Here is a 72,089-nt window from a genome sequence, read left to right on the forward strand (position 1 = left end):
GTCAATTATTGGGAAGATCACTTGTTTCATGGTCATCAAAGAAGCAAAATATTGTTGCATTATCAACCGCTAAAGCCGAATACATATCTATCGATAGTTGTTGTGCATAAATACTTTGGATGAAGGCCACCTTGAATGACTTTGGAATCAAATTCAAGAAAGTGTCATTGCTATGTTACAATGAGAGTGCAATCAAGTTAACCAACAATCCGGTTCAACATATAAGAACAAAGCACATTGATGTCCGCCACCATTTCATAAGAGATCACCAACAAAAAAGGAGACAATTGCTACCATTTAGAGTTCATGAAGCTTGTCCATATTCTTTTACACATGGTAAATATGCTTGGGCAAGTAACATGGATTCAATTAAACTTCAATTCATATCTTTGTGAAAGTGTTGTCATCAATTACCAAAAAGGGAGAGATTGAAAGCTCTAGTTTGGTTTTGGTAAATTAATGAAACTCTAAGTGCTAACCTACTTTATCAAAGTGATTATGAGAGAGGTGGCACATTCCAAGTGGTGAAGTAAATGAAGATCATGACATGATGATGATGGTGATGGCATGGTGATGATCATATGCTTGGACTTGGAAAAGAGGAAAGAAAAACAAAAAGGTCAAGGCAAAGGTGAAATTAATAGGAGCTTTTCGGTTTAGTGATCGAGACACTTAGAGAGTGTGATCACATTTAGGATCGATAGCCGTACTATTAAGAGGGGTGAAACTCATATCAAAATGCGGTTATCAAAGTGCCACTAGATGCTCTAACTCATTGTATATGCATTTAGAATCTAGTGGAGTGCTAACACCCTTGAAAATGTTTGTGAAAATATGCTAACACACATGCACAAAGGTGATACACATTGTGTTTAGCACTTGGGAGCAAGGGTAAGAAACTTCACCGGCACCCTATATAGAAAAGACAGGTTTTCACAGAGTGCACCGGACGCTGGCCTCAACTGGACCGGAGTGTCTGGTCAGTGGAAGTAGTGAAGACGCTGGCGTTGGTCTTCGACCGAATGCTGGATCACTTCATGATCGGATGCTGACGGGGTGTGTCTGGTCCTGCTGATATGGCAGCGCACAAAGAAGAGGGTGACTGATCGGACGCTGGGTGAGTCTGGTCTAGGGTAACCGGACATGTCTGATCACAAAAAATTGTCTCTGGATGCTTACTGGAAGTGACCAGACATTGGGGTGTTGTGTCCGGTCATTATCAACCGGACGCGTCCAGTCACGAATGAAACCTTACAAGAAATGACCGGACGTTGAGGTCTTGTGTTCGGTCACTTTGAAGCAGCGCATCCGATCAGAACTTAAATGTACTGATGACCGTTGAGATCGGACAATCAGCGTTTGAAGCAGGTGCCACATGGCATATATCGCGCGACCGGACACTAGGGTCTAGCATCCGGTCGATCTGACCGGCATGTCTGGTCACCCCAATTTTCAGTAGACTAAGGATCCAACGGCTCTATTTTGTGGGGCCTTCTATTTAAGCCCCATGGCCGGCTCAAGCTCACTCTCTTGGCCATTTGCATTGACATAGCATCCTTGTGAGCTTAGCCAAAGTCCTCCCACTCATCTCCATCATTGATTCATCATCTTTGTGATATTGGGAGAGAATCCAAGTGCATTGCTTGAGTGATTACATCTAGAGGCACTTGGTGTTCATGTTTTGCTACGGGATTCGCTTATTGCTCTTGGTGGTTGCCACCACCTAGATGGCTTGGAGCAGCGGAGGAGGATTGGCACGAGTTGGTGATTGTTCGTGGCCATCTCCGGTGATTGTGAGGGGACTTGTACCTTCCCTGGTGGAGCGCCAAAAGGTAACCCTAGTGGATTGCTCATGTCATTGAGTTACCTCACTTGTGGGTAGGTTCTTGTGGTGTCCAATTGTGTGGACGAGGTTCATGAAACACCTCTTAGCCATTGAACCACCAAGTGTTGGTCGACACAATGGGGACGTAGCGTGTTGGCAAGCACATGAACCTCGGGAAAAAATTGGTTGTCTCTTGCCCTTTGGTATTCTCCCAGTGATTGATTTAGTATTCATCTTGTGATTGGTTCACACCTCTACACAGCGGTATAATCACCCTACTCACTCATTTATATTCTCGCAAACTAGTTATAGCAAGCTCTTTAGTGTAGCTAGAATTGAGAGCTTGCTTTGTAGTTTAAGTTCATCTAGTGGAGCTCTTTAGTGTAGCAAGTGTGAGAGCTCTTAGTGAGTAGTGACTTAGCAAATTGTGTGTCTAGTAATCATAGTAGCTAGAATTGTTGGATAGGTGGCTTGCAACCCTTGTAGAGCTAGAGCAAGTTTGCATTTTGCCATTTGTTATACTAATCAAATTGCTCTAGTTGATTTGTAGATTTTTAAATAGGCTATTCAACCCCCCCCCCTCTAGCCATATTAGGACCTTTCAAGAGGCTCATTCATAAAAATCAAATGAATTTGATGATTGTATGGTACCACTATTGCTTCTATACTTATTTTTGATCTAGTGGTAGCATATGACATGTTTGTGGGCTTGTAAACCTAGTGTTTGATCTAGAAAATGAGCTCTAAGTGTTTAACTCAACATGGTACAAGATAACTCTTATTTGGAGGTGTGAAGAAGCTTGACCTTGGATCAAACCGAGTTAAATGTCTTTGGCAAGTATTCTAAATTGAACCAAATTTGGGAAAATGATCCTCACCCCATTGATTGACATTGATAATCTCAACCTATCTACATTTTGAACCTTTGTGGTCATTGATGACAAAGGGGGAGAAAAACAAAGATATTAGTGCTATGGGGAGAAATAGAAATAGTGTACTAAGACAACAAAGGGGAAAGAAATAAAGATATAAGTAATAGGGGGAGAATTTGACATAGGGGGAAAGATATGACAAAGAAAGGGATCAATTAAAATTTTGAGCGCACAAGTAGGGGAAGCAAGCTCATGAACTTGTATGGTGCATTTAAATGTGCATTTCATATGTTTGCTTCCATGGCACAAGTTTTTAAATTTCAATATCCATGCTTGTGTGGTGTATGCTAGTTGTAGGTTTAAATGATGAAATGGAAAAATAGCATGCATAGGTTTAAGTAACTAGACTCATGCTCACATTATGAAAACTAGACCCTTACTTCTAATGTTGATCTCACGGGGTATTCTAGTTTTTTGTGTATTTCTAGTTACTAATGGTACTAAGGATGGTATATTGGTGCACTCCGATTGGTATCATGCTTCAAAGGTCCATCTTTTTTACCTTAGCATCATTTGGTAGACATTGTCTCCTATATTTCCTATCTAAGCACATGTGCAAGCTATAATCCAAACCCTTAGCACATATGTAGGAGGAGCAATTGCTGCCATTTGGGGTTCATAAAACGTGTCCATATCCTTTTACACATAGTAAATATGCTTGGGCAAGCAACATGGATTCAATTGAATTTCAATTCATATCTTTGTGAAAGGGTTGTCATCAATTACCAAAAAGGGGAGATTGAAAGCTCTAGTTTGGTTTTGGTGAATTGATGAAACCCTAAGTGCTAACCTAGTTTATCAAGTGATCATGAGATAGGTAGCACATTCCAAGTGGTGAAGCAAATGAAGATCATGACATGATGATGGTGTTGCCATGGTGATGATAAATTGTTTGGACTTGGAAAAGGATAAAGTAAAACAAAAGGCTCGAGGCAAAGGTATAAATGGTTGGAGCATTTTGTTTCGGTGATCAAGACACTTAGCGAGTGTGATCACATTTAGGTTCGATAGTCGTACTATTAAGAGAGGTGAAACTCGTATCAAAATGCGGTTATCAAAGTGCCACTAGATGCTCTAACTCATTGCATATGCATTTAGGATCTAGTGGAGTGCTAACGCCCTTGAAAATGTTTGTGAAAATATGCTAACACATGTGCACAAGGTGATACACTTGGTGGTTGACACATTTGAGCAAGGGTGAAGAAGATAGAGTTGAAAAGAAGTTAGTCGCGCTGGTCACAGAGTGACCGAACGCGTTTGGTCGCCGCACCGGATGCGTCCGGTGTGAATCAGCAAAGTCAATGTTCAGTATAACAGTTGATCGGACACTAGGAGCGTTCGGTCCAAAGTGACCGGATGTGTCCGGTCGGCCCAGAGCGGCTCTGGGAGATCTCTGGACTCGACCGGACGTTGTGTCTCATGCGTCTGGTCTAGAGTGACCGGACACGTCTGGTCTGCCTGGGAACTCTCTGGACTCGACTAGACGCTATGGCTCAATGTTCGATCATTTCTAACTCAATGTCCGGTTGATTATAACAGAGCATCCGGTCACAGATTGAATATGGCAGCAACAGCTACTTCATTTTGAAATTGGACACATTATGGTTAGGTAGCGACCAGACACGTCCGGTATACACGACTGGTGCGTCCGGTGCATACGACCTGTGCATCCGGTTGACGCGCAGTCAGCCCAATAATTGAGCCAATGGCTCTATTGTTTGGGGGTGTCTATAAATACCGTTTGGCCGGCTCTAGCTCACTCTCTTGGCCATTTGCATTGACATAGCAACCTTGTGAGCTTAGCCAAAGCCCTCCCACTCATCTCCATCATAGATTCAACATCTTTGTGAGATTGGGAGTGAATCCAAGTGCATTGCTTGAGTGTTTGCATCTAGAGGCACTTGGTGTTTATGTTTCGCTGCGGGATTTGCTTGTTATTCTTGGTGGTTGCCACCACCTAGATGGCTTGAAGCAGCGAGGATCGTCGAGCGAAGGTTCGTGATTGTCTCTGGCTCCGATCGTGGTGATTGTGAGGGGTTCTTGACCTTTCCCCAATAGAGAGCCAAAAGGTACTCTAGTAAATTGCTCGTGGCTTGTGTGATCCTCATCTTGTGTTGGTTGTGCGGCACCCTATTGAGGGTTTGGCGGGTGATGCCAATCATCTCGCGAACCTCCAACAGAGTGAATCGCCACAACAAGGACTAACTTGCCAGCAAGCAAGTGAACCTCGGTAAAAAATCATTGTGTTATCATTTGATTCTGAGGTGATTGGTCTTCATTGGTATTCATTCTTGTAATTGATTGGTTCATTCCTCGACTCGGCGGTATAACCATCTTGCTCACTTTCTCTTTATATTACCGCAAACTAGTTGTCAAGCTCTTTAGTATAGCTAGTCATGAGAGCTTGTAGTTTGGTTAGTGTGGCTCTTTAGTTAGCCTTTGAGAGCACACTAACTTAGTGTAGGGACATAGCTATTGTGTGGATAGAGACTATATAAACTAGAATTCTGGTAGGTGGCTTGTATTTTTAGTAGGCTAGCGCAACACTCGCTTTGCCTCATATTTGTCTAACCGGTTTGCTAAGTGTTGTTGTAGAAATTTTTAATAGACTATTCACCCCGCCCCTCTAGCCATTAGGACCTTTCAATGGTTGCCTCCAACAAAGATCCTTATCTTCCACCCCAAAAGCCAAATACCATAATCATTCCTTTTTTTGAAAAAATGCCTACTCATGGACCCAAATATGTCATCCTCTGTCCATAAGGTAAAACACCATCTTGATACCAATTGCACCTACCAAATTCATCGAGGCAACACTAACACTTGGATGGATCCTTGGTGTCTTCGGTAGGAAAACAATCACGACAACCTTGTTCTGCATCATGAGCATCGCCCGCTCCCCAACTTGGTAACTGATCTCTGAAATGCCAACCATACTCTTGGAATATTTTTCTTCTTCCAAGCACTTCTCATCACCAGTTTGCTCAGAACACTATGCAAGTACAAACAAGTGAGGAGCCAATAACAAAACCAGCTTCGATGGATACCCACAAAGTTGGGTACGTGCACAACCAAAAAAACATGCAAGTACCTATGCCTACAAGAACATAGAGCCATCCCTTATCATGGAACTCATCGCCTTTCACATCAAATCCTAACTTCTACATAGAATCATGAAGCACAAACTCCTCCCAACTAGGATTCAAACCTTCTCCTAGAGATTGTTCAGACAAGCGCAGGCAACTAGAGAGCGAGTTTCTCATTTCACCAACCACATTGATAATAAATGCAAGGCTTGCGATATGGTTGAAACAAATAAACACTTTTTTATTATGACTTTACTAGGGCTACCTGGTTTGTCTTTGACCCGCTGCTCAGGATATGTAGACATTCTCCCAGATGACGTTGACGGTGTCTAGGAAACAATACTTCTAATCCTTCATCTAGCACCATAGAAATGATACAAAAAATCTTCACCACCTTATTGTATATCTGGGAAGCAAGGAATGTCTATAGATTCAATGGAAAGAAATGGACAATTCAAAAGTTTCTTCATGAAACTAATGTTGATCTATCTTTAGTCGTCTTGTTCTCTCTAGCAAGTGAAGAATAAGATCCTCACACTACTCTGAATGAGACCTCAACACTCACAACACTTGATGTCCTCCTCCCTATGATAAGATGCTACATTGACACAACCCTACCCCCAGATGACCACTCAAGTACCACTCCACAAGCAAGGCTGGGGGTCTTCATCCTCCACTGTCACGTCCATCCAACCCAAGCAATTTATATATCTACCAGAGTGCAAACCAGCTCACCTTGAGGAAGAAGTTTTAAGCCCTCTCTTTTTAGCAAAGTTGATGCACACTCTATAGTTACCATAGGTTAGTTTCCTTTCCAACAACCAGACGATGGTTTCCCTCCTTAATCAAAGACACAACCCAATAGTGCCTCACTAGAGACTCATCCCAACTATTCAAGAATTCAATCACCACACTTCATACACAACATACAGTGTCTTTCAAGATTCATAGAAGTTAGAATAGCGTTGCTCGCATTCTAGCTCATCAAGCTAGGAATGCTCCACATCTCCACTTTTTTTCTCATGTGGCAATTCCCCGCACGCCATCAAATGTCCAGTTTAGTAGGCCCACTCTAGCCCCCTTAGACCTAATCCATGTAAGATTATCCTAATTCCATGAAGCCCTTATAAAAAAAGATTGGGTGTACTATCGACTATCATGTAGATGTCTGGTAGTGTAAAGGTAACCAACGTGCTCTAATTTTGTTGGCAGCTGAGCATGGCTATGAAAGTAGACAAGCAGAGCTTAGCATCCAAGATGCACATGACCACAACAATCTGGGAATTCATAGTTGACACAAAACCTACCCTAGTTTATGTGTCTAAATTACATCACCCAGCACGGACAAAGCTTCTAGCTTGTGACACGTGCAATCTTGAAGCTATACTCAGAATGACTACTAGTTGATATAATAGTATAAATAGAAAGGAGTAATGTTGGTGTTTTGAGTTACCAACTAGTAAATTTCTAGTATTACGTGCCTGGCTCGGATGTGTGCTTAGAGGATATGAGGTTTATACTGGTTCGGGTAGAAAGTCCCTACATCCAGTTTGTCAATGTTGCTCATGTTACTAGCACTAAAAGTTTATAGTAGGGGTTACAAACGAGTGAGAGAGGGACAGGTCCCAAGTCTCTAATGTGCATGTGCTCCTAAGGCGTGTTTGGGCATGTGTTCTAATGTCTACAGCCATGTAGAGGTGAACCACCCTCCTCTCTCCTAGGGCGTCCTGCTTCCCCTCTTATAGACGAAGGGGAAGAGCAGGTTACACAGAGAGAAAGAGGGAGAAGAGCCAAGGACAGGAAGCCTTCCAGGATCACCGGGACTTTCTTCTCCTTTATGCAGATCCCGCCGACACTACAGATGGTGACAAGGATGGCTCCACATCGGGTGCCTGTTCGCCGCTGATGCCACGCCCCAGCGTTGTCAGCGGGTCATGACATCCCATTCCGTCCCAATGGGCAACGCGGTGAACCAGCGTGCTGACCAGCGGCCGTACAAGGAGTAGGCAGTATAGTGACCACACGTCCTTCACTGTTGGTGATGTGAGTTCCCTGGAGTGACATGTCGTGGGCATGGGTCATGTTGAGATGTGCCCGCTTCCTGCATGATGCTAGAAGTTTGACCTTGGGTTGTACTTTCTGGCCCGTAGTGGTTGGCGGCGGTACGGGCTTCCGTCAGGAGCCGTGCCTGAGGGGTCAGGCGAGGCGGAGCCCCTGGCCCAGAGGCCGGGCGAGGTAGAGCCCCCGACCCAGAGGTCGGGCATGGCGGGGCCCCTGACCTAGAGGTCGGGCGAGGCGGAGCCCGTGCGACTGCTCGGATGAATCAATGTTGATGACCATTAGCTCCTCCTCTTCAGGTACCCTAGTATTGGTCCCCGACAAGTAACATCTAGTTAAAGGACAAGAAAATTCCTTTTCCTTTTTAAGGAAACAAGAAAATTCTATTGAGAAAAGGAAGAGAAAATTTCTTTGAAAAGAATACATGAAAACTGGATGTGCTACATTATAGAAAAAGAATTACTAGATCAAACAATCATATTCATATCTAGCCAACACATAAATACTAATTGTTGATATCAAAGCAGTCCCATATATGATTGTGCATCCAAATTTTCTAAAAAAAGCTATAATGTTTTAGGAGATCTTTGAAAGGAAGAGTAATGTCTAAGGACAAGTTTTTGCCATGTAACTACTCCCTCCATATAAATAACTTCTTCGCTGAAAACTTCTACTATAAAGCTAAAATAGAAAAGAAAATTACCAAAGAGAACACATAAAACTTGGCATATGTCACTAGGAAGACAAAATTTCCTTCATATTGACCAGTTTAGGCTCTGGTCGCCGTTGATCCTCCTCCTTCCATGGCACCTTCCATTACTACAGAATCCAAGTGTTTTGTAAGCCACAACCCTAATAGATCTTTTTTTATACTTACAACCTTGATAGATCTAACTAAGACATTATTAAACACCTAATTATTGTGTGTCTTCCATAATACCAAACTACTCCAGCTAATAAAAAAATTCCCACTAGTTTCCTTTATTCCCTACTTTAGGAAGAAAGATCTCAGTGTGGACCTATAGACTAATAGGAGTGGCCTCCAATGCAAACATGTCTCTAATCGAGCACCAGCATTGAGCATACCATTGCTAAAGGACATTTGAAAAACAGGTGATCCACATCCTACTCTTTGTCATAAAGTTTGCAATTCTTTGAACCCTCTTGTTTCTTTTAAAGTAGTTGATCTACAATTTGGATTCTATTATACCAAGTCATCCACATGAAAATATGGATTTTCAGAGGGAGCTTGGTGCTCTAGGTATCAACATTCTATTATTAATCATAGTTCCACAAGTAATCAACCTATAAAGTGATCTAGTAGAGAAATTCCTAAGACCTCACCAATTTCAAGACCACCACATCTTTGGTATCTTGCAGCTTGATTTCATTCAATGAGTTTTGTAGTTCTAGCCACTCCTCTAGTTCTTCCTACCCAAACCTTCTTCTGAATCTTGGATTCATTTGCCTCTAGTAAGCTTTTGCCACAAAGATGTGTTGTGCTTGTGGCAACACATAGGTATCCACACATAATCTTATAATCTGGTGTGTTTACCATTACCTACAACCACTGCTCTCCCTCTTTCATACTAATATCTGGCTTCTTGGAAGCTACCCTAAAACTAGGAAACATCTCTATTCTTAATCTAGAAGAAAAAAACTTAATGTTAAGGTATTTGGCTCTTAACACTCTGAAATGAATATTATCCTCTCCACTTCCAATCATGAGATCCACTTAGCTAATATAGCAGTATTCAAGGCTCTGGACTCAATATAAGCCTAAGCCACAAAATTCATTAGGTTAGCTAGGCCCTCCTTAATCATTTGATACTTCTTGTTTCTTGCTACTCTAGCCCAGAAGAACTTGTCTCTCATGATGTTGAGCACTTGATCATTTCCCTCATGCAACCAATAAAAGCCCATTATATACATGGAATAATGGTTAGATAAGTGTTCAACACAATTGATTTGCCTCCATAAGAGAAACTTCCACACTTCCAAGTTTCTAGCCTATTTCTCACCTTATTTTTCTCACTCAACTCTGCTTTAGTTAAGTTCACATCACTAACAGGTATACCCAAATACTTCAATGGCAAAGATCCACTCTTACAATTAAAAGTGTAGGTAACCCCCTCTCCACTTTCTCTGCTCATCTGCACCATAATAATTTCACTCTTATTGTAGTTAATTATCATACTAGACATTTCCTTTAGCAGAAAATAAGAAATCCCAAGTTCATGGTGTTTGCCATATGTGGGTTCAAAGAACAGAATAGTGTCATCTGCATATTGTGGATGTGTGATACCACCCTCCCCTATATTTGGCATAAGCCCTTGGATAATCTTCTTTTACTTAAGCAATTTTAACACCTCAGGAAGATCATCACTCACAAGATAATAAAAACAGTGGTGGCAAAACCATAACTTCTAAAGCAATCTCCTTTCTTACCATTCAAGATAATTTCCACTCTACCACAATGGAATAGCTACATAATCCATTCAATCCATTATCTATCAAAGTTCTTCCTCTGCATCAACTCTTCAAGAAATTCCCAATATATCATAAGCCTTCTCAAAATCCAGTTAACCAAATTCTTAGTTGACCTCATCACAAAAAACTTAAGCACGGATTTATAAGACATCAAAAGCATATGAGGTTGGGCATGACCTTAAGGATGAGATTTTATATGTACAAGGCCTCAAGTAGACTTTAAGGCAAGGTCCATGCTTGAATCAAAGAACTATGTATTGTTCATCTCTCCTCATCCTATTCTCTTTCCTAAATGGCTAAACCCAATCATCTTTTGCTCTTCGATGGAATCTGGGGGGGGGGGTCAGCCTTCCACTCTCCCTCTCCTTCCGTCCCTATCCATTGTTCCCCTCCAAAATCTGTAGATATAGAGAGACCAAACTCAAATTTGGTGGCCAGTGCATCATCGTCGGTTCCGACTACCTGGATTTAGCGCTGCCTAATCCTCTCCCTCTCATGTGTGTAGCCGCCACCACCGCCTCCTTAGCACTCGATTCCACCATGTCAACATGCTTCTTCTCATTAGCAAAAAATAGGACTCGAACACGTCATTGACCTCCACAAGGATGCACTACGACCTCTTCTACAAGGAACCATCCACAACACCAAAGGTAGGAAGCCAAATTTGTTTCTTCCTTGAGACCAAACCTCTAATCTCGTAGTTTGGTCCTAAGGAGTGTTGGTGTATATAAGATTGCCCCTTAAAGCTAGCTCAACCTTAAGGTCGACGTCACGCTAGGTGCAACAGGAATTTAGTTGATCCATATTCCATAGATTAACATCACTCAAGTGTAGACCTGACGCGCATATTCGTTGCCCCGAGACCAAAATGCATGGTTTGGATAAAAAAATCCTAGGTATTCAAAATCCACTCGACCCCTCCTGTCCTCTTCCCTCCCCTCCTGGTGCCTCTCACACGGTGCCTTCACAAACACGCAACAGCAATGACGTCTCTAGATTGCTCGGCCCTCGCCGCCAATTAGTTAGTGATGGTCAAGTCTTTTCAGCTCCAAGCCAACAATTAGTCAGTGACGTCAAACCTTTTCAGCACCAAGCTAACAATTAGTTAGTGACGTCAAGCCTTTTCGGCTTCAAGCTAATTTATCTAAGATATGCTACAAATTAATTGATTTTGGGACGGGGAGTACAAGATTTAGGAACAGTAGGTAGGGAGGTTGCCATACTGATTGATATGGGTCTATCTAAGAATATTCTCTATGGTACAAAGAGATACAACGAATAGTCATGCCACAAATACACGTGCGCCTAAGGCCATGTTTAACAGGGCTCTAGCTCCAGCTCCTTGCAAGAGTCACGCCAAACGAGCGTCTAAAAACCGACTCCTTATGAGGAACTCAAAGTAGCTAAAGCTATTTTTGTAGAGGAGCCAAAGCCAAAAAAATTGGTTTCTCCTAACTCCTCACAAACTTAATCATTTTTTTATGGAGCGACCAAAGCAAAAAAAAAAATGGCTTGTCCTAACTACTCACAAACTTAATGTAAATTATTACAAAACTACCACTGAAACTATTTTTGCTACACGTTTTCTCTAAAAAGACTCTAGGTCCACTCGAGAAGCTGCCACATGTTTTCTAAAAAGGCTCTAGGTCCACTGGAGAAGTTGCTCCATGTGAGGAGACGGATATAGAGATTCTATAGCCTAATGAGAATGAGATGCCGTAATATCATTAAAGTTATACAAGCCTAACAGTACTATTTTTGCTTAGTGAAAAGTGAGAATCAGCAAATAGATTAGAAGTAAAATTCCAATCTCATACCAAATTTTGGTACTTTTCAATTAAACTTGTGAATGTCAATAGAACTAACATACCTGGGCAATGAAGCATATCTAAACTAGCTGGCAGATAATAAAAAGGACGAAACACTAATGCACTTTTTATTTGGGACCCTCATTTTTCCTAACAATCCCATCCCAGAAAAATGTTTCATGAGAAAGGGTGGCCGAGCCATGGGACGACCTTAGCAAAAGCTGCAGCGAGACATTCATGCCAATAAGGTGCACAAGTGCGCCCAAGCAGAAAACAAAAACGCAGCTGGACGGCACGGACTACTTGAGGCGTGCCATTGCAGCAGGTCCTGCATTCCACAGGTACGTCCAAGTTCCCCATAAGCATACCTATCTCACTGCGAACATTAAACTATAAAAGAACACCCAGATGTAAACAAAATATGGCAGCTCAAAAAGCTAGGCTGAGGGCACAAGACCCTCAGACAAAAAGTAATTAAAATGGAATAAAAGGAGTTCAATGTGTACTTTCTGGGGAATTAGGTATCCGACTTAAATTTACCCTACTTTCCACCAACAAAGCTTCAGAATCCCCATCAGTTGCAGCAACATCAAGTTTGGTGCCAAGGATAGAGCTCACCCTACCGACCAAAGGACTATCACCGTTAACCTTATCAACCTCAACCTCCATACCTGTCTCAGTATCTTGCATGATGGAGGGCTTCTCTTGACTATCAGCAGGGCTAGCAACAGGAGCAGCTTCCTTGCCTACTCGAGGTTCTGCCATAGCAGGGGGTATAATTTCCATGTCATCACCTGATTCTCCAACAGCAGAAGGTGCAACATCCTCCAAGCCATCAGCAGGTGTAACTTCCAGTATGCCAACAGCATGTTCAAGGGTTGCTTGTAGTGCACCATCCTCAATTGCTGGAGGCAACACATCCTCCATGTCCTTGTTAGGCTGTGTGATTGCTGTTGTTGCCACCACCACCTCAGGTTGGGGAAGGGGAATTTCTGGAGGCGCATCCAGACCCCCAGATCCTAGAGTTGCTGGAATGGTTCCCCCAATGCCATCACCAAGTTCCTGTTTTGACAGTGATCCTTCCCCCATGACATCAGTGTAACGTTGCAGAGCAGGATTGCTCACCACTGGTTCAAGCATTTCCATGTCATGGTCATCTTCTCGTACATCCATGTTCTCTTCCATTTTTACAAATGCAGATGCAGTAATTAAACCCTTTTGAGTCTGGTTCTTATGAAGGGCCAAAGCTCTCTGTCATTGTCGAAAAGGAGAAAGTTAACATTTCCGTATCAATCAATAAACTGATAGCTAATTTGTGTAATAGAGCTATACAGATATCCAATAGTGAACAATAAACAGATGTTTTTACTTTCAAATAGAAGTTCTAGAGAAGATTGGTAGAGAAAAAAGAGCTTGCCTGAAAGATTGTACTGTCACCCTTGAGGTAACGTGAAGTGAGAGGGTTGAAGCTTCCATATTTTGTAGACATTTTTTCAATATTTCCATTATCCTGCTTTAGAAACATAGTAGCAACCATAATAAGAATATAAAAGTGAGGAAACAGAAACCTAAATAAATTTTAACGAATGCAAATACCTGAAGTTCATTCCTAACCAAACGAGAGGCTTTTGTTACGCCCAAGTCTCCCAGCAAGGATATGCACCTTTTGTATAACTCTGACTCAACAAGATCATGTGAGACACTGATCCTGGATAGATAGTTTTTAGAAAAGACTGCACCATTCTTTAACTGCATAGAAGTCACAAGTTGTGCTCCTTGAGGAGCTTCCAAACTTTTTGACCTTTTAGAATCATCATCCTTTGCTTCAATTGTTTCAGCAGTCAAGTGTGGAATTTCCTTCTGCTCGGCCTGAGGTTGAAGATTGTGTTGTCCACCAGAATCAGAAACAGCAGTAATTGCAGAGTCAGGCTCAGCTACCGGAAGTTCAGCATCCGGCACATCACTTGGTCCCTTGGATACATCACCAGTCAGCTCCCAACCCCTGCTGCCAGCATGAGGTCTATTCTGATCCCACCCTTGCCTACCATACATATAGGGTTCACCAGGAAACACACCACTGCCTCCATTCCAAACTTGCATATGAGGTGGGCATGATTCATCCAGATGATTAGGCCACCCAAATGGGCGCATGTGGGTCGAAAACCTATCAACAGCATCATGCATGGGATATGAAACTCCAGGTTGGTTTAACTTCATTTGAGGTCTAAGGTTAAACATAGGTGGGCCTGGAAACTGATGGACAGGCGGATGAAAACCAGGAGCACCACCATGTTGGATGGGGACAAAACCATTAGAAACTGGAGAAGGCCAGTTTGGTGGATTGTTCCAGGCATGCCCATGTCCACGGACAGAATTCATGTCATTCCTCTTTTGATGACCATGGAACCTCCTATCTCCATTTTGAGGCCTACGGTCATCATCATGCGGACCAAGGAAGGAAGAGTCACTGTTCCTTGCAGAAGGTGGCAGAGGATGATTTGGTGAACTGCCCGAAAAATGACCACCTCTACTTATGGATGAATTTGACGGTGTTGGCTCTCTGAACAGAACTTTAGCTGGTGTTCGATCTTGATGATGTGATCGTTCTTGGGCTAGGTCACTATCTCTATCTCTGTATTTCGTAAGGCTGTTTCTTTCTCCTTTACTATCTAGACTACGCCCACCACTAAGCCTACCTGAAAACCTCTGGTCACCTGAGGATGGAGATTTTTCAGACAGCTGTTTTGGTGAAGTATGCTTATCTTTCCTAGGTGTGCGTTCATAGTGTGATGATGTAGAAATTTCCAATGCTACCTCACGAGGCTGGTGATCATCCTTCTGTTTAAGCCTTTCAGAAGACCAATTTTCTGCATCCCTGTCACGAAGTCTAGAAGCAGGTGTCCTTTCTCTACCAGAAGATGTTCTTGGCCGACTATTTCTCTCATCATATGGCATTTCTCTCTTTCCATGGTCTATTGCTTTAGATCCATGCCTGGACATCAATAATTAACCATTTCAGATGTTAGAAGAAACAAAGCATACAAGAGGAATGCAGATAACTTAACCCCAAAATCTGTTAATTGATTACAAGATTGCAATATTTGACAATCTAAAACCAACATCTAAAGTTGTCAAAAAAAAACAATATCTAAAACAGATACCATGAAGTTCAAGGAATGATCAAGCCTCACTTGGCCAACAACCTCTGTAAACTAAATAAGAGAGGTGCTGGCTAGGAAGATCAACATCCATGGTGACACCCACTGAAACAATATATAGTTTTTCTTTTATGTGGATTATTAAAAAAATCAATTCGCAAGAAGCCAAATAAACTATTTTAGATAGAAAAATATTAACCCTGCACCTCATAAAGGAACTCCCCAGCCATGAACCAACTGATCCATTCTGGAACTTACTAACATGAGACAGTTTTTTAAGGCTAGAAATAAAACCAACCACAAGGAGCCAACCAAACTGTATCTGATAAATAAACTGTGACCTCAAAAGGAACTTCCCGACCTACAGATCTATTACAACTAACAATAGATAGTCTCTTCAAATAATTTATCACCCAAAACAACTGTAGTTAGCAAATATAACTGACAAACAATAATTCATGAAAGCTAATTTCAGGGACACCCTCTGAAACTTAATTCATTAGCCCACAATGCTAGCAATTATTTCACCTCAAAAATTATCAGCCAATAGAAAAACAATTGAATCGAAAATGGCAATAGTTCTATCAAGCTTTTTTCTGCCACAAAGATGACCAGCTACCTTATGCATAGAAATACTGCAATGATTTAGCACACAAACTATGCACATAATACATGTCATTAGTAAGGAACAAATACTCATAGTTAACATTAAATAGAAATATATAATAAACAGATTACTGTGATACTAGGACAAGGTACAGCTACAATGCTGCACCCTTGTAAGAGATGAGTGCAGTATATGTATAACCATATAGAATAAAAGTTACCGGCTTTGATCCTTGTCGTGATAAGAACTTGGGCTAGGTGAACTTCTTGAGTGGATTTTACTTGGACTAGAACTACGATCTGGTCTTGCTCTCTCAATCAGAGAATCCAGACGCCCACTGCCTGAAGATTTTTCCAAATGCACACGTTGATCACGTGTGCTTGGAGGCTTTAAATCGTATTGGTCATCATTTTCCTCTGGAGGTCGTTTTTTCCCTCTAGTTTCCTTGTACCTATTGCCATAATCCTCATAATGATCAACATCTTGAACTGCATCCTTTCTGTAATGGCTCTCTGAGCTTCTGTGCCCATCTTTAGCACTCTTATAATCAGCTCTATCACTTTCATGACCACGGGCCACTCGCTCATCAGAAAACTTGTTGTCATGTTGCCTTTTATCCCTTCCGTAATCATCCTTGTACTTTTCCTTATACTTGTCATCATCAAACCTTTGTTCCTTAGAACTCCTAGATTTAGCATGTTCATATCTGGAGAGGGTCTTTCTGTCATCGCTGTCTCTATTGTCAGCGGGCCACTTATCTGTATCTTCAGAATCATCTTTTCTTCGGTTGTGTTTGTCAGCTTGCATATCAGGATTATTGTACTTCTCTTTTGCTGAAATTTCTGTCTCCAAAAGAAGTAGTTTAGAAGGCAATGCTTAGCAAAAGAAAAGAAAACAAACCAAAAAAACATATATAAGGAAACTCAAACAAGTAGAATTCAGGTAAAACAAGTACATAGGTAAACACCATTCAACATAGAGCAAAAAAGCTCTTCAAAGTATACTATCCAGCTACTTCACTGAGACAGGGCCCATCACTATCAAAGGCAATAGATCAGAAGTACAATAAATACGGTTTCATATAACTTTACAACAAGATATCAAGCTGTAAGCTATATATAATAAGCAGAACAGGGTTTAATGTAGCAAAGGGAAACATGGATATTAAATCGTTCAGTGTGGTAGAAAAGAATACAAATGTAGGAACACTATGAACTCCACAGGTTACAACCATTTTCGCCAAGTTTATTAATATATGCTACCACTATTTAAAATAACGATAGCATCATGCAAAACTCTAAATGAAATCAAACAACAACAAAGCCTGTCAGTCCCAAACAAGTTGGGGTAGGCTCTAAATGAAATCAGGATAAGAAAAATGTAACACGTTGCGTAGGAACATGGCATATAATCGTACATAGAGCAGGAATGCTATTGGTATTGGGGAGAACAAGTAGAAAATGGGCTACTTACCATTGGCATCTGCATCTCTCCTATACGAGTAGGCCTCCTCTTCCGTCCTACTCGTCTTCGAGACACTCTTTCTGCCACCACCATCCTCATACCTCTCATGCTTGGAATCATAATCTTTCTTGTCCCTCTCGCGCTCCTTCTGCCTCTCGCGCTCCCTCTCCCGTTCCCTGTCCCGCTCTCGATCCCTGTCTTTCTCCCGCTCCCGTTCCCGTTCTCTCTCCCTCTCCTTCTCCCGTTCTCTTTCCTTGTCACGCTCTCTATCTCTCTCCTTCTGCCGCTCCCATTCTTTCTCTCTTTCCCTTTCTTTCTCCCTCTCCCTATCTCTGTCATCCTTATAATGCCCAGTACTCTCCTTCCTCCCCAATTCCTTCTCTTTCTCTGACCTCCGCTTCCCAGAGTCACTCTTGGACGCAACCTCGTCAGCCCTGTCATCCACAACCACCGCCCGCCTGCTTGACCTCTTGGACTCATCCCCTGATCCCCTAGACTTGTCGGCCAGTTTCTCCACTTCAGCATGCCCAAAGGTCTCACTCTTGGACCTCTTGTCGACCAGGTGATCGTCGCAGACGCCACTGTTCCACCGGTCGCTGACCACATCCACCACGGCCTCCTCAACCCTCTCCTTCCTCTTCTTCCCGTGCTCCGCGTACCCGTTCCCCGATCTCACGGCCTCCTTCCCCGAGGACGAGCGGCGCCTCTCGGGCTCGGGATCTCTGGAAACCCTAGCCGCCGCCGAGGCCTCCTCCCGCGCGCCGGCGACCGGAGCCGACTCCTCGCCCTCTGACTCCGACCGGTCCGCGGACCCTCCCCGCATGTGGGACCGGTGCGACCTGTGACGCGAGCTCCGAGGCATGGCGGGCCAACCCTAGCGGGAACACCACCAACCCAGATGCGGAAGCTGGCGACGCGGGGCCCTGAAGCCCTAGGGGGCGCGCGGGATCTAGACAGCCGTGGCGGCGGGGAGAGGGGAGCGCGAGCTCGCTTAGGTGCGGCGGCTAGGGTTTTGGTGGGGTGAGGGAACGGAGGGGAGGGGGGAGGGATGAGGCGGCGGCGGCCGGGGATGGGAGACGACGAGTTCGTGGGTGGAGAAAATGGGGAAGGAAAAATGTTGGTTGTTTTTTTTTTCGGCTTCGGATTTGGGGGGAGGCCGGGAGGGGTTTGGTTGGGACTTGGCCCTCTGGCCTGGTGGTGGTTTGCTTCGGTGCGGTGCGGCCGAAGGGGCGCGCGGCGGGATTGGACACGATAGAAGGGGGTCGAGGCGCGTCGCGCGGGGGTCTCTTGGGCTGTGTTTGGTCTTCTCGTTTCTTCGCAACTGCTGCTGGGCTCCACGGTTCCGATTTTACTGTCACAATCTCCTTTGGAATAGGAACGGAGTTCATCTCTCCTCCAAATTCACAAACATTACTCCACGTGTCAAAATCAAATATGTAACGGAGGATGAGAATGAGGGGCATGATCCTATTAAACACTGAGTCCTTGTGCCAATCTTCAAAATCCATTTTTTGCTCGATGCCGGCATATGTTTTACAAATTTTCATCTTGTTTGGTTCTTTCATTCAAGAGGTTGAAGCATGTTGAGAACATGTTTGTATTGAAGCAATGCTAAGATCCATCTTAAATGACGAAGATTGTTACACTTCTAATGGTAGATGTATTAGTTGCAATGAAGATTACACTTAAATAATCTAATAATGAATAATAATCTTCATGTCTAATGATGAAGATAGGCTTCAGCTACTAAGGGTAATGGTATGTGTTACTATTTATTACTTTACATTTACATGAAGTACTTGTCATAGCCTAGCATTGTCATTTATATGTGCACGAGCAGTACTTAAAATTGCATTGTTTTTCAATTACCAAAAGTGGTTTATGACATCTGAACTAAATTTTGTCATGAGAAATTAGTATCAACATATAATCCCACCATTCACAGGTAAATTAATATCAACATATACTCCCTCCATTCACAAAATATCTTTTGCGGTTCTGTTTTGTCCACAAATCCATGCATTTAATTAAGACCCGATTTGGTAAACTTCATCGGCTCCTAGTTCATTTTTAGAACAAATAGAGAGAGAGAGAAATAGCTTCTTGCTCCAGTGCATAATAAGTCAGATGTTTACAACTGCCTTTATGCAAATAAACACAAACCTCCCTTGGCTCCTCTTGAAGGTTTGCATCATTGGTGCGGCTTGCTGAGTAATACTCAACCTTGCTATTGTTCCCCTTTTTTAGAAGTTTTGTGCTTCTGAGCTGAAGACGGAGTTAGAAGATCAAGGATTACCTCCGTGGTTCGGTTGCTTGCGGCAACCTACGTCCTCATTGTAGCGAGTCCCTAAATCATGATTCACACGCTAACTAGCATGACAAGTTGGATCCACAACTTGGGTGCCGCAAGAATCAATCTAGTGATGCACTCCAACTAGCCTCGAGCATTCCACTAGAGTTACTCTTCGTGATCTCCTGCGGAGATGAGCACAAGAGCCCCTTACAATAGCTTGATTGGAGCCGGCAACAATCACCCATAGAAGCTCAATGATCCCTCCAACTCCAAACCAGCTAGGTGACGATAATCACCAAGAGTAACAAGAGGTCCACCAGACGACACGCCCAACTAGTGCCACAAGATGCAAAAACAACAATGCAAATGCACTAGAGGCTCTCCAATCTCACTAACATGTGAAATCAATAGATGCAAGTGAGTGGAGTGTATATATTGTAGGATCACTGGAACACCTAGAGGGGGTGAATAGGCCTGTAAAAATTCAACTCAAAGCAAAGTCAAATTCACCCGTAGCACTGCCGCTCTGTGAGCGCGACACTGCCACACCTGCAGGAGAGATTAGTTCACAGTTCAAAATCTACCCGACAAAATTTAGATTGGGTAAATTTCTTAACTTCCTACAGAGTAGTAGATCACAGATCGACAGTTGAAAGTGGTGGGAACACCTCACATAAGTAGATCAGCCTCAAACTCTAGAGATCACCTCAACAACAACAAGAACACAAGTGTAGCAACACAAGCACAAGATGACACAAGGATTTATCCCGTAGTTCAGCTCGTCACTAAGGTTTGCCTATGTCCACGTTGTTGAGGTATACCACTAAGGCTTAGAGATTTGCAACCCTACCTCGTTCTCAAGTCAAGAGAGTGAACTCTTGAGATGAGGGATTATTTTAATCGCTGCAAGAGGTGATTACAAATCTCCCGGTGCTGCCACAAACTTGGCAAGCTCACCGGACGACGCTCTAGCCGGCTAGGAGCCAAGCTCCAAAAGTAATAAACACAACCGCCGGCTAAGACGTGAACCAAGTGCTTTTTAGAGTTTAGGAATCAATGGAGCTGCTCTCTATTCGAGTTTTGGACCCTTTTCCCTCAAGGATTGATAGAGAAATCAATGGATTTGCTTGGGGGCTTGAGGTCAACAATGGAGTGAGAGAGAGAGAGCTCCTGCTCTGTTTTGGCGTGCTGAAGTGAGGAAAAAGAGAGCCGGTTGGTTACCGTTAGAAAGGAAGGGGAAAAGTATATATACCCCACAACCCCCAACGATCACTTTAAATCGCAGATAGCCGTTGGTGAGAAAAGGAAAAGGTATATATACCCTCAGCCCTCAACGGACACTGCACCTAAGAGGTCGGGTGAGATGATGACGCGACCAAAGGGTCGGGCGAGCCGGAGCCTGTAGCCTTGGGGTCAGATGAGACGGAGCCCGCGACCAAAGGGTCGGGCGATCCAGAGCCCACGACCTTAGGGTCGGGTGAGACGGAGCCCGCGACCAAAGGGTCGGGCGAGCCAGAGCCCGCGACCTTAGGGTTGGATGAGATGGAGCCCGCGCCCAAGGGGTCAGGTGAGTCGAAGCTCGCACCCAAGGGGTCAGGCGAGTCGAAGCTCGCACCATGCAAGACAGCAAGGTTAATAGTGAAGTGCAGACTGTCTTGGCTATGAATATGAGGATGCTTATGGTTGTTTGAGCACTTGGTAGCACATATTAGCTTAAGCATTGTGCCCCTTTTATAGTATGGCTTTTTCTATACTCAAATTCAATATATAAAAGAATTTAAACCTCCTTTGAGTTTGAAGCCATCTATATTTGTAATTAGGGACTCCTCCGTTCCGTGTAGCATCCTCAAATATAAATTTCCTTCTTGTCATCTTGATAAATCTCATTAGTTCTCTAATTGTGTTGTCATTATCACCAAAACCCACAATTAAGGCTTGATTGCACTTTCAATCTCTTCCTTTTTGGTGATTAATGACAACTCAATTAGAGCTTACAAAAGATATGAAATAAATACTGAGACTTTCAAGTCATGGGTATAGAGCCTCCCCCTAAGTATGTGAATAGAGAATTGAATTCTCAAATTGGCATAAGCCAAGATTCATATTTTAGTGAGCGACGGGACTCCCCCTACATCCATGCTCTTGTGGGGTGCTGCAGACTGTGTCAAGAAAATATATACGTGATGCGTATGATAGTTTATGCACACATGTGTTTGCTGCTGTAGCTGAGTGCGACACTACCGCACCTGATTGTATGAGCAAGACAGAGTCAAGCACCACACAACTAGCTCAGATAAAAAAATGCAACCTAGCACAATAAGATTACTTCTAATCCACACAAACAATACATGTCCATATCCGATACACAAAGAGTCAAATAGTAGCATTATTTCACAATTTAGAGTTTTGAGCGACTCTCAAACTTTCCACCTAGCGAAGACTAACACTCATCGAATAGGACATGAAGCGTAGTTGCTGACCATGGCGTCAAAAAGTTAAAAGTCGTTGACCCCTCTAATTTTCTCCCCCTTTGGCATAAAGCACCAAAAAGCGAAGAATAAAAGAAAGATCAATACCTACTCGTCATCTCCCTAGATATCCGTCCAATCAATATCATCACCTCCTGCAGTAGTCCTAGCACCACCATCATCATCATTGTCGTTGGAGTCAATACATGCACGACCCTAATGGTGAGTAGTGGCGGTGTAGTGAGTGGAACGAGTGGAACGCCTCAGCTCCTGTCTCTAACGGTATCCCTCCAGGGTCTCATCCTAATCTGCTGCTCGTCCCTGCTGCTCCTCCTCTTCCTCATCATCTAAATCTATGTCGGAGAGACTTGGAAGGTCATACTATGGAGGAGGTAGAATAGGAGGAAGTGGTGGAAGGTCCTATCCACGCAGTTGACGCTGCTCAAGCTGTGTCTCATACGCTCTGTTAGCTGCATAGGTGCACTTGCCGAAGATTACCTTCAACCACTTGCCAAACTTCTTCATCTTTCCTCCTCTGCGAGACCTAGAGCTAGAAGTCTCAGGGATATCTACATGAGCATGAGAGCTCCCCGCTCCCTAAGTAGCTGCAGCTGGCTGAGTCTTCTCAATTTTGTAGACGGTGTGCATCCCATCCTTTGGAAAATAAAATCCAATGACCCTCTCAATCATGAACATGAGATATGGGGCATAGGGCAGATCCCTCCTCCCATCGTCCACTATAAATCTCAACTCAGTCCACATTAATCTAGGGACATTGAACCTATCCCCACCTAGAGCAAATCTAGCCAACACATTTCTCATATAGCCATTAATATCTAAGGCTGCTCCATCCTCTAGGTTGGTGGTGTTCCTGATGAGGTTGTTGAGGATGTAATAGAAGCTATGTAGACCACTCCTCTTGCCATCTGCAATCCTTCTATCTCTCCACATGTAACTGATGTCACGGATCTCAGCTCGAGGCTCATCATGAATGTAAGTGTAACCTCTGTGCTCCTCCTCAAAGCTAAGAATCTGGTTGAAAAGTGACAAAGTTGACTCGGTAGTGCCGACCATCAGTCATCCAGTGAATCTCATAAGAGGTCGGGTCATAGAAGTATGTGGCATAAAACTGTGCAAGGACCTCCTCATTCTAGTTATACTGGAAACCCATGATGTCTAAAAGCTAGAACCTGTCACAAATCTTGATTACCTTGTCAAACTCAAGCTCCTCCTTCTCCTGCATCTCATCCCAATCAATGTACTGCATCTTAATGATCTTGATTTTCTTGGATGCAAGAATGGCAGTGGCATAAAAGTTGGAATAAAACTCATTTCAGAATCTATAATCAATGCCCAAATCCTTGCGCACTGCATAGGGATTGATCCCTCTTGCCTCTTCCACTAGCTTCCAACTCTTGAAATAGTTGATAACTGCATGCTGGCGAGAGTCATCTGGAGGTCTCATGATGATCTCACTCTCAAAATCTCTCATGTATCTGCCATCAAACTCTAAGAGATGTTGTTGGGTGTTAGGAATGACATCAGTGGTATGACCTGTCATCTCTAGCCTCTCCTCATCTTCAATGTATTGCTCACGCCTCCCCCTATCACCAAGTCCCCTTGGAGCTACACTACTTCTTGCTGTTGTTGACCTCCCTCGACCACGGCGAGGTGGATCCTTGTCTCTTTGCTTATTCATCTTCCTTTTTCCCCTTCGGTCATAATCTCCGTGCCCCATCTTCTCAAACGAGGAATGGAGAGGAGAGGAAAGAAATTGCTCGAGCCAAGGGCAGTAGCGGCCATTAGCAACGTTGAGAGAGAGTTGTCAGCTGTCGTGGCACTGCCAGAGATCGACAACGCATGGCAAAGCGATGGTGACGGCGCAGGCACGAGAGGAGAGAGAGGCGCGAGCATCGACATTAGGGGGAAGAGAGAGGGAAAAGTTACTGCGGACTTAAGGATAAGATGAAGAATAAATGGGCCCCGCAGTAAAACCGTTTGGGCTGAATCTCAACTGAGATTCAAAGTGTGGCACTGTTGTATGCCTAGCCCGACACTACAGCACTCCCCAAAACAATGGGAGTTAGCTATGATCTATATGACTCTCTCTATATAAGATATGGATACATATCACCTATATACCATAACCAAAAATAAATAATCAATACAGATCATGATCATGATACATAAGTTACCTTTTATAAATCATTTTCATGCACAATATGAAATTTTTTTAACTCTTTTGCCTAGATACTAGTTTATCAAATAGAAGCATGCTAAAATTCAAACCATGTTAAGAGAATAAAGTATATTTAGCTCACTATGCAAAACACAAAACCTTAACTCGTCGAGGGGCTTTGTGAAGATATTGGCTAGTTGATTTTCGGTGCTCACATGGCAAATTTTGATATCTCCTTTGGTTTCATAGTCTCTCAAGAAATGATGATGGATGTATATGTGCTTGGTTCTAGAGTGGCTTATGAGATTATTTGCAAGCTTAATGGCACTCTCATTATCACATAATAATGAGATTTTGGTAAAATAACATCTGAAATCACGAAGAGTTTGCCTCATCCAAAGTAGTTGGGCACAACATGCACCGACCGTAATGTACTTGGCCTTGGCAGTGGAAAGGGCTACACAATTTTGCTTTTTAAAACTCCAAGACACTAGGGATCGTCCAAGAAATTGACATGTCTCCGAAGTGCTTTTTCGATCTACTTTGCAACCGGCGTAATCAGAATCTGAATACCCAAATAGATCAAACTTAGATCCCCCTTAGGATACCACAAACCAAGGTTAGGAGTGTGTACTAAACATCTCAAGATTCTCTTAATGGCCACCAAGTGACACTCTTTTGGGTTAGCTTGAAATCTAGCACACATGCACACACTAAGCAAAATATCAGGCCTAGATGCGCACAAATAAAGTAGAGAGCCGATTATGGAATGATATACCTTAGTATCCATGGCTTTCCCTTCAATATTGAGATCAAGATGTCCATTGGTTGGCATGGGAGTTTTGTTAGGCTTGGCATTCACCATGTCAAACTTCTTGAGCATATCATGGGTGTACTTCGTTTGACTAATAAAAGTTCCATCCTTCACTTGCTTGATTTGAAATCCGAGGAAGAACTTCAACTCACCCATCATGGACATCTCAAACCTCTTCGTCATGATCCTTGTGAGTGAAAAGGGTAGGGTCAGCTTTGCCTATTTCAAAGCCTTGTTTAAGTAAGAATTCCTTATGGCATTCATACCATGCTCTTGGTGCTTGCTTAAGCCCATAGAGCGCCTTTTGGAGTTTGTAGACGTGGTTGGGGAACTTGGGATCCTCAAAACCCAATGGTTGCTCAACATAGATAAGTTCTTGAATGGGGCCATTGAGGAATGCCCTCTTCACATTCATTTGATATAGCTTGAAATTGTGATGAGCGGCATAGGCTAGAAGCATTCGGATTGCTTCAAGTCTTGCCACCGATGCATATGTTTCCTCAAAGTCCAAGCCCTCTACTTGAGTGAAACCTTGAGCAACCAATCTTGTCTTATTTCTTGTCACCACACCATTCTTATCTTGCTTGTTGTGGAAGACCCATTTGGTGCCAATAATGTTGGTGTTGGGTCTCTCCACCAAGATCCACACTTGATTTCTTTCTAAATTATTGAGCTCATCTTGCATGGCCATTACCCAATCCGGATTACCAAGTGCTTGCTCAACCTTAAGAGATTTCAAAGAGGAAACAAACGAGTAATATTGGCAAAAGTTTGCTAAATGTGAATGAGTTGTTACCCCCTTTTGAAGACTCTTAAGGATGTTGTTAACGGGATGATCCCGTTGTATTGTTTGTCTTAGCCTTGGATGATTAATGGCCTCTTGTCCATCTACTGGATCTTCATTATCTTGCTCGAATATAGGTTGTAGGTTATGTCCTTGAATCGGAGTTGGACTTGCTGCTACTGCCAGAGGGAGTGCGGCACTACCGCTCTTATGTGCTGCACTGCCGCTCTACTGATTTGCAGCAGGGGTCGGCTCTCCCTCAGCATTAGGTACATCAGTAGAACTTTGTTTATCAGCAGCTTAAGGAACCTCCACTTTAGTGACTTCGTCTTCTTGTGGTCGTATATCACCAATAGCCAATTGCTTGATTGCTTCACATGGTGGATCCTCCTTTCCTACAATACTTGAATTAACTTGCTCCACTTGAGAGCTATTAGATTCATCAAATGTCACATCTATTGCTATTTCAACTCTCCCAGAGGTTTTGTTGAAAACACGATAGGCATGCTCATTTGATCCATAACCAAGAAGAAAACCTTCATCAACTTTAGGTGCAAACTTAGAGGTTTTGGGTTTCTTATTAAGTATGAAACACTTGCACCTAAACACTCTAAAGTAGGACACCTTTAATTTGGTACCGGTTAGAAGCTTATATGAAGTTTTCTTCAACTTCTTGTGTAGGTAGAGGCGGTTGATGGCATGGCAAGCGGTGTTGATGGCTTCGCACCAAAAGAGGTCCGGCGTCTTGTACTCATCTAGTATTGTCCTTGCCATGTCAATTAGTGTATGATTCTTCCTCTCTACTACACTATTTTATTGAGGGGTGTATGGAGTTGAGAACTAATGCTTGATGCCTTCTTCATCAAGAAATTCCTCAACTTGGATGTTCTTGAATTCGGTCCCATTGTTGCTTCTCATTTTCTTGATGGGGAGACCAAACTCCTTTTGAACTCTTCTAACAAAAGTCTTCACTTTGTCTATAACTTCACACTTATCAAACAAGAAAAATACTCAAGTAAAACAGGAATAATCATCAACAATAATAAGACCATATTTGTTGCCCCCGATACTTAGGTAGACGACCGGTCCAAAGAAATCCATGTGTATGAGCTCCAATGGTTGCGGTGTGGTCATGATGCTCTTTGGCGGGTGAGGTACGCCAACTTGCTTTTCGGCTTGACAAGCGCTACATATCCTATCTTTCTCAAAGTGAACATTTGTTAGCCCAAAGATGTGTTCGTCCTTTTGAAGTTTGGCCAAGTTCCTCATCCCAACATGGGCTAGTCGGCGATGACAAAGCCACTCCATGCCAGATTTTGCCACTAAACAAGCCTCAAGATTAGCTTTATTTTTGTTGAAATTAACTAGGTAAAGCTTATTCTTTAAATGACACATAAAGACAATAGAGGAATCCTCCCTTCTAAAGACTTCTACACCCTTATCCGTAAAGAGACAATTGAAGCCCATCTCGCATAATTGAGAGACAGACAACAAATTGTAACCTAACGAATCAACATGTAAGACATTTGTAATTGAATGCTCAAGGGTTATAGCAACTTTACCGAGACCAATCACATCCCCCTTAGAGTTGTCTCCAAAGAGAATATTTTCATTTGAGTCCATCTTCGGGATATATGATGAGAACATACTCCTTTCTCCAGTCATATGATTTGTATATCTACTATCAAGCACCCAACTTGATCCACCGGAGGAGTATACCTGCAAACTAGATTTAATTGCTTGATTTAGGTCCCCAATTTGACTTGGAGCCTTGCATGTTAGTCACAAGAAATTTAGAAACCTAAATAGAAGTATTACTATATGTGTTGGCTTTCTTTCCAACATATTTGGCAACCACTTTCCCACTGATGTTGTTCCTTAAAACAAAACACGAAGTCAAGCTTTGTCGAGGTGGTTGAAACTTTGGTTGGTATGCATACTTGTTCACAGTGCCCCACACTGATTCCTTTGGCTTCTGCTGAACATGTTTCTACTAGAACACCTTCTTCTTGGGATTAGTTTGATCAGGAGCAGAATTGGTAGCCTTCTCCTTTTTGCAGACAGCAGCACAACCGTCCTTCACTGCGGCACTACCGCGGTGTGGCACTGCCGCTGTTTATGTAGGCTGATCTATACCAACTCTTTCCTTCCTCTCAAACTTGACACACTCATAGCCATTTATGATCTTTCTTCTATTTATCTTGGCTCCTGTAGTGTGCCCAAGCCCATGCTTGATTAAGGGGTGTCTCCCTTGCTTGAATTGAGACACTTTTGAATAATTTGCCTTCTTGTCACTTACTTGAGCCTTACCACTCAAGCAACCCTTGCCAATGATCTCATTGAGTCTAGCAATTTCTTTTCTCATTATTTCCATGTTTGCAAGGTTAGTGGAATAAGCATTCAAATCAATATTATAATATTTTCCACAACCTTGACTAGTGGAGGTAGTAGAGGCATCTTTTTGTCTTAGAGGGATGTGAGTTGCTATCCCAAAGAATATTATATTGCAGCTCAAGTTCTTTGTGTTTTTCATCTAAGTCACAATACTTTTTCTTGAGAGCAATATTTTCTTTCTTGGTGATAGCATGGTCCCCTTGTTCTTTGGCCAAGGCCTTGCACAAGGATTCCACCTCAATTCTCTCTAATGCAAGAGCTTCCTTGCTAGCAATGTAGAGATCCTCTTATTGGATAAGAGTTTCCTCTCTAGATTCTAGCTCGGCTTGGACACTCTCTAGATCCTCCATTATCTTAGTAATGAATAATTTGGTCTTTTCATCTAAATTTTTAGTTATCATGTTTATTTCTTCATCACTAGATTCATCGTCACTAGAGCTATCACTAATATCAGTACTAGAGATATCACTAGGAGGTGGAGGTGGAGGAGCTTTGGCCTTGGATTTAGATTTTACCTTCTCACCCTTTGCCATAAGACAAATGTGAGGAGAGTAGTAGTCATCATCGGACATGTTGGTGAAGAGTCTTAGTGAAGAAGATGGCTCATGGATAGCAATGGTTGTAACTTTCTCATCTTCTTCACTTGAGCTTTCAATAGATGAATCCCATTCATGCCCAATGTGAGCTTCTTCCATGTTTTTCCTGCTCTTTCTACGGTCGGTCTTCTCCTCTTTCTTGTTCTTCTTGTATTTATTGTCCTTGATCTCATATGGACACTTTGCAATGAAGTGATCGGTGCTTCTATAATTGTAGCATGTCCTCTTTTTTTGTTTGGGAAGCTTCTCTTCACTACCTTGTAGCCTTGCTTCTTTAGCTCCTTGTGATACCTCCTCATAAAGAGAGCAACATCATCCACTTTCTCATATTGGTCATCATCATGTTCACTCTCACTAGAGGATGAGGTGGTCTCTACTCTTTCTTGAACTTGCTTGATTGCTTTGGGCTTGCTAATTGAAGCTTGCTTGTTGGTCTTGGACTTGCTTGTAGAGCCTTGCTTGCTTGATTTGTTGGCCTTGAGAGCTACATCCTTGTTGATCTTGATGCCTTCTAGCTTTGCTTGTAATTCTCTAAGCTTCTTCCTCTCATTTGCTTCTTCTCTTTGTATGTCAAAGGTCAAGATCCTCTCAAGTACATCATTTGGTGTGAAGTACTCAAACTTCTTCTTGTCTCTAATTAGAGTTACTACGGTCTCAACCGGTGGCTCAAATCCATTGCAAATAACCTCACAAATGCCGGGATGAAGACCTATAAGATAGGCTCTTATCAAGTGCTTCCACTTGGCAAAGTTAGTCCCATCGAAATGAGGTAACTTGCCCATGGGCACATTGATGAAAGACTTGCGATCATGGTTAGTCATAGACATAGAAGAATAGTTAAAGGATACGGCGACATATTTGTTATCGTCATTCTTCTTGCCCTTTCCTTTCTTGTCCTTCTTACTATGCACTTGGTAGGACTCATCATCGTCACCATCTTTGGAGCTGCTAGATAGCTCACTTGAAGATGAATTGGAGGCTTTTGCTTCTTGTTCCTTCTTCTTTCTTCTTCTCTTCTAACCGCTGCTGCTCCTTCTTCTCTCTTGCTTCCCTTTTTCTTTTCTAGCTGCCTTTCTTCTTCTTCTTTCTTCTTCATTTTGAGCTTTTTTGCCATCGGTTGCCTCTAACTGTGGGAGCATGGAGTTGCTCGCTGTAGAGATGCTAAGCTCACTGCTATCGGTGTCATGCAGCCCAACGTCCTCTGGATTGACGTTGATGGGCTTCACAACACCAGATCCTCCCCGGGCTCCACACCTCACGTGGTGAAGCGCACATGAGGTAACCTGGCTCTAATACCACTTGTAGGATCACTGGAACACCTAGAGAGGGGTGAATAGGCCTGTAAAAATTCAACTCAAACCGAAGTTAAATTCACCCATGGCACTATCGCTCTATGAGCGCGACACTATCGCACCTATAGGAGAGATTAGTTCATAGTTTAAAATCTACCCAACGAAATTTAAATTGGGTAAATTTCTTAACTTCCTGCAGAGTAGTAGATCACAGATCGATAGTTGAAAGTGGTGGGAACACCTCACACAAGTAGATCGGCCTCAAACTCTAGAGATCACCTCAACAACAACAAGAACACAAGTGTAGCAACACAAGCACAAGATTACACAAGGATTTATTTCGTGGTTCAGCTCGCCACCAAGGCTTTCCTATATCCACGTTGTTGAGGTACACCACTAAGGCTTAGGGATTTGCAACCCTACCTCATTCTCAAGTCAAGAGAGTGAACTCTTGAGATGAGGGGTGATTTTAATCGCTGCAAGAGGTGGTTACAAAGCTTTTGGTGCTGCCACAAACTTGGTAAGCTCACCGGACGACGTTCTAGCCGGCTAGGAGCCAAGCTCCAAGAGTAACAAACACAACCGCCGGATAAGACGTGAACCAAGTGCTCTTTAGAGTTTAGAAATCAATGGAGCTGCTCTCTATTCGAGGTTTGGACCCTTTTTCCTCAAGGATCGATGGAGAAATCAACGGATTTGCTTGGGGTGCTTGAGGTCAATAATGGAGTGAGAGAGAGAGAGAAACTGCTCTGTTTTGGCGTGCTGAAGTGAGGAAGAAGAGAGCCAGTTGGTTACCGTTGGAAAGGAAGGGGAAATGTATATATACCCCTAGCCCCCAACGGTCACTTTAAATCGCAGATAGCCGTTGGCGAGGAAAGGGAAAGGTATATACACCCCCAGCCCTCAACAGACACTGCACCCAAGAGGTTGGACGAGCTAGAGCCCACGACCAAAGGGTCGGGTGAGCCGAAGCCCGTGACCTTGGGGTTGGGCGAGACAGAGCCCGTGACCTTAGGGTCGGGCGAGCCAGAGCCCGCGCCCAAGGGGTGAGGCAAGTCGGAGCTCGCACCATGCAAGACAGCAAGGGTAATAGTAAAGTGCAGACTATCTTGGCTGTGAATCTGAGGATGCTTGTGGTTGTTTGAGCACTTGGTAGCATATATTAGCTTAAGCATTGTGCCCCCCTTTATAGTATGGCTTTTCCTATACTCAAATTCAATATATAAAAAAATTTAAACCTCCTTTGAGTTTAAAGCCATCTACATTTGTAATTGGGGACTCCTCTGTTCTGTGTAGCATCCTCGAATATAAATTCTTTGCTTGTCATCTTGATAAATCTCATTAGTTCTCTAATTGCGTCGTCATTATCACCAAAACTCACAATTAAGGCTTGATTGCACTTTCATATATAAGCTCACAGAGGGTTAGCACATGTGTGGGAGGGTCCAAGAGAGTGGCCAAAGTGCCACAAGGTCTATTTATAGACCACCAAAGAAACCCAACCGTTACCCACTTGTGTCAGCCGCTACGGGGGCACCGGACATGTCCTATGGCACACCGGACAAGTGTATCGGATGCCCCAATGGTTGACTTCCAACAACTAACAAACTAGCCATTGGTTGCTGTTCACGAGTTCGGTGCTCTGTCCGATGCACATTAGACAAGTCCAATGAGTGTAAGTGCTTAAACGTCCTCCAAAACAACCTCTTTGGAACCCCTATTTTTTAAACTTCGCGCGCTCTGCGAGTCTATCACTATTCATGTCCGGTGGCTGAGGTCTGGTGCACACTGGATTCCTATGTGCTCGGGTAAATACTATGCAAGTCAAACTACAGGCTGACGTGTCCGGTGCCAAGTCTGGTGGCACACCGGACACGTCCAATGCATGCAGAAATGTTGCACCGAGAGCACAACTTCCTCTTATTTGCTGGCGTGCTAACTCTCAAATATTTTGAAAAACATCTAATCCCTGAGTTAGCATTTTAAAAGTGTTTTCAAAACATTTTCACTTGCTCACCGCTTAGTCACTAGGCATAAATGCAAATGCATGTAGACCAAAGCACCTAGTGGCACTAGATAACCATATTTGCTAATTAGAGCTCCCCTCTCAATAGTGCGACTATCTATCCTAAACCCGATCATATACTCTATCGTGTCTTGACTAGCAAAACAAAATCCCTATTTATATCTTTGCCTTCACAACTTAGATTTTGTTTCTCTCTTTCTTCTTTTCAAACTAAGAGCTTGCTCCAATATGATTTATCACTCTTCATCCATCTTCAAGCCTTGCTCTCCATCTTGGTGTGGACCTAACCTAGCCTAATCAATCACTTAGCAAAAGGTTAGTCCACTAGTTATCTCAATAACCAAAACCAAACGTACAACCACCCACGGTGCATCCTCTGGCACTCGGTCCCTCAATCCCTCAATCCAAGCCTCCACGTTCGTCCTTCACCGCTCTTAGTCCATCGGCACGAACTCGCTTGACCTCCCCCATTGTCGTTGACTGTCTTAGTGCTCCACACCAGTGCATCTTGAGCCAAGAGATATGTTACATAACACCACACTCAGGCTAAGGTTAGTCTCAACACTAAACCAAAACTTGATCATCTCCTGACAATCACTCATCACTCATCACACATGGGACACATATCGACCATGTGTTTGCACTAGCCAAAGTCTATAACGCTGAGTGGAGATCTACAATCAAGAGAGTTAGTACCTGTACCTATGTAATCCCAATCTGTGAGGGTGGATGAAGGGAGGAGGCTAGACCTTGTAAAGAACAAGATCTTGTTGGGAATACACAGAAGTTGTTCTCTGAATCTCATTCTCAAAAGGGTCTCCTTTGTTTCCCCTTTCTCGGCGCCTCTCTTTTCAGTGTTTTGTTTGATTTATTCGATCTGAGTTCCTTTGGTTGTTTCGTTTTGTTCTCCACGTGCTATGACATCTTACGAAGGTCCCTACCCAACAAATTTGACAGATTCGTCACGAGCACGAAGATTTGCAATTTCTACCGTCTTGGAGAAAACCCAACTTTTGTGATGGAATTCAAGATCTGTTTTGATTATGAGGGTTTGGAGGTTTTATCTTTTGGGAAAAGGGTCACAACACCCTCAACAACATCATAGTAACGCGACAGAGTCACCCCGAACAAGGAATGTTTGAAGAGCAAGAGCTCATGAAAAGCCCTGGATGAATCATGTTGATCCTATAAAATGCGCTTATGAAGACCGCGAGCTCTTGAAAAAGTATATCGTCGGTACTCTAAAGACGCATAATGAAAAAAGCTTCTCCAGGTAACGACTTCGAGAAGGAGAAAGGTGGACAATAACAAGTTCTCGACTCCTAAAGGATGCCTCATGATATTTGAGGGCTCCAACACTTATGGGTTAAGGACGAGACACAAGCTTACCTTTTTGTGATGTCAATGGCTCGTATCTGACTGTGTCACAATAAGTGGTTCGAAATAGCCATTACCTTCGATAGATCTGGCAGGTTCCCTCTCATTGTTGACCCAATTATGGGGAACTTGAGATTCTTCGAGGTACTCATGGATGGTAGTAGCGGCCTTAAGCTTCCATACATCAAAGTTTTGTTATCACGATGGTCCTCCGTTCTGAGATCTAGCAGACTAGCACATCCTTCCACGGGGGGCGTGCCTAGACATGCGCATCCTTCCACGGGGTACCTAGACATCAAGCTAGGCCAGCCGAGTTTTCCTTCCAGTGACCAATAACAATCTCAACAACTATTGCATCGAGCCCTCACCTTTGAAGCGATCGATTTCTCGGGTAACAATCACATTATCTTTGTGCAACTATGCTACACGAAATTCATGACAATTATAAATTATATCCCGATCTCAACGGTATAAAAACAGTATAATTTAACTGATGTTCTAATTTTTAACTGTAGAAGTATTTTCTGAAAACTGAACCAAACACAGCCTAAACTAACAGAGCAGCGGTAAGAGCCGGTAGACACAGCACGGTGGACCACTCGACTCCAGCGTTCCAGACGGCAGAAACGGACAGCGTCGGCGCACGTCCGAGCTGGCGCACCGGGCCTCTAAAAAAATCGTGCCTCGGCGCGGCGCGGGGGTGAGGCGGACGCGCGCTGGGCTCATGGCAGCTACCGCTCCGCCGCTTCCCCGCACGCAACCGCCTCACGCCTCTGCCTCTTCTTAAGTCAGTCCCCGAGCTTTCCTCTCCCTCCACTTCGCCGCGACGATCTCCTCCCACCCGTAGTCCGTAGACCAACAGCAACGATACTAACCAGTGCCAGCCCCGCATGCCTCTCTTGGCGGCTGCCGCGGCCGTTGCCGCCTGTCCTTCCCCGATCGTCCTCACCCGCCCTCTGTGCCGTATCGAGGCGCATCCGCGGCGCCGGCGGAGGTTCCGGTTGGAGGCAAGCTCATCGGCGTCCGCGTCAGCTCCCGCGCCGGCCGCGGCGGATGAGGGAGGCGGAGCGGGGCCGTGCCCCGTGGTCAGGTTCGACATGTCCGACTTCACCGTCGCCGACCGCGTCAACGTCGGGCTCCATGGACGGGTAGGTGCTGATCGGGTCTTCTGATTTGCTCTCCAGCTCGCTAATTTTGTGGCGCTTCTCCTCCCGTTTTGCTAATGGTTGGTAATTTGTTTTTGGTTCGGGATGCAGTCGGATGAGACGATCTTCGAGGCCACGGTGTGCGATCCGAGCAGGTCAGTGCGTAGGACACTCTAGACAGTACGAATTCGTCGCATTCGTGGCGATTGTTTCTGATTTTGGCGTTCAGCGAGCTGTATGGGTCAACGGTGGTGCTGCGGCAGCTGAAGAGTTTGCAGGCGAAGCGCAGGGGGCGTCGCGCTCTCGAGGTGGGGTTCATCTACTGTGAACTACAGTATTGAGTTAGTTCGTTGGCTGAGCTTGCGTGTTTGTGTGATTTTAGGTGCTGAAGAAGCTGGCTCGTCGCCAAATGATGTACCACTCCTACGCTCTTCAGGTCCATGGTTACATTGCTCCGTGCAATGCCGTGGAGGAGGAAGATGTCCCGTTAGTATTGGTTCATGGGGTTAGTGCTTTTCTCTTACTCCCTCAAGCTGATCTGGCTTATCTTAAATGCCACAGTGTCATTTTCAGGTTTCAATTTGGGATCTAGTTGCCGTTTGGAGTCATTTTCATGCCCGCTCTTAGGTTTTAGGTGTATGTAGGTGTAATTGACACATTAATTTTGTATATTCTCCCAACAGAATATTGGAACTTTTCAGAGCTATTTTCGTGTATACCTTAACTTTTCAAAAAGGGTTAGATTTTGCTTCCCTATGGGTGGAACAATTCACTGACTGAAGCACTGGTTTTGTTATCCATTGACCATCATTTCATTTATAAATTTTGTGCAGTATCATGGGAGTCATTCCCTGCGTCACTGGTTGCAACTCTCAGATTGGCTCCCAACCTTAGAAGCAACATTAGCATTGGACGAAGAACAAGTCAGGAGGGTAGGAGATGACTCTGTTGGAGGACCAGCTGTAACTCGACAGCTGCGTCTAATCAGGATATTGATGAGAGACCTTTTGATTGGTGTAAGATGCAAACACTAGATTGCTTGAAGTGCACTCAGTACCTGTTGATCTGGAATTGAATAAGCACCTTATTTGATGCAGGTAAATTATCTACACAGCCATGGGCTGGCACATACTGAGCTTAGATTAGAGAACGTTCACGTGAGCCCAATAGACAAGCATGTTAAAGTAAGCAGCCTTTCTTTTTGTTTATGTAAAATTGTTGTCTTCTGTCCTTACAATCATGCATTGGTAGTTTACCGTGGACATTAAATAATATTTTTGTGCAATGTAGCCACACAACTGGAAAATTACATTGCTTATTCCACATGATTTTGCATAAAAAAATTGGCTGATGGGGGAAAGACTGTCCCCACAGTATTGCACTAAGAAGTTCTCAGTTAACCAACCGAGAAAAGGTTTCGAGTCCTGGCTTCACCCCTATAGGGCCGCATCATTACCTGGGCTTGTGAGTGATGACCACTGCCACTACCCCTGTAGGGCTGAACCATTACCACAGGTGGCCAGTGGCCTTGCCACTATTTTCTAGGGGTTGCCAGAGAGGGTCTTTTTTTGTGCCGCAAATCCTGTCTAGCAGCTCCCTCACCTAGGGAGCTAACAGTTACACTATGGAAGCATTGGCATGGTTTTTGCATCACATTTGGTCAGCATAGTGTCCTCGTATGTTCAAATGGCACTGTACCTGGTTGCAATTTAACTATTGAATTGACTATATTTAAGTATTCACCTAGCAATTCTAAGCGTGCTAAATCTTGTTATTGTAATCACTGTTTTAAGCTGAACAATTCATATAGACTCAACCTGTTAAATGACAAATCAACAGTTAACTCTAACCTATTGTATACCAATATAAAAAACAGTTTATGTTCAACTTTTTAAATTGAGTAATTAGGGGCGTCTCCAATGGTCTGACTTAGAGCTAGCTGAATCAATTTTTTACTCGCTGAATAGTGCAAAAAGCAAATGCCTGCTCCTATCTTTCCTCTCCACGTTTGCCAGCTTGGAACCAGTGCTAGCTTATATTGTTGGAGACGCCTAGGTGCCATGATACCATAGGCTCTCAAATTTTAACCATTGTTAATTATGACAGCTACAACTGGACTGTCATGTGGGCTACACATTTCTCTTTGCTCTTTCTGCAGCTTTAACTCTTGATAAATGCACAACTAGATTCCAACAAGATTGAAGAACATGGTCTCTCTTCTAGCTATAAAGTTGCTGCTCAAATATCAATGCTGTTTGGAAAATTCAACTTCTAACTAAAAATGCTGAGCTAGGCTACCAGAGTTGAAATGTCATGTTGTACATCAACAATCTTACATTCTGGCCACAACAATATTTTTCAGTGTTTTTTTAGATTTATTTTCAGTTCTTAATGAGTTAATAATCCTCTTTTTGAGGGAAAATCTTTCTCAGATTCGTACTATGGTAAAGGATCCAAATACCACAAACTTGATTTGGTTTATGAAAAGTTCTTAAATTTGTGTAGATTATTCTATTAGCAAAATTGCAAAAAGTGTTTGGACAATGCTACCTTCTCTTGATTGGAAATATTATGTGCAGTATTGATGGAAACAAACACCTAGATTCTATAGTTTCTTGAATGAATTATGTGAGCCAGACCAACAAGAATACCAATTAGCCATTTGTCTTCTTTGTCTAATTGAATATGACATTTGAACCGCATATACCTTTAAGCAAACTTATTATTATTTTTTTATAAAATTAAGCAAACTTAATATGGTACTTAGCATTCTTGGGTCATAGCTATTAATCCTATCTCTAAGGAAACTAATCCCTAAAAAGAGCTACTTTATTTGGTGCCAACTTGCCATGAGCGCCACTTGGCCCAGTTATGCCCTTGATCCACACCCATGAAAATATTGATGTACAGAAATGCACCTATACGACTTGCATATACACATTCATGAAATTAATCTATGAAATATATAAACTGAACCAAAACATATAATTAATGTTCAAGGATTAAGTCCATGCCCAATAAGCTCCACATAATTACATATGTCTAACTGTCTAAGTTATACTGTCCCAATGTTCTATGGATATTCTTTCATCCAAACCTAACTTAACTAGCCCCTTTGATGGCTTATTTATTTATTTATTTAGGTCGGTATTCTTGGAAATGCTGCTGATTTTCATGACAATGATCCTAGCAGTAGTACAGTAGCAAGTAACAATGACAGGCGGAAAATGATGATAGCCTTTGATATGAGGTAAGGTTTAGATAAAACAAAGAAGCTTTTGTACACATCCATTTTAATGCTTTTAGAATAGTATAGTTAGCATGGAGTATGAACCCTTATATTCTTCAACTTAGTCTAACCTTTTTATTTTTGGTCTCTAGATGTGTTGGCTTCATCATGGCAAAGATGGTTTTGAGAGAGCTAATGGATTCTTCAACTTTCTTTAAATTCAAATCATTCATGACAAAGGTTTGTTTTGTGTCTTTCCATCGAGTTACATCCTGTTGCCACTTTGCAATTCAAGCCTTTACCTAACTAAGATCTGTGGTAGCCATATTATGCTCATAGTGGCACAGTATATCACCTTGCATTTAAGCACCATTGCTATGAGCTTTGCACGGCAGTGCAGAATTATCGAAGTGCCATCCTGAGCCAATGAATGCCTGCCTAATGAAAACATATGCTCCAGAACTCTGTCATGTTTTATTGCAAGATATTAGATGTTCTTCTGGCCTTCAATATTAGGCTTTTTTTTTGGTTTAGCTGAAATACATGCTTTATTTACTGAAAAAAAACCTGCCTGGTTTCAGTATTTAATGTCACATATTGATGCAGACAACTTCAATGTTAAAAATTTTGGTAAATCTTATCATAGAACTGACAAAACTATTATTTCCTTTCTTGGTTTCTTCTATTTCAGGGAAATGACCCATCCTGTTTGCGTGAGTTCCTACTACCAACTCTCTGCCAAAATTCTACATCTGGGAATATTGGTTTGCAGGCAAGTATTTATATTTCCAGTAATTTATTGGTATATCATTTCTTCAAGTAATCTGATTGTCTTTTATTACTGTTACTTAGATGCTAGATAGGCAGTGGGGTGCTGGTTGGAATCTTTTAGCCTTATTGCTGGCAACAAAACCGGAGAAAAGGATAAGGTAAGATATCAACATTGCTGGTAAATTTGCAAGTTAAACACTGCAGATTCTGTACATTCTGCATTGTAAAAGGATAAGGATTCTTTCCAGCATTATAAATTCGCAAGCTAAACACTGCAGATCTCCTTGTGCAAAAAAAAAAAAAAACCCTACAGATTCTGTAAACGAAACCAGAGAAAGATAAGGATTCTTTCCAGAGTTATGAAGTTGTAAGTTCTTACTGTCCTGCGTCAATTCTGCAGTTGTGTTGATGCATTGCGGCACCCATTCCTTTGTGGGCCAAAATGGCGTATAAGTCCATCAGTGAATCTCATACGTTGGAGCTTGGGATCAACTGCTGTCCGCATGGCTGAAGATTATATCTATGGACATCATCAGGTACTAATTTTCTGCACATGGGTGGATCATGTCTCAACTTCGTCCTGAGTCTTGCCAATAGGCTTGATCTCGCACATAATTGACGTATGAAGGATATACATGTTATCCATCCCATCTCATATCATCTGACAATTCTTGTTTTAAATAAACTTATAGACTCCCTTTCTCATATTTACAGCGTAGACGTTTAGCATATTTTGTTGAATTGATGGAGGTTCTAAACCCTAACTTAAGAACACAGGTAACTTCTTACGCTTCAAGTTCTGACAATAATGAACTATGTTTCATGAACATTTTCCTGACATAGTTATGTTGTTAGCATGCTTCCCAATTTGGATCAGCCATTATATTTTCTTGCTTACAATAGTTATGCCATAAATTCTTTGGCGCTTTTGTTCTTGTAACCTTTCCAATGTGGCAATGTTCCTTTGCCTTTCTCCTTTTTCTTTTCCTTTTCCTTTTAGCTTCTCTCTTTGGGTTGTGTGCCCTTCTGGGTGTGTTCGGCTATGCTGGGTTTGTTGTATTTGTTCTTCTCTTCTTAGTATAATGATGGGCAGGTTTCCTACTGGTTTGAGAAAAAAAAAACTATGCCACAAATTTGCTTGATTTGTTCATAACACCGTCCTCTGATCGACATTATTGTTTTTTTTGGTGCTTTTATTCATTTAGAATTGGCTTCACCTCCTACCTGGTCGTTGGCGCCTCTTGTACTGCACTGGAAGACACATTGGCCTAACACTTCGTCAGCCTTCCCCTAGAGTCCTCATCAGTGATGTGTACCTTACAGTTAGTTCAGAGTCAGTCGATCCACTCTTCTCTCTGACCTCAGATACTGGTTTCAGAATTATGCCAGAATCTAATTGGCCTCACGACAAATCTGGCACTGAAGGAGTTTTGTCTGTCACCACATCAGCAAGGATAGCTGCTGGGAGGATTTATATTAAGGAACATGACAGTGAAGAGATTAGGGTCACATCTTCTAGATCTTCTAGGAGATATCTTCATGGTAAATGGGGAAAAGTTTCACAAATGAAGGAGCTTCCATCTAGTCTCCCTACTGTAAGCATTGCTGCTATGGATGAAATCGACGTATCGATGAGCTGCGACTCGAGCTTGAATGTCAATTCTGCACAAAACGTACTGCAAGAGATCCGTACACAGACCCCACCGGAAATGTTTGATTTGTCAAAGATTGTTTGTGGGACATACATTGATGCGAGGTTGATGATTCTCCGTGGTGTTAACGGGTCGGCTCTGCTCTTCACTAGGGCAAATCCAACGAGTGACCCCTGAGGCGACTCCATTCGGCGTTCGCCATGTAACGCGTATTCTTCATCTGTACGTACTATGTATTTCTAGCCGTACATTCATTTGTAACTAGTGTAGATAAAACAAGGTGCATAGGCCATAGGTAGAACGTTAAATATTCCATTTTAAAAATGATTTGTTGCTTCCAAGTACGAAGCCTCGGCAGGGCTTGAGCTGATAAATAATTGCTCTTTCCTCCCGATTTCTTGAGGCCAATGAAAATTTCTCATTTCTTGAGGTCAAATTATTTTAAGTATAATTAAATTGAAATAAAAAATACTAATATTTATGATATCAAATAAATATTATTAGATTGCACTACACGTCCCTGCGCGCAGCATCGACTAGTTAAATATGTAAAAAGAGTACGATAGTATGCTCTATATACCAACACAGTTTTTCATATATGCAATATGTATGGAATGGTAAGTGAAAAAATAGACACATAACAAATTATGCACATCAATAATAGAGAAAACTTAAACGTATATCTACACCCTCTAATACAATTAAATACATCATTTTATCAATATATTGTAGATATCCAACCACACAAACCTTAAATCCAGCAATACCTTATGAAACCATGAAATCAAGACATATGGTTGGGAGGGGGATGGGTAATTGTAAACAAAATCATTGAATATATGGGGGTACGATGCGGGCACCATTGGTGAGTCCTTCGAGCTGGAGTAGAAGAGAGGGATGTGCGCTTATAGAGGCTCGGTCACGTCAAGGGAAATGGTGTGACTATAGTCACGCTAGAGCATGTGGCGCATTTGATCCTGCCACGTCATCTCCATTTATCGCGAGGTCCTTTTTCGCTCGTCATTATGGCATCTTGAGTCACGCAATATATAGTAGCATAGTCCTATTGTTTTTTTAGGAACATATAGCCCTATTGCTGTGTCACAGTCTCAGTTTGCTCTTTGGCGTCAAAAAAGATATTCCGAAGTTTAGTTCTAGCACCCGGACGTCTGGACAAAAGCGCGTGTCTAGACACCCATATCACCATCGCCACGCGCGCCTGCGGAAAAGGCTACGCCTGCCGCTCCTTCCCTGTCGACAGAATATGCTTGGCAGTCCACCGAGGGGTATCCCGCGATGGTAGATTTGTCGGTGGGGGTGCGCGTAATCAGGAACCGGATGGTGACACAAGGCGTAGAGACAGCGATTTAGACAGGTTCGGGCCGTCTGATCGACGTAATACCCTACGTCCTGTGTCTTTGGTGTATTGTATTGATCTGGACGACCAAGTAGCTTATCCGCTAGGGGACCTCTGCCTCTCCTTATATAGTCAGGAAGGGCACGGTTACAAGTAAAGTATCCTATTTGGTACTATACAATAGCTTGCGGTGCATGCCGAGCAGCGTCGTGCACGCCTTGATCTTGTGGGCCGGGCCATCTCTGATGGTGCGGCCCATGTCTTGTCTTGTGGATACCGGAGGCCATACCCCCACATTCCCCTTTGCCCCCTCCTCTCTCTCCGCGGCCGCGAATCCAGACGCCCGCACACCCGCGGGAAACGCCGCGCCAGTGTTCCTCCCCCTGCCCCCTCCTCTATCTCTAGGCGAGCGGCACCCGAGAGCCGACATGAGGACGAGCACGCCACAATCGCATGATCTGAGGTGCGCTGCGTGCCCCGACCGCTGGCCCACGGCTCGCCGCGCCCCATCCCCCGGCGCCTAGGCCGTATCCCCAGGACTCTCTACCTCTGAAATATGAAACACTTGGATGCAACATACGACTGAAGCAGATGAAACATTTGGAACATACAATTGCAATATGTGTGTGAAACATATGCAACATCCACATAAAACATATGCAAATTGCAACATAAGACTGAAATACCTGAAACATTTCGAACAAACTCTTGTAACATAGATGTGAAACATATGCAATGTCCAGATAAAAGCGCTTGCAACATACGTCTAAAACAAATGAAACATTTTGAACAAACGCTTGCAACATACATCTGAAATAAATGAAATATTTTGAACAAACACTTGCAGCATGCCTCTGAAACACTTGCAATATGCCTCTGAAACACTTACAACATATGCAAATATCCTGATCTACTTGCAACATCCATTCGAAACACATGCAACGTACCTCTGAAATATTTGAAACACTTGAAACATACATTTGCAACCAGTTGATTCTAGCCTCGTGGCGTGAGCACCACAAAGCATGGGCGCGCTCATGGGTGCCCTTGGCTCGGTCAGGGACTGACCTGAGGCATGCGATGGCACCACGAGCACCAGCAGAGGCGGCGCGGCGCGCCCGACGGCGCGGGAGCGAGCGACGTGGTTGGGCGTGCGACGGGTGGGACTACGAGAGCAAGGAGCGAGAGGCGTTGTTGGGCGTGCGCGACGGGCAAGAGCGAGAAGCGAACAACACAGGGTGGGGCGCGTGCGGGGAGATGGCTGTGGTGGCAAATACGGAGTGGGGCGGACGAACGGCCATACCTTAGCAGCCTAGGACCCATATTCCTGTTCCGGGAACATCGTCCCTATTCATGGAACAGGAACATTATGGAACATCGTTCCGAACACTAATGGAACATGGTCCACACCATGGGAACACCGATGAAACGTGAGGTCCAAAATTCAATTAATGGGAGAAAAAAAGAGGAGAGGCCACATGACTACATGAGAAGTTCAATTATCTATTTTGTCTTTATTATTTTAGAACTTTCTATGTCTTACATTCATGATATCAACCAATTTACTTAGGATCATGTTCATCGTTGCGTGAACACGTTCCATTTACACGTGGTACGCGTTCCATTAATTGAAGGAACGAGATCAAGCTATATACCCTCTTCGTCCCATGGATTTAAGAAACAACGTACCACGTACCGTGTTCCCGTACCACGACCCCAACGTTTTGGGACCATGGTTGCTATGGGTCGTACGGCGCTGTGAAGCATGCGATGGGCGAGTAAGTGGTAGATAGTTTTTAGAGAGGGAGACGCGGGAGATGTAAAGAGGAGGAGGTAGGCTTGGTGGGTCGTGCAGGCCCAGGAAGATGGTGTCCGATCGGACGGACGTTCGCCCCTTAATATTACTGTTTTTAATATTTTAGTTTTTTGTAAAAAATTTGCAATGCAGCGTGCCAGCGTGGGAAGAGCGGTTGAGTTTGGCTAGCGTGGTTGCGCCCCCGAACCCTGGCCACGCGCCGTGCGCACAAGGAAAGCAGGGCCGATGTACAAAGAGGACCACCGCTAGGCGAGAGACTTATGGACCAATTTGGCAGAGGTACAACTCAGCTTTATTAGTGAAGGAGTTTTTTTTCTTCATCAGTAAAATAAAGCAGCTTCACCCGCGAAGGTAAAGCTGTTTTACCAAACCTTTATAAACACTACTAAAAAATGATTTTATGAGACACTGCTCAAACATTAATTGAAACGGTCACAGAATCCAACCGCCTCCTAAAATACCCAACGATTAATGGAGGCGGTCGTTTTATTTATGGAGACAATCATATTTACTTGTCTCACGAAAACGATTTACAGGCAAAGAGAAAGCTAGAAGAAGCTAGCATTTTCAGCTTCACCTAAAGAATTGTGCTCTGAGATGGAAAACAGCTTCTAAGCGAAAGGGCTTGCAGTCTAGTGGCTACAAGAGCCTTAGTAGTACCTTAAGTTCTGGGTTCAACTCTCCGTGAGAGCGAATATTCCTGGATTTAATGGCGTTTGTGCTTTCAGTGGTATGCGACGTTTCCATCGATAGCTAGGCACATGTGATGACTTCGTCAATCTCAAGAATTTGTCGGTCCAATCTTTGAAGATGCTCATAAGGTAAGGTTTGTGTGTGTTCATAGGGTGAATGTGCGTACGTTGTGAGCGTTTGAGTTATACTATGTAATCAAAGGAGAAGCTGTTTTATCTGAACTCGTTTGGTAGGAGAAGCTAAAAATAACTGTGTGAAGCTGCTCTGCATGCCTACAATTAAATGCACGTATATCATACAGCATGTGCCTATATGTTGTCAATCTTGCAAAAAAGGATCCTGACGGATACGAGAGACGACAAGGTCGGCGTCTCATGAAGAGACGATCCTGGCTCGAGCTCCTACGCATACTGACGCTTTCGTCGCCCCTTGTAGGAACCATCGGCTTGAAGCGCTGATTTCTCTGGATCGATCAGGTGTGTAACTTGTCCCTTGCTGGCTCGCAGCGCCCTTCGCTCCTCGTCAAGCCACGCCGCACCAGCCACGCTCCATCGCGCCACGGCGCCAGGCAAAGCAGCATGCCGCGCCGGCGCAAAGGCTAGCACACGCCTCGCCAAGCTGCTCCTCGTCGTGCCGGGCAAAACACCACGTCGCGCATGCGCAAAGCTAGTACCTCACCGAGCTACGCCGCGCTAGTGCAAGGCTAGCCATGACCATGAGCTGCCGCTTGCTGGGAGAGACGCTAGACACATGAGACGACAGAAAGGGAGCTAGGCGAAAGGAAGAGAGAGAACCAGACGGATGAGAGCCTCACAGTCACAGTCACAGTCACAGTCACAGCCTCACGAGTCGTCCAAAAGAAAATAATACAAGGAAGAAAGAGATAAGGGGCAATATTGTAATTTTATTTTTAACTTTTTACTGATTTTTGTTTACTTTTCCTTGAGGCTAGAGGATATGTTATCTAGTTGAGCACAAAATGGCAACGACATGAACACAATAAAAATTAGACATACATGATGTTACAGTTTATTTTATTTTTGACAACACTGTTATATTATATATACATACATATATTTATGTTTCTAAATAAATATTATAGTTACATTTGTTTTATTTATGTGTGGTCCCTTTTGTATATATCATGAAGCAACAAAATAATATACACAATTTTTTATCCATGCTTGATTATAGTTACATGTATGCATAGACAGTTAAGTAGGCAACCTACGTATGAATTGTCTATTTATTTGTCTGTATGTTAATTTCAAGAACTTGCAGTGTGTGGGTTGAACATGCTCACTCCAAACACGTATAACGCCATGTGGTTGCATCTAAAGCTATTACTCCCACCATTCTCAAATAAATCAATTATTACAATTTTCTTAAGTTTTTTTTTAAATTTACCCATTTATAGAAAAATACCAATATTTATGATACAAATAGGCACATAATAAAAATATATTTCATAGTATATATCTAACAATACTATTTTGGTGTCATAAATCTTGGTTTATTTTTCTATAATTTTAGTCGATTTATTTGATGATGCATGGAGTATCATAGAATTATCATTCAATTGAAATTTAGAGACAACATCTTTGAGATAGTGTTTTAAGTAGCGGGGCCATAGTGTCTCGGAATAGCTGCCACTAAACTTGTATCCTGACCCTTAACTCTTATTGAACAGGGCTTCGACAACAAAAACCATACCCGAAAGATTAGGCCGACCCTAGGCTAACATAGAACAATTCTTTTAGCTATTTTAACTAAAAATTAGGCATAGATCTAGCCTGACAAATGCTTAGCTCTACCTACCGTTATGACAGTTTATAGTGAACGGAGAAGGCTGCCCCTATATTAAGGGAAGGCTCATATGAACTAGGTATGTGTATCCTCCGTGTCATATGTCTTTTCACCCACAAGACAAATGACACTTCTTTCTAGTTTGCTCTAACTTCACCGAATATCATAATATATATATATATAGTGTCAGCTTGTTTTTTTTTTCTTACTAGGAGCTTTCAGACAATTAGTTGTTGTATTGTGCCCATTAAAGTGGACCTAAGACATCTGGAGCTATGTCCCTACATAGATGCAGCTTTATTATCTCTTATTTAACTTTTTGTCGTCAAATAAAATTTCAAGTTTCATCTAATTAATCTTTAGATATTAGGTTATGTTTAGATTTATTAGTAGCTAATAGTTAGCTGGTTAACAGTTAGCCATATAATAGTTAGCTGGCTAACAATATGGCTAACTATTAGCTGTGCGCTATTTAGATCGAGTAGGTAAAAGGTGGATGCACTGATTGTTTTATGTATAATGCCCTTCCTATTTTAGCTGCTATCGGAGAGCACATGGATAGAGGTAGGTGGGAGACCAAAAGTGTATTTTGCCGATCTATTAGTTCTATTAGCTGGCATGAGGCAGATATGAGATAATTGCTAGTCGACAGTCCAATAACAACTAGCTAGGTTTGTTTTGATCCACACAACTATTTTTTTAACAGTAAGAACTATTAGCTATGTGGGTCAAACACCCTCTAACACATTCATTCTACTGAGACCCTGACATATATATCAACTGTTTATTTATAATCATTTTAATTTTTATGAGCATATTTAGTTAGAGATGGAAATGTTGATAGTACTCTTTAGAAGCTTGTTGTATTTGATCATGTTGAGTCAACATTTTTGAACCTGACTATTCATATCCCTTCGAAGATTTAGATTGTGAACTTTTGAAGACGGATTCGATAGATTTGGTTTCAAACAATGTCGTAGAACGAATATCATAATTTTGCTACGTTTTGCGTACATTTTATACTACTCGTGACGTTTCACTATATTTGTACTATATAATATAATAGCCAATAAGATATGAGTTTCAAGAATTATACTCATTGTAAATTAGCTATCCACACCGAATCATTTTCTTCTTTCAAATTATTTAGACCTTGTTTGGACCCATTAGCACTAAAACGAGCTAGCTAATAACTAACAATTATTATTTTTAGCTCCCTGTTTGGATCCACCTGCTAATAGCTACTAATAGGTGGTTCGATAGTGAGTTGAAGATATATATAAACTATTAGCACCTATTAGCAACTATAAACCTGCTAATGGGACTAATAGTTAGCAATCCTCTAGCTAATAATTAGCATGCCTGTTTGCATCCAATAGTACTAATTTTAGCTGCTAATTTTAGTGCTAACAAGCCCCTAATTATAAGGTCTTCAAGTAGAAACATTACAATAAAAATGTTTTCAATCGTCTAAGTTAGAGCTAGTTGAAGCAAATAATAAAAAGGGTAAAAGATTAACGTGAAGCTAAGGGACAGCGCATGCTTTATGGTACATCTTTTATAATAAATATATGAATTTTCAGAGTTGCCTGGTGCGGTCTTTCTTCTTCGTATTTATCATTCTAAGTTAGTGCAAGTTTATATCGTTGAGACGTCCTAAGGGCACCTCCAGTGGTTGAGTCGGTTCACCGAATAAAGAAAGAGCCACGTATACCAAAACTGAATCATTGAAGAGTCGATTCATACTTCTCCATATACTTCTCCAACGGTGTGGGACCCATGCCCGACTCATCCGTTCCTTTTTCCTCCTCCAACTGCTTCTTTCCCCTTCCTTAATCCGCTTCACCGGCGAGGCGTAGCCGCGCAGGTCGCCCCCGTCTCCATTGGCGAGGTCGCGGGATCGTGACCATCTCCACCGGCGAGAGCGCAGTCCTCCATGGCCGCAGTTGTCTCCACTGGCGAGGGTGCAGGTTGCAGTTGTTTCCACAGGAGAGAAGTCCGCGCAGGTCGCTGTGTGTAGCATCCGGTTTTAAAGATAAAACTAGATACACACTATATGTGAGTCTAGAAAGTCAAATCTCACATATAGCCATAAATCAGAATAATATCAAGAGACAATACTTATTACATAACGTATTAATAAAAGAAAAATAACCTCAGAGTAAAGACAGCGGAAAGTTGACTCCGATCTTCTGGCGAAGACTCCAAATTCACAGAGACGACTGACTGGTTGACCACAAGCCTAACTCCTTCAAACCAGCAATCTGGTACCCATCCGAGATTTTTATTCAAGTATAGAAAAATAAAGCAAGCGTAAGTACATGTTGTACTTAACAATTATATCATGGAGTTCATAAGGCTCAAAAGGGCTGACACTGGTTTACTACGATTAGCTTAAATAGATCATCTTTTTAAGCAGTTGGGTGGTAAAGAATTTATCATACCCATAAACACGTGATCAGATAACACATGAATAATGTATAGCATAAACAGTTGATCATTAGCATCATCATTATCCATTAGTGATCATCTCTATTCCATAAGGGTCCAAGGCCGCTCGTGTCCGTGAGCACGACTGTTATAACAGTTTTATACTCTGCAGAGTTTGTACACGTTCACTGTGAGTTGTGATTTACCCTTTCGCCCGAGGTAGCTATTCTCTTGACCCACTTTCAAGGAAGGTCGGCAGGGTTCACTATAAAGCCTTTCAAAGAATTCATCTAACAAGTTAGGACCGCCAGGCGTATGTGGCCCATCTCTAGGAGTGGCACGCATGGGCATTGCAGCACGGTACACACTTCCCAGCAGCAAAGGAAACATACACTGCGCCTGAAAGATAACCACTAACAAGCTAGAAAAGATCCTCGTACTGAGCTAAAGCCAGAGCCATATGACCCTCACAGCTGTACTCTAAGTCCCAGATGATCACTTACAGATAAGTCCTTAGGGAGAGGAATCTGAAGCATATAAACACTTCAGCCCCCTGTTTCCATGTTACTAAAAAGTCATATTTTAATGTTTATTGCATATACCATTAGTCAAGTTACAAGATCATGGTTCTGATTAAGCACTAGCAAAAACTATCCAATGTATTATCCCAAAGGTTTTCAAGGTACAAGTTATCAAATATCTAGGATATCCTATTTGGCAACAAGGTAGACACATGCAATATGAATTATGTGTTTAAATGTGAATAGGTAACAAGGATAATCCCATGCTATACTTGCCTTACACATCGATCCTTCGGTAAGCTTTATTCTTCGATGTCTTTCTTCTTCTTCTTGGATCATCACATGTATCTCACCGACTGGACAATCGTAGAACACCACACAAACATCCATAAACATACATGCATAGCATACAATTGCATCTATATCAGAACAGTACACCAATCATAGAAAAATTAAGTAAAAGAGATTGATATACGATTCTACGTATCACTATGAACACACAGTCGTGAGAGGCACGCTAATCGAAGCTATAGTTGAAAAGTTACAACTACCGAGAGATTTGTGTTATATGTGGAAAAGAAAGATATAGGCTTCGTTTATGTTAACTATATGAATTCATATACAAAAGATATTTTATAAACAATATGGATTGAATTAAGTCAATTTTAGATTTGAATTATAGAACAAAAGTAAAACAAATCATATTTTATGTATAAAACCCAGTTATATAATTATTAATCAAGATATGATTTAAACTATGATTTTTATGAAATAGTAATGTAGTAAACATCATTACTAATGTGTAGATCTCGTCGTTATGAAACAAACGCAACTTGAACGGACTTTTTTGGAGTTGAAATGAATAAGTTATGATTTAAACAAATTTTACTTTAGTTAAATAATAGATTAAATCTACTCATGAATTTCAAGTGTTGAAAACATGTCTAACAGTTGTATAAATACGTAGATAACGTAAATATGATCCTAACGCAATTCGAACGGGTCAAATCGGACGTAAAACGCAAAAGTTATGCATGAAATAAGGTTCAGTGGCATTTCTATAAATATTTGAACTCATTTTTGAATTAAAACAATTAAAATTCTGAATTTAAATGGTTTTTGGACTGGGCGTACTATTTCTGGAAAACATAGGGTCTAAAGTGAAGAAAAATAGGACTGAAATGTATTTATTCTAAACTGTTATGGATTGCGGGTTGATTCACTAGAAACCGAGGGGCTTTTCTGTAAACTGCGCGTGGCTGACCGTGAGTTGACCCGTGACTGCTGACACGTGGCGCGCTCCGGTTGGCGCGGTGCACCACGCGGCGTGGTGGACTGACTGATGTAGCGTCGTGGACCACGTCCACGAGTCCGTGGTGGACCGACTATTGACCGAATCAGTATGATCAAATCGAGGCCGTCCACGCTTGATCTAACGGTGCCGGTGCAATGGAGTGTTTCCCCGCCGCTGCACAACACCGCCGGCGAGCCCGCCATGGCCGGCGGTGAGGCGAGCACGGCGGCAAACATCGGTACGATGTTTTGGTGCACCCCGATCGATTCCAAACCCACTGACGCATAGAACATGACCCCGCGGACTCAACGGAGCACAAAACGATGGCGGGGTACGCGTCGGAGCGACGTCCCGTGGTGGCGCCATGACCGGCTTATCTAGATCTCGCCGATACGACATTCCAATGCGCGAAACAACGAACGAAGGGAAGAGGCAGGACGAGGAGCTCACCGCAAGTCTAACGGCGATGGTCGCAGTGACTGGAAGGCCTCCGAAGGCGCGGTTGATGGTGGCGGCGATCTGAGGAGAGAGGGAGGGCACGGGTGAGCAAGAAATCTGATCAATCCATGATAAAAACATGAATTTAACGGCACCTACGGGCGCGGTGAACCACGACGGAGCCTTGGGACTCGTTAGTGACGGGGATTGCGCTCGGGAGGGGTGGATTGCCAGCGGCGGTGGCGACTGGAACGGCGAACAGAGGAAGGGGCGGAGGGGAGGGCTCGGCCTGGGTCTTATAGGCGGCGGGGCTGCAGCGTAAAAGGAAGGATAGCGGGGGCACGGCAATTTTGGGCGCTTGCCTTGCATGCGCGATGGCGGTGGCGGCTTGTCGTGCATGGCCACGCCATTGACGGGGCGGAGGAAGGAAAGGGAGAGGGAAAGAAAAGGAAGGGGAAGGAAGGCGGTACTGACATGTGGGGCCAGCAACACAGTGAGAGAAAGAAAACACGTGCGGTGCGGCTGACAGGCGGGCCAGCGTTGCAGCGGGGTGAAGGAAGAGAGCAGCGGGCGCTGAAGGCCGAGCAGCGCGCGGTGAAGGCCAAGCGGGCCATAGAGTAGTGGGCCGCGCGGGCGAGGCAGAAGGCCAGGAGAGAAAAGGAGAAGAGGGCTGGGCCAGATCCTAGAGTTGGGCTGAAAAAGGAAAGAAGGGATATTTTTCAAATAAAAATCCTTTTCTATTTCTGAATTCTATTTCTTTTCTTAATTCAAAACCATTTCAAATATGAACCAAATCAAGCATAAATATGATTTCAATATACTTTCTAATTCCAACATAGATGAACCAATTTTTGGTAAGTTTCCAAAAATAACTTTTTAAGTTCTTACATTTTCCAATTCCTTTTCTTTTTCTAATCTTCCAATTCTAAGCTAAATTCAAATCCAATTCTAGTATGATTTCAAATATACTTTCCCATTCAATAAAAATGGACAATTCTATTAGGCTTTCCAAGATAAACTTTACAACTTTAAAAATACTTTTATTTTCAAATTTTCTTTTCTTTCTTTTCTTTTATTTCAAAGCCATTTTCAATTTCATTTCAAAAGCATTCCAAATTACTTTGGAGTTTGGATCACACCATTCATCACAATAAATAAAATGCAACAGCATGTATGCTCACACATGTTACTACCTTATGATGTATTTTAATTTAATGAAAAAAATTATTTCCTATATTTCATGTGCACAAAAATTCTAACTTAAATCATTTTAACTCTATTTCGAAAGAGGTAAATTTTAGGGTGTTACACTGTCGCTCCACCAGTGAGGGCGCAGTCCTTCATGGCTGCAGCCATCTAAAAGGTCCTTATTTGGTTTTAGTAATTAAGTGACATTCTAGGTAGACTATTTGTGTTTAAAGTGAGATACACAGGTGATTAGTCCACAAGCATACGTGTGTGAGCAATACTTGTCATGAAGATGAAGATGGCTTAGAGATGTTGTAAAACTTACACATGTGATAATGAAGGAGCTTATTGCACATGAGACATGACATTGAGTCATGTGATCAAGGTGGAGAAGATCAAGATAAGGCTTGGCTCGATGGACCGGTTGTAAGTGTGAAGGGCAAGTTGATCGATGACTTGGCGTCGGTGGACTGAAGCAACGGTGAAGAGTAAGTGAAGTCAAGATCGATGAACCAATACGGTCATGTGATGATATGAAGTGAATCATATCATTTGTGATTGGTTGATTCATGTGTTGTATCAACATTGGAGGAGATGGAATAGAATGCGCAAGGCAAATGTATAACCTAGGGCATTTCATTTCACCAGTTATAGGTGTGTAGAGAAGTTTATGACCAGGTTTAGGATATATGGCCATACTGTCAAGAGAGGCAAACTTGTTTGCATATCGGTCATCTAGTGCCACTCGAGTGATCTAACTTTACATCGTTGCTAGGATCAAGTGGCATGGCAAGTTGAGTGGCTAACACCCTTGAAAATGTTTGTGAAAATATGCTAACACACATGCACGAGGTGGTACACTTAGTGGTTGGCATATTCGAGAAAGGGTGGAGAAGTTGGTTAAGTAAAGGTGGTGTTTGTCACTGTGAAACAGTGACCAGATGCAGGCCTCGGCTGGACCTACACGTCTGGTCATGCTTAGCAGTGAAGGCGCGGTCTCTGTCGTGTGGCCAGATGCTAGCGTGAAGTGGTGACCTTACACACAGTGGCCGCGTCTAGTCATGTTGACGAACATTGACATGGGTGATCTTGCAAGCGTGGTGCAGACCTGATGTAGGTGTTGCGTCCGATCACGACCGACCTGACGCGTCCGGTCATAGTTTAGAGGCTCTAGGAGCTCTCTAGAGTCGACCTGACTCTGGTGGTGGTGCAACATCAGGTGGCATATCAGCGCGTTTGGTCAGATGGTGGCTGAGTGCTGGCACACGCGAGCTGACACATCATGGCAGCGTCAGGTCGAGGCTTGGCGTGTCCAGTCATCACTTGATCGTTGGCGCATGGCTGCCAACTGTTGTGATCGAACACGCGATGTTGAATGGCAGGGACACATGGACAACTAGGAGTGACCAGACATAGGACCTAGCACGTCAGGTCATCCTGACCGGCGTGTCTGGTCGCTGCAATTTTTGCTCAGTGAAGGGGTAATGGCTCTATTTGTTCGTGGGGTTATAAATAGAGCACTTGGGCGGCCTTTGGCGTTCAACTAATCACCCTTAAGTCTTGGTGGCTTGTGTAGGTGTGCTTGGGAGCCTTCTAACTCACTTATGCTTGATAGTGATCATCCGATCGAGTGAGTGAGTGAATCTAGTGCGATTGCATCGAGAGGTTGCATCGAGTGGCACTAGGTGATCGAGTTGCAAGCCAGTGGTGCTTATTACTCTTGGAGGTTGCCACCTCCTAGATGGCTTGGTGGCTTGTGACTCCGTTGAAGCACGCGAGAAGATTGTGCGGTGCTCCGAAGGAGGATTTGTGAGGGGGATTGTGCTCACCTTGGGGGGATCGCGAAGAGCAACTCTATTTGAGCATGTCATTGAGCTACCCTCACTTTTGGGGTAGGTTCTTGTGGTGCCTGACGTGTGGTCTTGACAGATGATGCCAATTAGCCGCTAAACCACCAAGTGAGCGATTGACACAACGGGGACGTAGCTTGGTGGCAACCAAGTGAACCTCGGGAGAAAATCACCGTGTCAACATTGTCTTCATCATCTTCTCGGTGGTTTGCATTCTACGAAACACAATCTTGTATTACTTTCATATACATTGGGCTTGTGTAGTTGCTCTTGTGACTAGTTTAGCTTTAGTAGCTTGTTAGTTGCCTTCTTGCTTGTGTAGTATAAAAGTAGCTTCCTTAAGTGGCTAATTTGGTTTTAGTAACCTTGTTAGTCATATTGCATAGTTTGTGTAGTTAAGTAATTTGTGCTTTATAATTTGGCTTGTGTAGCCTTGTTATTGAGCATTGCTAGTATGCTTAGGTGGCTTTGTGCTTTTGCTTACTAGTTTGTGTAGAAGCTCCCTCGGTTGTGTGAAGTACTAGGTGCATAGGTTTGTATGACCTTGCAAGCTAGATTGGTTAGGTGAGCTCTAGCTAGCCTGACACCTTAGTTACTTGTTTAGGATCTTTTCAAGGTGCTTGATAACTTAGATAGAGGGGTGTAGTCTTGGCTAGGCCGATAGTTTTAATTCCGCACTTGTATCGGTTAGCTGACACGATTAAGTTTTAGAAAGGACTATTTACCCCCCTCTAGTCTGCCATCTAGATCCTACAAGTGGTATCAGACCGAGGTCTCTCATCTTTGGTCTTCACTGACCCGAGAGAATGGTAAACTTTGGGCTAGATGAGTGTGACACACACATTTTTTATGTCACACACTTTGTACGGTGGAAAAACCACATGCTTGATCATTTTTGTGCAAAGGGATCTAAGTTTTGGTGGGTTGTCACAAGTGGTCTCACCCATGTCTTGGACCATAAAAATCTAGCCAAAGCTCAAAAGGTTCTCTTTGAACTTGATGTCGATGCTTATTTATATCTAATGGATGCTTTGTGCTTTGAGTTGTTTTACAAGGTGAACCACAAAGAAACCACTCATGAATTGTGGGAATCAATCAATGACACCTTCGATGACTCCTCCACATGGGACGATGGCAAGTTCAAGAAGGAGGATGAGTCCAAGGATGAGGTTGCGCATGAGTGTGTTGAGCATGACTACAATTTAGTGATTGTGGAAGATTGCTCCACCTGATGGTCAAGTGATAATGATGATGAAAAACATACCACAAGTTCACTTGACATGGTTGATGACGATGCTACAAGTGATACAAATGATGATGCTACCTCATGCACTCTTGTTGATGATGGTTCATGCTCGGGCCATGAAAGTGATGCTTCTACAAGCTCTCCATCACCACATTGCTTCATATCACAAGGTGACACAAAGGTACAAAATACTAATGTGGTTGATCATGTTGATTCATATGATGAGCTTGTTAGTAGACTTGCTAGCATGACCATGTCTTTAGAAAATGAGAAAGCTAAAACATTGAAATTAAAAAATGAAAACTCATTTTTAAAGAACTCATGTGAAGAACATAAGCACTTACTTGATGTTCTTAAATCTTCACATGGTGAGCTAAAATTGACTTATGAGACACTACTTGCATTTTATGAATAATTATTAGAACAACATGCTTCTCTCATTAAAGCTTTTTCAAGGAAACTTAAAAAGAATGAGAGCTCATCACATGAGTCAAGTGAACAATTGCAACATGTGGCTAACTCTTGTGATGTAGGGAAGAAGTATGTATCCACCTCTTGTGATGATTTATTAGCTATGCCATGCTCTTCACATATAGATGCTTGTTCTACTTTCTTGTCTTGTGAGACTAACCTTTTGAAGGAGAACAATGAGCTCAAGAATGAAGTGAAGAAATTGAGCAACAAGTTAGAGAGGTGCTATAACTCAAAAGTCACCTTTGAGCATATGTTGAAGACTCAAAGAAACTTCGATAACAAGAGTGGCCTTGGCTTTAAAAGGAAGATGACAAAGGGCAAAAGAAAAAGGGTAAAGAAGATGAAGAAGCAACTACAATTGAAGTTGTCTCACTCCATGTGCTACCGGTGTCATAAAGTGGGACACCTTGCAAATGGTTGCCCAAACATTGAGAAGCTCAAGAAGATGAAGGAAGAAGAGAGGTTCAAGCATGTGAAGTGCTTCAAGTGTCATACTTGGGGTCACCTTACCTCAATGTTCCCAACCAAGCAATTGGTGAAGTAACAAGAAGAGCCTCAACCAAAGCCACAAGATGAGCTAGAGAAGTCACCCCAAGAGCAAATCAAGAGCAACCATAAATATGGTGGTGACTTGAAGAAGAAGAAGAAGAAGACAAGAAGGGGTGGAAAGGCTATGCATCCAATACTTATTCAAGATGCCAAAATGATGAGCAAGACACAAGATAAGAAGAAGGTGTATGCTCACATCAAGTGCTTCAAGTGTGAAGATATGGGACACTTTGCCTTGAAGTGTCCTACCAAGCTTGAGAAGAAGGCTCAAGCAACTCATAAGAGGCAAGGCAATGAGAAGCACCACATGAGCAATGAAGAGAAGGCACAATCAAAGAGAAAGTGCTACTCATGCCGGGAAAGGGGACACATGGCTCATTTATGTTCCCTAGGTAATAATTCTATGCCCATTTCATTTGATGATCATGATTTGCTTAGAAAGAATGGCAATGGTACCTTATTGGTTGGAATTTAAAAACATCCCTCTATTCATACTAAGGCTATGCCTAAGTATGTTGCTCCTAACTTGAGAGGACCCAAACTAGTTTGGGTACCATTGAAAAGTGGATGATTGTTTATAGGTACCATGGGAATTGGAGGCTTGGTTCAAGTGGTATTCATTGTGTTGATCATGTGATTGAGCCAAGCACTGACAAGTTATGATCATTATCCCAATGCCATGACAAGATAGTGAAGTCCAAGTGCTACAACATACAAGTGTCATATTCAAGTTGTGGATGATTTATTGGATATAATTGATGGCTTGCAAATAATTAAGTGGAAGCTTGCTATGGATGATCATGATCTAACCAAGGTATATCTCTTTTTGATCATTTATTTGGGTGCATATGAGTTGATTGAATTAGATAAATATGCAATGTTACTTGCTATGAGATGTTTGAATGGATAAATAGCTTTGTAATCAAGTTTGGATTGATTTGTGTTGGATAAATTCATGAGATGACCTATAGTGAGTTTATTGAATGGATATATGTCTTGTGAAAGTGTTCAAACAAGTTGATTTCAAGTTTAATTCATATTTGATGAAGCATAGCTCATGTGAAGAAATCTGTCCTATAATCGAGAATCTAAGCTAGCTGTGATCTTACCCATGCTTAAGTGACCAAATCTTATTGGATTAGCTTGAAATTTGGTATGCATTCTTTAGACTTATGGTACAATATTCTATACAAATTTTATAAGAATTAGATAAGAGATGCTTTGGTTTTAGAGTAGATCTTGTCAGCTATAGTGCAACAGTTTTTAGCATGTAGCAGTGGTGGAAGAATTAAAATCTGGTGGAAATATGGAAGTCAAATGAAGCTAAAATTTTACAGCTTCTAGATGACTTAGTGAAGCACATATCCACTAAATTTTGTGGCATTTGGATCTATACATTGAGAGATATGTATTTTTCTTTGAATGGTACATAATTTGCTAAAAAAGTGACAATTATTAGATTAATCAAGAGTCGCTTTGATTGAAAGGTCCTCAAGTTGGAAACATATTTACAAGTGTTTGAGGTACCTAAGTTTGGTTTTGGATTGGTCTAGAAGCATGACAAGCAAAGAGTACAAGGCCATTTGATTGTGGAGTGTAGTTGGCACATATTTGGTACTAAAATTGAAGATCAAGACCAAGCTCAATATGAAGATGAGGTTTAAGTTCTTGTGACAATTGAAAATCATTTGGTAGAAGGAAAAAGACTTAAACAAGTAGAAAGAAAAGAACTTAAAGAAGGAATCAAGGTGTTTACACCAAATTTTGGAAGAAGAGTCACAGGGACTCAAAAGCTCCTAAGAGCATGTCATTAAGGAATCGATTGTGTGCAGATCGAAACCAGTTGATTCAAATGCAACACTAAAATTGGCTTTCTTCAGGAAGCGCCAGCAGATAACGATAATGGCTACGATCGACACTGGGACAAAGCATGTTGGACTCTACAAAAAGGGAAAGATTAGAGTCCAAGTTATCTTAAATTAGGAATGTTTTCTCTAGAGTCAAAGATTGTGATGAGTCATGCTTAGATAGGAGTCATGCGCAGGCCCCGGGTATAAATATCAAAGCCCGGCTATTGTAAAAGACACAATCAATCAAATACCAGTTATTTACCTTTTTTGGCTCCGGCCACCCCTTAGGAGTAGGAGTAGAGTAGATCTCAGCGAGTTCTTCAGCAATTACGGCTGCATTGATCCGGTCGACCTCCACTGCTTGTCTGTAAGTACCGTCATGGCTTATACCTCTGTTTGTACGGCTGCATCGATCCAGTTAACCTCCACTGCGACTCTGGTATAAGTTAGTTATCGACTATTGTCTAGTTTAAGTACGACTGCATCGATCCGGTTGACCTCCACTGCTCGAACTAGATTAAGGTCAAGTTATCGGCTCTATCTAAGGGTGGCATTCCTTCGGATAGATTCATTAAGTTACCGATATTGCTTATTGCTTCCATTATTTATTTAATTACAGCAATATCACTTCGCCCGATTGGGATTGATCTAGATTGACTTTACATCATTTTTGAACCCATCATTTGTTAATATAAACTGATCTAATCTGCACTTTAAACGATGAGTTATGTTTTATTGGCTATTTTACATCAATCTTGATCGTGCATAGCATGCGGTTAAGGCATGTTTGATCTTGAGTAGATCTATTGGCTAGCGAAAAATGTTCCATGGCCTGTTATCATAGCCTGTGTGATTCTGCCTCACACCCTACTGTTAGCACCATAGAGTGGGAATCGTTATTTGGTAGATCTATTCCTGAGAGGGCATGACCTTAACTATACGCTATGCCTGAATTGGTTGTTTTAGCCGATATCGAGCGCTTTCACGAACAGTTCGCGTCATGAGATCGTTGAAGTAGCGATAGATTGAAAGATGTGTTAGCCCTATGATCTTATTATTGTATTATGGCCTGTATGATTCTATCTCATGCCCCACTGATATTAGTAATAAGTTAGAGTCGTCGAGTCTATCATTATTTCTACACCCTGCATGATTCTGTCTCATGCCCCATTGGTTATAGCAATAGATGAGATCTAATATGTTCATTAGATTTATCTCTATTAAATGGTTGAATGATGAACTGTTTCTTTTATAAAAGGGGTTCAGTTACTTGCAGTCATTGGCTTAGCACAAACTAATTATTGTTGATATCCTTTTGTCAGTGACCAATATTTATCTAAACATTGATATTCATCTAGAATGATAACTGGTTCTTCTTACACAGCCCCATGAGCTTTAACCGATTTATTCTTATGAATATGCTAGAATTGACTATTTAGTCGATCTCCTTTCATATTGGCTCTTAGAGCCGCACATTCGGGACTGTCTGGCAACACCGACATGTTCCGCCCTTAATTACTGATAAACTTTCTCTCATCAATTGCAGGGTCAAATTGACTGGCACGTCTTGGAAGGAGTGCGCAGGATCGACCATCCCTACACCGAAGCTAGGTGGATCTCTAGCTCCATCGAGCGGACCCTTCTGGCTTGCTCGTGTGTCCTCGGCATAAGATGAAATTCTATGTCGACACACGTCTCTGGCACACCCGGTGGGACCCCACAATCGTCATGGCGGTTCACAACAACAAAGACATTCTTATGCTACATTATGAAGATCTACCTGATGGAGATAAAGATGTCATCGACAAAGCTACAGAAGAGTTTTAGAGCAAATGTTTGTTGTCCTACACCAAAACACGTGACAACACAATTATTTAGAAATTTCCACTATCAAGAGTTCTATTACACGGGCAGATAGATACAACTAAAGCTGAAGACAGACGTTTCTTTATGAAAGTTGTAGACAAATCTGTTCGTGATACCATATCAAGCCAAAAATGAAGCTTTCTTGGACACATTCCACAACGCTATGAAAGAAGCAATTCATGGGTTTCTAGTTAGTCAAATTGGGCCAACATATTATAACATTCTAGATCCGTCGACCCAAGGGACTAATCAAGTCGGTACCAGCCATCAAGAAGCAGCACCAGCTGGTAATGGTGATGTCCAGGCAGTTTAGGGTTCATCTAAATAGACTTAAGGAACTACTATGAATCAAATATAATATAATCCTAGACTGCCAGTACAACATGTGTAACAGCCGGCGGGGCAAGGTCAGAACCAGGTGATCAATTTTGGCATATCAGGCCACATACCATCGCCGGCTCAAAAAAATAGCACCATCAATTCAAAGGATCCGTAGAGATATAGATCCTTATGTCTATAATAAGAGATTTCAAGCAGCAAGCCAATAAAGGACCCAACAGATAGAGGTTCCACAAGGATATCACTATGGATCAGACTATAACACCCTTCACATGATTCTAAATCTAGGGTACTAAGGCACATGGGATTTCAATCCATAGATGGGTCAGCAAGTATAGAGAAATCCAAATTCAAATGCTGATGAGTTGCTGCTGAAGGTGACCAAGATGATGAAGAATCAGTTTGGTCTGAAGCCAAAAGGGCTGACCTTCTCATACAAACACCCATATCCAGAATGGTATGATTTGGTCGCTCTTCCTACAAATTATAGGCTCCCAGAGTTCGCTAAGTTCACTGGCCAAGACAGTACAAGCACGATAGAACATGTCAGTCAATATCTTACGCAATTGGACAAAACATCAGTTGAAGATGCCTATCGAGTTCGTTTCTTCTCCTTATCCCTGTCAGGGCCAGCCTTCGCTTGGTTTTCATCATTGCCAGTCAATTCCATTGCCAATTGGGCTGACCTACAGAAGAAGTTTCATACATATTTTTACACTAGAACTAGGGAAAACAAGATATCTGATTTGACAACTATAGGGCAGAAGACTAATGAATCAGGCACTGAGTTTCTTTAGAGGTTCTGAGAGACTAGAAACTTGTGCTTCTCCTTAAACTTGACTGATGATCAACTAGCTACTTTAGTCGTTCAGAGAATGTTGCCAATGTGGAAAGAAAAGCTATTGGGACAAGAATTTGATAACTTGGGTCAATTGGCTCAATGAGTGGCAATGCTCAATAGCCAATTCTAGAGTATGCATAGAGATATCTGATTTCAGAAGAGTACTACAGTGGCTAAGGCTTATAATCCATACTCAGTCGATGATGACTATGAAGATGAAGAAGAAGAGGTTGCTACGGCTGAATGGAATTGGAGCAAGAAAACAGTAATGATGTCAAATCCTTGGAGAAGAGGAGTCAAGGAGAGCTATGACTTTGATGTCACCAAATCAGACAAGCTCTTCGATTTCTTGCTTGAGAAGGGACAAATCAAGCTGCCCGATGGTCATATTATGTTACCCCCTGATCAGTTGAAGAATAAGAAGTTCTGCAAATTCCATAATGCTACTTTTCATTCTACTAATGAATACAAAATTTTCCGGCAGCATATACAGAGGGCTATTTAGCAAGGGAGGCTCAAATTTGATACGCCTCAAAAAATGAAAGTTGATGATAATCCTTTCCTAGGAGATCAAAACATGGTTGATGCTTGGTTGATCAAAGGAAAGACTAAGGTCCTAACATCAACCAAATCAAAATAAGCTAGAACAATCGATCCCAAGATGCAAATATCGGCCGACGAATACAGGGAAATTAAGAGACGTCGCGATGAACAAAAGAGCCAATATGAGCAGGGAGGAACGTCAAAAGCAGGGACGACAAAGTCGCAAGTTACATCTTAGATTCTATTGAATAAGTGGCAGCGATAGAAGAAAAAGGATTTGTAAGTGCAATCAAGCCCTATTGTGGGTTTTGGTATTGATGACCACCAAATTAGAGGACTAATGAGATTTATCAAGATGATAAGCAGGGAATCGAAGAATGAGGATGATGAACATGTTGTAGGTGTCCTAATTACAAAAGGTGGCTAGACCTAGCTCAAACGAGGTTTAAATTATTTTATGTTTTGAATTTGAGTTTAGGGAAAGCCCTACTATTAAGAGGGATTTTAGGACAGTTGGTCAACTGTTGAATCAGATGCTCAAATTCATAGATTTACATCCTCCCACCTAGTCAAAACACCCAGCCAAATTTGATATCATATTACCTATTTTGGCTAGGGCGGCAGTGCCGCCCTGTTAAGAGCAGTAGTGCCACCCTTAACTGACTGTTGGGCTTGGGGGTATTTATACCCTCCAGGCCTGGCCCACAACGGTCATCTTCTCCACTGAATCATTCTGCTTGAAACTAGACAGAACCAAAGCTCACCTCTCTCCTCCATTGTTGCTCCTCCATTCCTCAAGCTAATCCTTGATTCTAACCATCAAAACTTGAGAGAAAAGGCAGCAAAACTCAATTGGAGAGAAGATCCACTGATTCCCAAAGTCTAAGAGCATTTGGTTCATGTTTGGCCAGCGGTTCTAGGGTTTGTTACTCTTAGAGCTTGCTCCTAGCTGGCTAGGCATCACCCTTGTGCTTGCCAACTTGTGTGGCAGCTTTGGGAGGTTTGTAACCTCATTCGAAAGCTAAGAAATCACCCCTCAGTTCAAGAGTTCACTCTCTTGATTTGAGAACGAGGGTAAGGCAAGCCTTTGTGGCAAGCTCAAGCCTTTGTAGCTTCCTCAACAACGTGGACTTAGGCAAACCTTAGTAGTGAGCTGAACCACAGGATAAATCTTATGTCTTGCGTGCTTCAGCTTTACTATACATGCTGTTTATCTTATTGCTAGCTGTTGTTAGGGTTTAGTTGCTCGATTCACATTTGTGTGAAGTTTCTATGGTATCCCGTCTTTGAACTGGATCTTGAAGTTATATTGCAGGATTAAGCATCTAGTGGGGTTAGGTTCATCTCTGTTAAATCTCAACTATGTTAGATTATTTTTCATAGAGCGGCAATGCCACCCTATAAGGCCGGCAGTGCCGCCCTCTGTTCTAACAGAGTTTTGAGTTGAATTTTTACAGGCCTATTCACGCCCCCCTCTAGGCCTTCTTTATCTTCCTATAGATCCTACAAGTGGTATCGGAGCTAGGTTGCTTTGTATACGCTTCACCGCATGAAGTATGGAAGAAGGAGAAGGTTCAAAGACCGTTTGCTTTGCGGACGCAAGTGGTGTGCACATCGAGGATGTTGGCAGCAGCAGCGAGCTGTCCATGTCCATAGCAAGTGATGCCACCATCAAAGAACCCAAGACCACTGATGTCGAAAGAAGAAAGGCAAGAAAAGAAAGAAAAGCCACAAAGATCACAACAAGAGAAGCTAGAGAAAAGAAGAAGGAAGAGCAGCAGCTCAAAGACAAGAAGAGAAAAGAAGCTAGAAGAATCACAAGAGAGGCAAGAGCTAACAGAAGGATAGCAAGAGCTCAAGAGCAAGAGAAGAATGAGTATGATGCATCATCTAGTGAGCTCTCTAGTAGCTCGGACGATGGAGATGATGATGTGTCATACCGTACTTCAAAAGATAGCAAGGAGGTGAAGAGCAAGGACAAAAATAAGGATGGCAAGGACAAGGGCAGCAACAACAACAAGAACAAATATGCTGTTATATCCTTTAATTATTCTTATTTGTCTAACCATAACAAAAGGTCTTTTGTCAATGTGCCCACGGGCAAGTTGCCTCATTTTGATGGGACAAATTTTGCCAAGTGGAAGCACTTGATGAGTGCCTATCTTGTAGGTCTTCACCCCGGTCTTTGAGAGATTATGGTGAATGGATTGCAGCCACCAGAAGATCCCGAAGCACCAACAAATGAAGAACTAATTGTTGTCCATCTCAATGGCCAAGCCACAAGTATTTTCTTAGTGCCTTGGATGGAAATGAGTACAACCGAGTGATGAATGTCAATGTTGCAAAATAGATTTGGGACACTTTGCATCTAGCACATGAAGATGTTGATAAAGTAAGGAAGGCAAAGATTGATTTGTTGATGGCCAAGCTCAATAGGTTCGTGATTGTAGATGGAGAGGGGCCACAAGAGATGTTTGATAGATTGATGACCTTGGTGGGCAAGATTAGAGGCTATGGATATGATGAGCTTAATGATCACAAAGTGCTGAAGGTTATGTTGGAAGCCTACTCACCAAGAAATGAGATCGTAGTCACCTTGATTAGGGATATGAAGAAGTTTGAGCACTTCACACCTAATGATGTGCTTAGAAGATTGTTGACATTTGACATGCAAAGAGAAGAAGCTAATGAGAGGAGAAGACTTGGTGAGTTGCAAGCCAAGCTAGAAGGCATGAAAATCAAGGAAGTAGCTCTCAAGGCCAATAAATCAAGCAATCAAGGCATCTCCAACAAGGCAAAGGGCAGCAAGCAAGCATCAACAAGTCAACCCAAGGAAATCAAGTCAACTCCACAAAATGATGATCCAAGTTCATCCTCAAGTGAAGATGAAGATGAAGATGATGGGGCTGATTATATGAAGATTGATGACATGGCTTTGTTCATGAAGAGCTATCACAAGGGGTTGAAAAAGAATGGGTATAAAATAGTGCAAAGAAGGTTCCCCAACAAGAAGAAGAGGACTTGCTACAATTGTGGCAGCACAGAGCACTTCATTGCTAAGTGTCCCTATGACAAGAAAGAAAACAAATACAAGAGGGACAACAATGAAGGCAAGCATGAACACAAAAAGAGATACAAACAAATGGGAGAGGCACACATTGGGCATGAGTGGGACTCAACTAAGGAGTCATGTGAAGAGGATGTGAAAGTTGCAACCATGGCTATTCAAAAGCCATCCTTTACATCAAGGCTCTTCAACAACATGTCCGATGATGATGACCACCGCTCCACTCATGTTTGTCTTATGGCAAAGGGCAACAAGGTAAAACGAAGAGCCAAATCTCCTCCACCTCCTAGTGACATCTCTAATAGTGAACTTAGTGATTCTAGTGATGATGATACTAGTGATGTTGAGAAATATGCTAAATTTACTAAAAAGTTAGATTCTAAGACCAAGCTCTTTATCATGAATCTAATGGAGGAATTAGAAAGTGTCAAAGCTGAGCTAGCTAATAGAGATGATTATCTTGAGAAAACCAAAAAGATGTATATTGGCTACAAGGAAGCTCTTGAGTTAGAGAGAAGTGAGGTGGACTCTTTGAACAAGGCCTTGGCCGAAGAACAAAGAGAACATGCTCTCACAAAGAAGGCAAATATTGCACTCAATGACAAGTATTGTGTCTTAGTTGAAAAGCACAACAAACTTGAGAAGCAATATAACCTTCTATGTGAGAGCACCCCACTTCCCTCCAACACAAATGACACTTCTATTCCCTCCACTAGCCAAGGATGTGGAAATTGCCATAATATTGACTTAAATGTTCATTCCACTAACCTTGCAAACTTGGAGGTTATGAAAAGGGAGATTGCTAGGCTCAATGCTATGTTAGGAAAAATGTGCATGGAGGGCAAGAAACCTGCTGGTGGCAAAGGTGAAAAACCAAAGAGGCCACAATACAAAGATGGAAGAAATCCACGCATCAAAGATGGGCTTGGGCACACTCATGGAGGTAAAACCAATGGGAGAAAGGTAATCAATGGATATGAGTGTGTTCAGTTCATAAGCAAAGGGCAGGAAGGTACAAATAGGTCTACACAGATGGTGGCACAAGGTCAGCCCAAAGCAGCACCGCGGCCTATGGGTGGCAGTGCCACTATGAAGGGCGATAGTGCCACCCCCATAGAAAAGGGAAGACCACCTCCTACTCATCTACTCATGTCAAGCCCAAGAAGAAGGTGTCTCATCCAGAGCAGGTCTTCCAGAAACCAAAGAAATCTATCTGGGTCACTCCAAATAGATATGCTTACCAACCAAAAGCAAAAACACCTCCTCAATATTTGGATTCTAACTTTGTTTTGCAGCACAACAGCAAGGGGGAGGTGTTTGCCAAGTTTTTTTTGGCAATGGTCGAAATGTTTATCATAATGCCTTCATTTGGGTTCCTAAAGTTCTTGTGACTAACATGCAAGGCCCCAAGAATATTTGGGGACCTAAAACTAGGAACTAAACTTGTGTTGCAGGCATACTCCTCCGGTGGGTCAAGTTGGGTGCTTGACAGTGGCTGTACAAATCTTATGACCGGAGAAAGGAGTATGTTCTCATCATACTCCCCAACTACAAATTCAGATAAGAATATCATATTTGGTGACAATTCAAAAGGGGTGTGATTGGACTTGGTAAAGTAGCTATTACACTTGATCATTCAATTACAAATGTCTTACATGTTGATTCCTTGAAGTACAATCTGCTGTTTGTTTCTCAATTATGTGAGATGGGCTACAATTGTCTCTTCATGGACAAGGGTGTGGAAGTCTCTAAGAGGGAGGATTCCTCTATTGTCTTTATGGGTCACCTCAAGAACAAGCTTTACCTAGTTGATTTTAGCAAAGGAAAAGCTAAGCTTGAGACCTATTTAGTGGCAAAATCTAGCATGGGTTGGCTATGGCATCGCCGATTAGCTCATGTTGGGATGAGGAACTTGGCCAAACTTCTAAAAGACAACCACATCCTTGGACTAACCAATATTCAATTTGAGAAAGATAGGATTTGTAGTGCTTGCCAAGCCAGAAAGCAAGTAGGTGTACCTCACCCACCAAAGAGCATCATGACCACCACACAACCATTGGAGTTGATTCACATGGATCTCTTTGGACCAGTCACCTACATAAGCATCGGGGGTAACAAATATGGTCTAGTTATTGTTGATGATTATTCCCGTTTCACTTGGGTGTTCTTTATTTATGATAAGTCCCAGGTATAAGAGAAAGGCAAGATATTTGTGAGAAGGGCACAAAGAGAGTTCGGTCTTCCTATCAAAAAGATAAGAAGTGACAATGGGATCGAATTCAAGAACACTCTAGTTGAAGAGTTTCTTGATGATGAGGGCATCAAGCATAAGTTTTCAACTCCTTACACCCCTCAACAAAATGGTGTAGTAGAGAGGAAGAACCGTACACTTCTTGATATGGCAAGGACAATGCTAGATGAATACAAGATGTCGAACTTCTTTTGGAGTGACACCGTCAACACCGCTTGCCATGCCATCAACCGTCTCTACTTACACAAGAAACTCAAGAAGACTTCATATGAGCTTTTAACCGGTAACAAACCAAAGGTGTCATACTTTAGAATGTTTGGGTGCAAGTGTTTTATACTTAACAAAAGACCCAAAACCTCTAAATTCGCACCTAAAGTTGATGAAGGCATTCTTCTTGGTTATGGATCAAATGAGCATGCCTATCGTGTCTTCAACAAAACAATGGATAGAGTTGAAGTCACGGTAGATGTGACATTTGATGAATCTAATGGCTCTCAAGTGGAGCAAGTTGATTCAAGTGTTGTAGGGAAGGAGGATCCACCATGTGAGGCAATCAAGCAAATGGCTATAGGCAACATTAGGCCACAAGAAGATCAAGCCACTGATGATGAGGATCCCCAGGCTGTTGCTGCCCAAATTTCTACTGATGTACTCCATCGACAAGGGCAGCACTCACCTACTGAACATTAGCAGGGCGACAGTGCCACTCATGAGGGCGGCAGTGCTGCCCCATCTACCTCAGTAGCAGTTCTTTCAACTCCTACTCCACCACCTTAAGGACTTAACCTAGAGCCTATCTTTGAACAAGAAGAGGCTGAAGGTCCAGAAGAGGAACAAGGAGGTGTTGAGCATCCAAGACTACGTCAAACTATACAACGGGATCACCCCGTTGACAACATTCTTGGGAGCATTCGAAAGGGGGTAACAACTCATTCACATTTAGCAAATTTTTGTCAATATTACTCATTTGTTTCCTCTTTGAAACCTCTCAAGGTAGAACAAGCACTTGGAGATCCAGATTGGGTCATGGCCATGCAAGAAGAGCTCAACAACTTTGAGAGAAATCAAGTGTGGAAATTGGTGGAAAGGCCCAACACCAATGTCATCGGTACCAAGTGGGTCTTCCACAACAAGCAAGATGAAAATGGCGTGGTGACTAGGAACAAGGCAAGATTGGTGGCCCAAGGCTTCACTCAAGTAGAGGGCTTAGACTTTGAAGAAACATATGCACCCGTGGCAAGACTTGAAGCAATTCGAATGCTTCTAGCCTTTGCTGCCCATCATGACTTCAAGTTGTACCAAATGGATGTCAAGAGTGCATTCCTCAATGGCCCAATACAAGAGTTGGTATATGTGGAGCAGCCACCGGGGTTTGAAGATCCCAAATTCCCCAACCACATCTATAAACTCCAAAAGGCGCTCTATGGGCTTAAGCAAGCACCAAGAGCATGGTATGAATGCCTTAAGGAATTCTTACTCAAACAAGGCTTTGAAATAGGCAAAGCCGACCCTACACTCTTTACTCACAAAGTTGGAAATGATATATTTGTATGCCAAATATATGTCGATGACATAATATTTGGTAGTACTAATCATGTGTATTGTGATGAGTTTAGTAGGATTATGACTAAGATATTTGAGATGTCCATGATGGGTGAGCTGAAATTCTTCCTTGGATTTCAAATCAAGCAAATGAAGGAAGGGACGTTCATTAGCCAAACCAAGTACACCCATGATATGCTTAACAAGTTCGATATGGTGAATGCCAAGCCTATCAAAACTCCCATGCCAACTAATGGACATCTTGATCTAAATGAAGAAGGAAAAGCCATCGACATCAAGGTATATCATTCCATGATCGGCTCTCTACTTTACTTATGTGCATCTAGGCCGGACATAATGCTTAGTGTAACAACCCAAAAATCCACACACCAAAAATCATAGCTACAATTTTTTTTGTTAACCCCATTCAATGTTGAGTGACATCTGTAGGAGCCAACCCTAGGTGTTGCATTAGTTGTAACCCAACTAGACAATTTCATGAGCATGACATGTCATTTGTTAATTATGTTTATTTAAATCCTAACAAATAAAATGTTGCATATATTGTTAACTCAAATTATGATTTGGATTTCCATTTGCTTTATGTAATGCTTAACAACTCCTTTAAAGTAATAAACCATAAAGTAATTATTAATCAAACCAAAGAATAAATGCTTAAAGTGAAAACTATTTCTATTTTTGTATAACAAAACTACACCTATTTTTGTTATACAAAATAGCTAAATAAAGTCCCTAATATGTATAAGAGTGTTGTGGGCCTCACATATAAAAGTCTAAGGAATGAGGTACACCAGATTTGAATTCAAACTCCAAATCAAATTGAATTCAAATAAAGAAGAAGAAAAACAAAACAAAAAAAGAAAAGAAGAAAAGCCCCGCAGCTGGCTTGGCTTGCTCGGCCCGCTAGCCAGCCCAGCCTGTGTGTGGCAGCACCAGGCCCAGTAAGCCGGCCCAACCCATCAGCTGATGACATTGATGATGTCATGTTGACGTCAAGCTGACGTCAGCGGAACCCCACCCGTCAGCTCGGAACCAAGATGATGACGCCATAATGACGTCATGATGGCGTCAGCATGCCACGTGGACCAGTCACAGTGTGACACATGTCAGCCTAGGATTAATTCAGCCTTTTTCCATTTTTAGAAATGATTGAAACTTCGGAAATTCATAACTAATTCCTATGAACTCAGAAAAATACAAGACCAGGACCAAAACTCATCTAAAATCAAGCTCTACGCAATGAACCCATGATTGAGTGCATTTGGCTCTTTTGAATTTTCATTGCTTTTTGAGCTATTCTATAGACGTCGCTAACATGACTATAATGCGATCGTTTGCAGACTCGGAGGAGAACTAGACGGACGAGGACCGAGAGTACCGTGAGGAGTACAGAGACGACTTCACTAAAGGTGCCACATCCCACCCAATCTTGTAGCACCTATTACGCATGGCTAATATAGAACTGCTATTACTTTACTTCATTATTATAGTCACACTATGATAGGACTTGCATGGTAGTAAGCTTTCTTGATGGCCTCTGCCTTGACGCAACCTTACTCCTGCTCACCCTGCTGTTAGGATAGTCACACGCTCGCTGCTATATTTCACTGCTTATTATTTCTACTACGCTTATAAATACTATAATGATGCGTGGTGGAAATTGAGGTTATCTAGACTCTAGGGAGAGTGCTGCGTGTGTGACTTGGGTGTGTGGAGGGTAAGGGTTGTGTCGACCAAGTTGGAGTATACGACAAGCCTGGGGCAAGTCTTGCCGTGGGGTGCTACCTAGGCACCCCTGGAATGGATACCTGTGGTGGGTAAAATGGTATATGAGGTGGCTCTAGGTGTGAACCTGTGATGGGAGGAGCCCAGGGTGGAGGTGCTATGGTGGCACAGTAAATAGAAACCCTGATGAAGACATTCTGGCTTTGTCATCCCTAAGGACTTACTAGTGTAAGTGCAATCAAGCCCTATTATGGGTTTTGGCATTGATGACCACCAAATTAGAGGACTAATGAGGTTTATCGAGATGATAAGCAGGGAATCAAAGAATGAGGATGATGTACAGGTTACAGGTGTCCTAATTAATAAAGGTGGCTAGACCCAGCTCAAAAGAGGTTTAAATTCTTTTATGTTTTGAATTTGAGTTTAAGGAAAGCCGTACTATTAAGAGGGATTTTAGGACAGTTGGTCAACTATTGAACTAGATGCTCAAATTCACAGATCTACATCATCTCACCTAGTCAAAACAGCCAACCAAATTTCAGATCATATTACCTGTTTTGGCTAGGGCAGTAGTGCCGCCCTATTAAGAGCGGCAGTGCCGCCCTTAACTGACTGTTGGACTCAGGGGGGAGGGGGGTATTTATACCCTTCAGGCCCGGCCCACAACGGTCATCTTCACCACTGAGTCATTCTGCTCGAGAAAAATAGAACCAAAGCTCACCTTCTCTCCTCCATTGTTGCTCCTCCATCCCTCAACCAAATCCTTGATTCCAACCATCAAAACTTGAGAGAAAAGATAGCAAAACTCAATTGGAGAGTAGATCCACTGATTCCCAAAGTCTAAGAGCATTTGGTTCACGTTTGGTCGGTGGTTCTAGGGTTTGTTACTCTTGGAGCTTGCTCCTAGCCGGCTAGACGTCGCCCTTGTGCTTACCAACTTGTGTGGTAGCCTTGGGAGGTTTGTAACCTCATTCAAAAGCTAAGAAATCACCCCTCACTTCAAGAGTTCACTCTCTTGATTTGAGAACGAGGGTAAGGCAAGCCTTTGTGGCAAGCTCAAGCCTTTTGTGGCTTCCTCAACAATGTGGACTTAGGCAAACCTTAGTGGTGAGCTAAACCACAGGATAAATCTTGTGTCTTGTGTGCTTTGTCTTTATTATACTTACTATTTACTTTGTTGCTAGCTGTTGTTAGGGTTTAGTTGCTCGATTCACATTTGTGTGAAGTTTTTGTGGTATCCAGTCTTTGAACTAGATCTTGAAGTTATATTGTAGGATTAAGCAGCTAGTGGGGTCAGGTTCATATCAGTTAAATCTCAACTATGTTAGATTAATTTTAGTAGAGCGGCAATGCCACCCTATAAGGCCGGCAGTGCCGCCTTCTGTTCTAATAGAGTTTTGAGTTGAATTTTTACAGGCCTATTCACCCCCCCTCTAGGCCTTCTTTATCTTCCTATAGATCCTACAAGTGGTATCAGAGCGAGGTTGCTTCGCATATGCTTCACTACGTGAAGTATGGAAGAAGGAGAAGGTTCAAAGAATGTTCGCGTTGCGAACGCAAGTGGTGTGCACGTTGAGGATGTCGGCAACAGCAGCGAGCTATCTATGTCCACAACAAGTGATGCCACCATCAAAGAACCCAAGACCACCGATGCCAAAAGAAGAAAGGCAAGAAAAGAAAGAAAAGCCACAAAGATCTTGATAAGAGAAGCTAGAGAAAAGAAGAAGGAAGAGCAGCATCTCCAAGACAAGAAGAAGAGAAAAGAAGAAAGAAGAATCACAAGAGAGGCAAGAGCTAAGAGAAGAGCAGCAAGAACTCAAGAGCAAGAGAAGAATGAGTATGATGCATCATCTAGTGAGCTCTCTAGTAGCTCGGACGATGGAGATGATGATGTGTCGTACCATGCTTCAAAAGATAGCAAGGAGGTGAAGAGC

The 72,089-nt window shown here is 42.5% G+C and overlaps 2 protein-coding genes across 3 annotated transcripts; one reads left to right on the plus strand and one right to left on the minus strand.

The window, feature by feature from the left end:
* Window positions 1–12,260: 12,260 nt before the first annotated feature.
* LOC136450243 (uncharacterized) lies at window positions 12,261–18,554 on the minus strand. 2 transcript variants are annotated; one of them, XM_066450618.1, is made up of 5 exons: window positions 17,438–18,554; window positions 16,185–16,806; window positions 13,796–15,191; window positions 13,617–13,712; window positions 12,261–13,450 (listed from the first exon to the last, which is right to left on the minus strand). In XM_066450618.1, exons 1-5 carry the CDS (start codon window positions 18,288–18,290, stop codon window positions 12,695–12,697), a joined length of 3,723 nt encoding a protein of 1,240 aa, XP_066306715.1. In that variant the 5' UTR covers window positions 18,291–18,554; the 3' UTR covers window positions 12,261–12,694. The 2 variants fall into 2 exon arrangements, with proteins under 2 accessions (XP_066306715.1, XP_066306716.1); XM_066450619.1 differs by having other exon boundaries at window positions 12,262–13,450; window positions 13,617–13,709; window positions 17,438–18,547.
* A 15,829-nt stretch (window positions 18,555–34,383) lies between these two features.
* LOC136450244 (probable plastid-lipid-associated protein 14, chloroplastic) lies at window positions 34,384–40,869 on the plus strand. Its single transcript, XM_066450620.1, has 13 exons — window positions 34,384–34,799; window positions 34,908–34,951; window positions 35,026–35,104; window positions 35,179–35,301; window positions 35,630–35,812; window positions 35,894–35,980; window positions 37,940–38,046; window positions 38,178–38,265; window positions 38,717–38,797; window positions 38,878–38,954; window positions 39,197–39,332; window positions 39,511–39,573; window positions 40,002–40,869. Exons 1-13 carry the CDS (start codon window positions 34,542–34,544, stop codon window positions 40,623–40,625), a joined length of 1,950 nt encoding a protein of 649 aa, XP_066306717.1. The 5' UTR covers window positions 34,384–34,541; the 3' UTR covers window positions 40,626–40,869.
* The last annotated feature ends 31,220 nt before the right edge of the window (window positions 40,870–72,089 follow it).

This window comes from Miscanthus floridulus, chromosome 5 (assembly GCF_019320115.1).
Source record: "Miscanthus floridulus cultivar M001 chromosome 5, ASM1932011v1, whole genome shotgun sequence".
Taxonomy (NCBI): domain Eukaryota; kingdom Viridiplantae; phylum Streptophyta; class Magnoliopsida; order Poales; family Poaceae; genus Miscanthus; species Miscanthus floridulus.

What these genes read in the sequence shown, in the direction of transcription:
- LOC136450243 (XM_066450618.1), bottom strand. Translation starts at nt 18,290, where the DNA reads ATGCCTCGGAGCTCGCGTCACAGGTCGCACCGGTCCCACATGCGGGGA. An exon ending in GAGAGATGCAGATGCCAATG is followed by an intron (nt 16,807 to 17,437) that starts GTAAGTAGCCCA and finishes TTTTGGAGACAG; the next exon opens with AAATTTCAGCAAAAGAGAAG. An exon ending in TGGTTAGGAATGAACTTCAG is followed by an intron (nt 13,713 to 13,795) that starts GTATTTGCATTC and finishes ATGTTTCTAAAG; the next exon opens with CAGGATAATGGAAATATTGA.
- LOC136450244 (XM_066450620.1), top strand. Translation starts at nt 34,542, where the DNA reads ATGCCTCTCTTGGCGGCTGCCGCGGCCGTTGCCGCCTGTCCTTCCCCG. An exon ending in ACGTCGGGCTCCATGGACGG is followed by an intron (nt 34,800 to 34,907) that starts GTAGGTGCTGAT and finishes TTCGGGATGCAG; the next exon opens with TCGGATGAGACGATCTTCGA. An exon ending in ATGATAGCCTTTGATATGAG is followed by an intron (nt 38,047 to 38,177) that starts GTAAGGTTTAGA and finishes TTTGGTCTCTAG; the next exon opens with ATGTGTTGGCTTCATCATGG.